Source organism: Zosterops lateralis, assembly GCF_965231275.1.
Source record: "Zosterops lateralis genome assembly, chromosome: 28".
NCBI lineage: Eukaryota > Metazoa > Chordata > Aves > Passeriformes > Zosteropidae > Zosterops > Zosterops lateralis.
Window position 1 is genome coordinate 4,110,165 of NC_139788.1, and position 60,948 is coordinate 4,171,112.

The window sequence follows — 60,948 nt, forward strand, 5'->3', positions numbered from 1 at the left end:
ACCTTGGAGTGACCTGGGATGGTGGAAGGTGTCCCTTTGGACAATCCTTGTGTTCCCTTCCAACCCAACCCAGTCCAGAATGGGTGTCTCCAAACCCCATCCATGCCCAGAGAAGCTGTGCTGCCCCATCCCTGGAAGTCCTCCAACCTCCAACCAAGGAGAGGTTGGGCAGGGCTTGGAGTGACCTGGGATGGTGGAAGGTGTCCCTTTGGACAGTCCTAACAATCCCTTCCAACCCAACCCCACTCAGAATTGGTGTCTCCGAACCCCATCCATGCCCAGAGAAGCTGTGGCCCCATCCTTGGAAGAGTCCAGAGAAGTTGGGCAGGGATTGGAGTGACCTGGGATAGTGGAAGGTGACCCTTTGGACAATCCTAAAAATCCCTTCCAACCCAATCCAACCCAGCCCAGAATTGGCGTCTCCGAATCTCATCCCTGCCCAGAGAAGCTATGGTGCCCTCCCTGGAAGAGTCCAGAGAGGTTGGGCAGGGATTGGAGTGACCTGGGATGGTGGAAGGTGTCCCTTTGGACAATCCTTACATTCCCTTCCAACCCAACCCAGTCCAGGCTCCTCCCTGCCCTGACCCCGCAGAGCTCCGCGGCGCGGGTGACGCCTTTTGGGGACACCTTTAAATGGGATCTCCAGGTGACTCCTGCTGTTCTCCCCCGTCCAGCCGGGCACTGCGGCGTGCCCAGCCCCATAGTGAACGGGCAGATCAACGGGGAGAACTACAACTACCGGGGCAGCGTGGTGTACCAGTGCCAGCCCGGCTTCCGCCTGATCGGCATGTCCGTGCGCATCTGCCAGCAGGACCACCGCTGGTCCGGGAAAACGCCTGTCTGTGTGCGTAAGTACTTGTCATTCCTTCAGCCCTGCCACGGGGAGGGCCAGCCTGGAGGGTGTGGAAGGGCTTGTGGGAAGGGTTGGATGTGTTTCTTCAAATCCCATCCCATCCCTGCCAGCCTGTTCTTCTCAAATTGTCCTTTGAGCGTCTGTCGCGGTAGGACGCGAAATAAAGATGTTTGACCCCAGTCAGAAGGCAGTAGAAATTAGAATGTTCAACATTCAGCCCTTTTATAACATTAGAAGGTAACAATTAGAAGGTTACAATTCATTCAGCCCTTTTATAACACGCTGCACTAAAAGTCACATTATTGCTCCATAGGACTGACACCTCTCCATTGGCTCAGGAACAGAAATAGCAAACAACTCCTGTTGTTGTGGGAAAGGAATATTGTTCACACAAGGTTGTTCTGGGGAAAAGAAAAGCTGTTGAAAAGCTTCCCTTGGGAAGAGCTCAGCAATTCTCAGGCTCAGAAAATACTGAGCCCACAGGGATCTGTCATGACTGTCCTGGTCAAGCCTGTACCTGATGGTGCCCATTGGGTGACTGTGAAGAACCAAGGAGATGGTGGCCTTTGGGTGACTGTGGATCACCAAGAGATGGTGGCCTTTGGGTGGCAGAGATTGAGAGTGGGGACATCCCAAGTTCTGGTCAGAAGCCAAATTTATTGAACATACAAGGCATTTATATAGGTTTATGTAGGTTTATATTGGGTTTTTCTTGTCTGGCACTTCCATAGGGTTCTATTTTTGGTGATAATTTCTCATTGGTTACACGTTCTTCATGACATCAGTTACTTGGTAATCACTACAAAGTTTCACAACATGTTTCTTGGTCACTCCTACCCCAGGGATCCTTTATCTGTGTCTGTCCCGTGGTTTCTGCTCCATCAGGCCTGAGGTACCAGGCTCCTTTATCACTTCCATTATACTCTCTGTTCCAATCCCTGGATTTGGGTGCAGGATGGGATGGTTTGGTGCAGATTTTGGGAGGAAATCCACAGAGCTCACACCCCCAGGGTGTGGGGTGACCGTCTGTGCACATTGTGGGTGTTGCGCAGGATCATCCCTGGGTGTCTCCAAAAAAAGATCCTTTGTGGTTCAACAATTCCACTGAATTTCTCCTCCCCAAGCCCAGCTGAAGGTGTGGGATCAGAGGAGGGGAGGTTTTTTTGGGGCCAGGGGGTGTTAAAGGCAGGCACAGCCCTACAAGAACACCCTGGTGGTCACAATCCTTGAGAGCCGCGCTCTGTGCCCGTGGAAAATCAGGATCTCTCCTCTGCTCCCCCCCAAAATCACCTTGTCCAACCTCCTCGTTTATCTTCCCAGGAAATAACCCAATTAACCAACTCCCTGCAGCTCTCAGGTGTTGATAAGTTGAAGCATCTTCTTATCAACGGGCAGCAAATCCGTGGATTTCATATCGTGGTGCTCCAGTTGTTTGTTCCCATCTCTCCTGTCTGGTTTGGAGCTTTCTGTGCTGGGGCACAACAAGAACAAGATGAGAAGGAGGGAATGACCTGGCAGAATCCAGCCTGGAAACAAAAAATCAGGATTAAGTTGGCAAAGTTAGCAGTGACTCCAAAATTCGGGAGGTGTCTTGAGATCCTGCTGGAGATTTTTGGGAAAAGAACAGTTGGAAAGGGTGGGATTTACCCTCATGCCCATGGCAGGGGCTGGAATGGGATGGGCTTTGAACTCCTTTATATCCCAAACCATTCTGGAATTATTCTGAGTTATTACCCACCTTGAGAGTAACAGAAATTTGGGATTGTTGATCCCAGCTCTGCAGTAAGGCACCTCAGGGTTTTATTGACCCCACTCAGGGCACAGCACCATTCCCTGTTCTCCTGGTATTTCCCCTCCCAACCTGCTGCAGTCCCCTCCTCTGTTTGATCCATGCAACTCTGGGAAGTTTGGGGTTTTTTTTCCAAGGGCCAGAATCCCTCCCATTTCCAAACATGATATCCCAAACCTGGCCCTGCTTCCTGCAGCATTTTTTCGTTTATCCCTGTCACCAGCTTGGGTCAGGAATAAATCCCCATCCCTGTGCTCCAGCCCAGCCTGGGCAGTCAGATTTGTTACGGATCTTTTGTTGGAATTTCATCTTCCCTTCAATCTCCTGGTGCTGGCAGCTGTCCATGAAAACCAGATTTGTCCTGATGGACAAACCAGGACGTTCTGTGTGACAATGATCAATAAAGCTTTGTCCTCAGCTGTCCCAGGATGTCGCATTCCTTAGGCAGCCAAGAATCTCCCGCTGGCTCATCCCGAGTTTCCTTTTGTGCCCTGGAACTGGCTGGAATCAAAAGACTCTGGGGCTGTGCCCTCCCTGTGTCACCTGCTGAGGTGACATCAGAGTGTTCCAGCCACTTCCCAGAAGGATTTGGGATGCTGGAATTGCTTTTGCATCCCTGGGAGTTGCCAGGGCAGCTCCTGTGCCCTTCACCTCATCCCAAGCCAACACCAACCTCAGGGGGAAAAAAAAAGCTCCAGAAAAATCCTCGTTTCAGGGGTTTGGAAGTAAAATTTTCCTACAAAGTTTCTCCCACTTGGGCAGATTTCATCTCTTCAGGCTCTGTGCTGGAATTCTGATTTTCATCCTATTTTCCTTCTTTTCCAGGTGTAACTTTTCCCTGTAGCCAGGACTGGCACAGGGAGAGAGGGAGGGAACAAGAGTTTGGGATGCTCGGGGTGGTGTGGGATTAAGAGCAGGAGATTTTTGAAGAGGGATATGTGGTGTAAATCAGTGGGATCCTGGCACTCAGCTGCCTGGAGAAGGATGCAGGGAATTCCTGGTGCCAGAAAAACCTGCAAAAATCCCGTTCTCTCAACAGAGCAGGCTGCAGATCTTTGGGGTTTTGGGATTGACGTGGGTTTTTTTACGCTCTCCTACCTCCAGAACTTTTCCTAATGAATCAATCAAGTGACATTTCCATTTTGTGCTTGCAGCCATCACCTGTGGCCACCCTGGCAACCCCCCCAACGGCCTCACCCAGGGCTCCCAGTTCAACCTCAACGACGTGGCCAAATTCCAGTGCAACCCCGGCTTCCGCCTGGAGGGAGCTTCCCAATCCCAGTGCCTGGCCAACGGCCAGTGGAGCAGCTCCCTGCCCTCCTGCCGAGGTCAGTCTGGGATTTCTCCTGTTCCCAAGCCAGAAATCCCTGGAAACCACCCAGGGGATGTTGGAGATCCCAGGGTAAATCCCGTGGGTCTGACCTTGGGGATTTTCTCGCCTCGCCGCGTCCTCCGAGGTGTTGGAGTGTGTTGGAAGTGGGGGGAACTCAAGGAAATTTGGGATCAGACCCCTCTGGAGCAGCTTTTCCTCCAGCAGAGCTTTGTGCAGAGCCCTCTTCCCTTTTTCCCATGGGATCAGCACTCAGGTTCACTTCCCAAATCCCCTCCCTGCACTCCTTCCCTCTGCATTCCCCTAATCCAGGATCTCTGGCCGTGCTGGATTATCGGTTATTCCCTGCTGGAGGACGTAGATCCCAGTTTGGGATCAGTTATTCCCAGCTGGATGATCTACATCCCAATTTGGGGCTGGAGATCCAGGCTCTGCTGCTGGCTGAGAACCCACAGGATTTCCTTTTCCTCCCCTTTTCCACAAGGAATTTTTCCACTCCCACCCTAAAAAAAAAAAAAAACCAACAAAACTTAAATCGCAACAAAAAATCTTCAATTTCACCTTTTTTCCTGCTTTTATTTTTTGGAGACCCCCACGTTTTCTGCCCCACCCTTCACTTCCCGTTATTTTTTTAGGTTATTTTGGGGGTGTTGTTCTGTTGTTTGTTTGCAGTTGTGAACTGTTCTGACCCCGGGCACCTGGAAAACAGCGTCCGGCAAGTGCAGCCGAGCGGCCCCCACAGGTTCAGCTTCGGCACCACCGTGTCCTATCAGTGCAGCCACGGATTTTATCTGTTGGGAACGCACGTCCTGACGTGCCAGGGCGATGGCACCTGGGACAGAGCCCTCCCCCAGTGCCTTTGTAAGTGGCCCCAAACCCTCCCTGTCCGTCCCGTGGGGTTTAGCAGGAGTCACCAGGGAAAATCCCAAAAAAAAAAAAAAAAATAGGATGTGGGAAGGATCCCCCAGTGGTTTCGGGAGCTTCCCAGGGAAGGGGGTTTGGGGATTGAGGAGAGGGATCCTGCTGGAGGGGGTTCTCTGTGTGAGACAGGTGGAATACAAATGGAGTTTGGGAGATTCTGGGTGAGATCCCAATGGATTTGGGGGTTCGAGGAGAGGATCCTGCTGGAGGGGGTTCTCTGTGTAAGACAGGTGGAATCCAAATGGATTTTGGGGGATTCTGGGTGAGATTCCAATGGATTTTTGGGGTTTGAGGAGAGGGATGCTGCTGGAAGGGGTTTTCTGTGTAAGACAGGAAGATCCTGATGGATTTGGGGGCTCTGGGTGGGATCCCAATGGATTTTGGGGTTTGAGGACAGGATCCTGCTGGAAGGGGTTTTCTGTGTAAGACAGGAAGATCCTGATGGATTTGGGGGCTCTGGGTGGGATCCCAGTGGATTTGGGGTTTGAGGAGGAATCCTTCTGGAGGGGTTTTCTGTGTAAGGAACAGATGGATTTGGGGATCCTGATGGATTTGGGAAATTCTGGGTGAGATCCCAATGGATTTTGGGGTCTGAGAAGAGGATCCTGCTGGAAGGGGTTTTCTGTGTAAGACAGGTGGATCCCAATGGATTTGGGGGATTCTGGGTGGGATCCCAATGGATTTTGCGGTTTGAGGAGAGGGATCCTGTTGGAGGCGGTTCTCTGTGAGAGGAACAGATGGATTTGGCCAATTCTGGGTGGAATCCCAATGGATTTTGGCATTTGAGGAGAGGATCCAGCTGGGATGGTGCAGGTGGGGAGAGCAGGAGCAGCTCTGGAGCACAGGGAGGGCTCACCTGAGGGAGAGGAAACTCGCCTGAGTGACTGAGGGCTGAGCTGAGTGAGCGAGTCCCAGTCCTACAGGGGGAATTCAGGATCCAGAGTGGATTTCAGCTGCCTTAGGGAGGTGCAGGCAGGAGCAGCCCCACCCCCAGCACGCCCAGTTTGTCCCTTTGGGCACTAAACCAGCTGCACTCCCATTCCCTGCCCTTGGAACTCTGGCAATTCCAATTGGCTCGAGCTGTTCCAAAGCTGGGATTGTTCCTTTTGTTTTTTCCCACGTTTATCCCTCCATACCAAATCCTCCCGAGCAGTTCTGGGCACATTTTCCTTTCCTTTCGTCCTGTCCTCACCCTTTGCATGGATCCTGGGGAATTGGTGAGTGATGACCCATGTTCCCACAGCCAGGAGGGAATTCCTGTTAAAACCCCAATCCCTCAGCCCCCTTGAGTACAAGGGATCTCCTTCCTTAAAATGTGGGGATTTGGAGGATTTGTGGGTATTCGGAAACCCAGGTTAGTTTTACCACTGATTCCATGGATTCCTGGGGTTAAAAAATTTTTAAAATAGGAGATTTTCCCATTATTTTGTTTCTCATGTGTTGAACTTTCCTGTGAGGGTGGGGAGGACCTGGCACAGGGTGCCCAGAGAATCTGGAAGTGTCCCCAATCCCTGGAAGTGTCCAAGGCCAGGCTGGACAGGGCTTGGAGCAACTTGGGATAAGAAAAAGTGTCCCTGACTGTCACTGTAGGACACGAAAGACTCCAAATAATTCAGAAGGCAAAAGTATAGAAAAAAAAGCTCTTTATTTTCTAATTCTTACTACCTTTTATAAGGTGTTCTGATACAGACTTGACATGATTGGTGAATAGAAACAACACCTCTCCTGTCCCATTGATTAACTAGAGAAACAGCAAAACACCACCTGGAGAAAGATTGTTTTGAGAAAGGACAGTTGTTTGCCAAGATTGTTTTGAGAAAAAGCTTTCCTGAGAAACTTTTCCTTAGGAAATGTTACCAGATGCTAAGCCGATGTTGTTTTATACTATAACAACACAGACTTTGAGCTTTAGAAGGTTGAAAATTATGATTTTTTTAATTTTTTGGGATGTGCTTTTTTTAATATATTATTTTGTACAGACTAATTTGATTGGTGACACAAAGGCAAACTTTTTTACTTACATCGGTTAGACTGGAGGGACATCAAGAAGAAATCCCTCCTAGGAAAAGGAATTAATGACATAACACACTTAAAAAACTTCTCTCCTGTTTACAGGAAGTTCTCTGAATTTTAGAAAACCAAAACATTTCAGGCACAAAACCAGAGCTACACTGTCACCAGAGGACACGAAAAGAACCACACTCAGCCCAGGATGTGAGATGAGAAAAAAAGGGAGTTTATTTGGAGATCTTGACTTATATAGTCTTTGGAATTTGATCAAGGATTGGGGGATGAGAGTTACACCTGTCTGACCCCAGTGGTCAATTTAGAAGTTCATAAATTTGTCCTTTTCCCTGGAAAAGAATAGATGTTTACAAAATATCAGTCTTTGTTTTTGCTACAATGCATGAGAACTCTCCAGTCTAAGAATGAAAACACCAGAAGGCTGAAAAATCGGGGCGACACTCCACTAAGCAGGCTAAAATTTCCTTCTGCCCATGGAAAGGGTTGGAATTAACTGGCGTTTAAGATCCCCCGGGGTGGAATTCTGGAATTCCCGGGGGCTGACGCCGGTGCCTCTCTTGCAGTGGTGTCGTGCGGCCACCCCGGGTCCCCTCCCCACGCCCAGATCTCGGGGGACAAGCACACGGTGGGCTCGGTGGTCAGGTACAGCTGCCTGGGCCGGCGCACGCTGGTCGGCAACGCCACACGGATGTGCCAGCTGGACGGGCGCTGGAGCGGCTCCCTGCCACACTGCTCGGGTGAGGGGCTGGGGAGGGGCGCTCTGCGGGGACACAGCCATGGGCACACAGCTGTGGTCACCCAGTCACAGTCACCCAGCCGTGGTCACCCATTTATGACCACCCAGTCATGGTCATCCAGTCATGGTCACCCAGGCGTGGTCACTCAGTCGTGGTCATCCATTTGTGGTCTCCCATTCATGGTCACCCACCATGGTCACCCAGCCATAGTCATCTATCCATGGGCACCCAGCCGTGGTCATCCATTCATGGTCACCCCTTCGTAGTCTCCCATTCATGGTCACCCAGTCATGGTCACCCCTTCATAGCCTCCCAGCCATGGTCACCCAACCATGGTCACCCAGCCATGGTCACCCAACCATGGTCACCTATCTGTGGTCATCCATTTGCGGTCACCCCTTCATAGTCTCTCATTCATGGTCATCCCTTCATGGCCACCCCTTCATGATCACCCAGTTGTGGTCACCCATTCATGGTCAACCAGTTGTGGTCATCCAGCCATGGTCACTCAGCCATGGTCAACCATTCATGGTCACCCCTTCATAGTCTCTCATTCATGGTCACCCAGCCGTGGTCATCTGTTCATGGTCACCCATTCATGGTCACCCATTCATGATCACCCAGTCGTGGTCACACAGCTGTGATCACACATTCATGGTCACCAGCCATAGTCACCTACCCATGGTCACCCATCCATGGTCACCCAACCATGGTCACCTATCCGTGGTCATCCATTCGTGGTCTCCCAGCCATGGTCACCCAGCCATGGTCACCCATCCATGGTCACCCAACCATGGTCACCTATCTGTGGTCACCTGGTCATGGTCACCCCTTCATAGTCTCCCATTCATGGTCACCCAGTCGTGGTCACCTATCCATGGTCACCCGTTCATGGTCATCATCTCCCACCCATCGTCACCCACTCCTTGTGCCTTAAGGGGGCTCCTGGTGCCTTCCCTTCCCTAAATTTGCCTAAACTTCACTTCCCTAAACTTCCCTTTCCCTAACTTCCCCAACCCTTCCCTTTTCCTTTTTCCTTTTTCCCTTTTCCTTTTTCCCTTTTCCCTTCCATTCCTCTCATGCTCCAATCCCTCCTTGTTCCCTGAGTACAACAGGAGTACATGGGAATTCCTTCATGGAGGGGAAACATCCCTGGGCTGATGCTGGAGCTCCACCCTGGCATTCAGGAGCTGTGGCCGTGTTTCCATCCAGCTCAAAGCCCGGGTGACTCCTGGAGGAGGGGAGTGTTTCATCTGGAGTCCCACTGCTCTGCTGGGGGTGGAATTCCTGAGGAGGGTGACAAGGGCTCCCGTGGTGGCTGTGGTGACCCTGTGCTCTCCGTGGGCAGGGGGCAGCCAGGGCGTGTGCGGCGATCCCGGGATCCCTTCCCACGGGATCGGGCTGGGGGACGCCTTCGACGTGGGCAGCGTGGTGAGGTTCAGCTGCGAGCCCGGCTACAGCCTGCGGGGCTCCTCCGAGAGGACCTGCCACTCCAACGGCTCCTGGAGCGGGACACAGCCCGAGTGCGAAGGTACGGCCTGTGCCACGGGGTGCCCAGGGCTGGCCCCGGGCTTCCCGGAGTGTCCTGGTGTCCCCAGAGTGTTCTGGTGTCCCCAGAGGTGCCTCAATGTCCCCAGAGCTGTTCTGGTGTCCCCAGAGCTGTTCTGTTGTCCCCAGAGGTGTTCTGGTGTCCCAGAGCTGTCCCTAGAGCTATCTCAGTGTCCCAAGAACTGCCCTGGTGTCCCCGGAACTGTCACTGTGTCCCCAAAGGTGTTCTGGTGTCATCAGAGCTGTCCCAGTGTCCCCAGAACTGCCCTGGTGTCCCCAGAACTGCCTCCATGTCCCCAGAATTTCCCCAGTGTCCTCAGAGGAGCTGCCCCAGTGTCCCCAGAACTGCCCCAGTGTCCCCAAAGGAGCTGCCCTGGTGTCCCCAGAGCTGTTCTGGTGTCCCCAGAATTCCTCCAGTGTCCCCAGAACTATCTTGGTGTCTCCAGAACTGCCCCCCGTGTCCCCAAAAGTGTTCTCATGTCCCCAAAACTTGCCTTTACTGATGACAGACAATGCAGGGGGAAACCCTTGCAGTTCCAGGAGGGGTTCATTTGTTTATTTGTTATTTTATTTGAACCCCACCCCATTTCCCTTCCCAGTGATCTCCTGTGGGAACCCCGGGACGCCCAGCAACGCCAGGGTGATCTTCAACGACGGCCTGGTGTTCTCCAGCTCCATCATCTACCAGTGCAGGGAGGGGTTTTATTCCACGGGGGTGCTGAGCAGGCACTGCACCGTCAACGGCACCTGGACTGGGACCAGCCCCGAGTGCACTGGTGAGCACCGGGATGAGATCCTGGAATGGGGAGAGGGGAGGGGTGAGCTGCCAGGCACAGCTGTGCCCACATCATGCCTTTTTGGGGTACCTAAACACAGAGGCCAGACAAAATTAAGGGGATAAAAAGCAGTTCTGGTTATTGTAGGGTTTCAGGTGTATTTAGGGTAGACCAAACCCATCAGGGGCTACACCCAAAAATGGACCACAGGTCATGGGTTTTCACACTTTGATAAGTTTGGGCCATTTGCAGATTGGGGGTTGATTTTTCAATTCCAGCTTCAGGTAATGAAGTCATGTACCCCAAGTTTGCTCCCCCCAACTCACTTTAGTTTCCATCTCTGGGGCCTGAGGCAGTGAGGGGTCCTTGATCCCCAGGCCTGGAGAGGAATTGTTGTGTCTGCCCAAAGTGGGGAAGCAGCAGCTCCCACTGTGTGTGGAGTTTGGAGTTACACACTATGGAATTGCAGGGTTACAAATAGATGAAAAATATAAAAGCTAAAAATCCTAAGGCACCAACACACGAGTGCCACCCTGAGAAACTCTGCTAAACCCTGGCACCAGCAGTGGCTCAGCCTGGGAATTCTGCTGGGACCTAATGGAGAAATCTTGCTTTAGGGTTGTCTTTTTCCAGCTGGATTGGGAGGAGCCCTGGAGTAATTTTGGGAGTGGATGTTGGCCGAGCTGGAGGGGCTTCCCAGGGCTGCTCCTGAGTGTGACATTGTGGGGACAGGGATGTGTGTGAGCTCAGGGCCGGGGGTGGTGACAAAAATGGATTTAACCAGAGGCAGGAACTGGGCTGAGTGGGGAGTGCTGTGAGCAAACTGCCTTTCCCTTCACCCGGGTGTGACCCGAGTTTGCTTTAATGTTTAATGAGTGTTAATCCAGCTCCTTGCAAGGCCTTAATGAGCCTTTAAACTCCAGCCCATCCACATCCGCCCTGCTACAAACCTGCTGCACACTCAGCTGCTTAAATCCCACCTGGAAAAACGCTCAGGGACACAAAACTGCTCCACATTTAACTGGTTAAATCCCACCTGGAAAAATGTGCAGGACCACAAACCTGCTCCATATTTAACTGGTTAAATCTCACCTCGAGAAGTGCTCAGAATCATAAACCTGCTCCACATTTAACTGGTTAAATCCCACCTGGAAAAACACTCAGGAGTACAAACCTGCTCCACATTTCAGTGGTTAAATCCCACCTAGAAAAACGTGCAGAACCACAAACCTCCTCCACATTTAACTGGTTGAGTCCTCCCTGAATAAAAACCAGCTCAGGACCACAAACCTGCTCCCTATTTTATTGCTTAAATCCCTCTAGAAAAACGCTCAGGACCCCAAACCCGTTCCTCATTTCACTGCTTAAATCCTGCCTGGAAAAACCCTCAAGACCATCATGGGCATGGTTCCAGCTGCCAGAAATTCTCTTATTTTTTTTTCCCTACCTTGGCAGTGATCAACTGTGGCGACCCCGGCGTGCCGGCCAACGGGCTGAGGCTGGGCAGCGACTTCACCTACAACAAATCCGTGGTGTTCCAGTGCACGCCCGGCTTCATGATGGAGTCAGACAGGGCAGCCGCCCTCACCTGCACCAAAGACCGCACCTGGAACGGCACCAAACCCGTCTGCAAGGGTAGGAGACAAGTTTTGTCCACCTAAAATCTCCCTGGGAGCCTGGCTGGGCGTTCCTCGCCTCCCTCGTTTCCATCCAAAGTTTGGTTTTTTTTCAGGGAGCAGCAATACCTTTGCTGTCTTCAGGGCTATCAATCTGTGCCTGGGAGAGAGGGAGGGAATTACTCTTCTCCTTGTGCTAGAGAGAGAGCAAAGCCCAGGGAGTAAAGTGATTTTGCACAAAAACTCAGATCAAACTGGGATGAAATATTGTGTTTTTCCAGCAGACGCTTTGCTGGCATCACCCAGAAACATCTAAAAGAATGTTCCCTGCGAGCCTTTTCATTATTCTGAGATGGCTCCTGTGGTTCAGAGATAGAAAAGGGAAATAAGAAAGCAGTGGCTGGGCAGGCTGGATCTCTCTTGCTCACACCCCAGTGCAGATAAGATGTGTGGCAGCATCTCTGCACTCCTTTAAAAATCTGGAAAATTCACCTGTCACGGCTCTGATATAAACACAGGCCACATAAAAACTCTCAAATGCGCTCCAGCTCCTTCAGAGGCTGTAAAGAGCAATTCTCCCTCTCCTTTTTCATTCTCTGCATGAGGAATGATCCAGAACGTGCCAGAGAGTCTCAGAGTTGGAGGCCCAGGTTTAGCTCCTCTCAGCTGCAAAAATGTCATCTCAAAACAGCCCAGAGTGGGTGAAAACCTGACAGGTTGTGGCTTCAACTGCTCGTCTGAGCCCTCGGCCAGGTTGTCCAAAATGTGAGAATCTTTGGGGAAATCTGGGCTGAGTTTTCACGCCACGTCAGGGCGGATTTTTACCTTCAGCTGAGAGAGAGCATTGACTCCAAAATCAGGTTTGTGGAGATGTTTAGGGAAAACATCCCCCAGAGGGTGCTGGGGCACTGAACAGGCTCCCCAGGGAATGGGCACAGCCCCAGCAGCTCAGGGAGTATTTGGACAGAGCTCTCAGGGATGCACAGGGTGGGATTTTGGGGAGTCTGTGCAGGGCCAGGGGTTGGACTGGATGATCCTTCCCACAGGGTATTTTGTAATTTAACTCCAAATTTCAAAGAGTTTGACCACACTTTGTGCCAATCTAGGGAGATGCTCTTGGAGAGCAGGAGGCGACTTTGCTCCTACGTGGAATTCGCTTGTTAATGGAAATAATTAAGAAGTGGTGAGACCTGACCCTGCTTTTCCTTTTCTCCTTTTTTCCTTTTCCCCTTCCCTTCCTCTTCTGTTTCCTTTTATCTTCCTCTTCCTCCTCTTCCTTCTCTTCCTTCCTTTCCTTTTATCTTCTTTTCCCTCTTCCTCCTTTTCCTTCTCCTTTTTTCCCTTCTCCTTCTTTTCCTTCTCCTCTTTCCCCTCCTCCGTTTCCTCCTCCTTTCTTCCTTTCCTCCTTTTCCCTTTTTTTTCCCTCCTTTTTTTTCCCTCCTTTTTTTTCCCTCCTTTTTTTCCCCTCCTTTTTTTTCCTCCTTTTTTTTTCTCCTTTTTTTTCCTCCTTTTTTTCCTCCTTTTTTTTCCTCCTTTTTTTCCCTCCTTTTTTTCCCTCCTCCTTTCTTCCTTTCTCCTTTTCCCTTTTTTCTCCTCCTTTTTTTTCTCCTTTTTTTTCTCCTTTTTTCCCCTCCTTTTTTTCCCCTCCTTTTTTTCCCCTTCTTTTTTTTCTTTTTTTTTTCTCCTCCTTTTTCTTTCCTCCTTTTTCTTTCCTCCTTTTTCTTTCCTCCTTTTTCTTTCCTCCTTTTTCTTTCCTCCTTCTTTTTCCCTCCTTTTTTTTCCCCCCCTTTTTCCCCCTTTTTTCCCCCTTTCCTCCTTTCCCTGCAGCCATCACCTGCCGAGCTCCTCAGGCCATTCCCAACGGGAAGGTGGTGGGCTCTGATTTCAGCTGGGGCTCCAGTGTCAGCTACGCCTGCCTGGAGGGTTACCAGCTGTCCCTGCCCGCCGTGCTCACCTGCGAGGGCAACGGCTCCTGGAGCGGGGAGATCCCCCAGTGCTTCCGTGAGTCACCAGCTTCCCGCTTTTCCAGCTTTTTGGGGGCTTTTCCCAAGGTTTTTTCCAGGCTCTGCATCACTGGTTTGGCAGCTGAGGGTTCAGGAGTGTGGTGCTTCCTGCCCCGTTCCTACATGATGTTTTCTGGCTGCTGGGGTGGGAATTTTTTGGTGCTCTGGGGATGCTTCAGGAGCCTGGAGATAAAGTCTGGCTGTTCTCCCACCTCCCACATGCTTTGATTTCTTTGGGAAGCGTTGGTTTGGCACCTGGATGGAGGAGGGAGGGACACTGTTGGTCACTCTGTGGACACTGATGGTCACACTCCAGGGACACTGATGGTCACACACCAGAGACACTGTTGGTCACTCTGTGGACATTGATGGTCACACACCAGGGACACTGATGGTCACTCGTGGACACTGATGGTCACACACCAGTGACACTGATGGTCACACTCCAGTGACACTGATGGTCACTCTGTGGACACAGGTGGTCACACTCCAGGGACACTGATGGTCACTCTGTGGACACTGATGGTCACACTCCAGGGACACTGATGGTCACACTCCAGGGACACTGATGGTCACTCGTGGACACTGATGGTCACACACCAGGGACACTGTTGGTCACTCTGTGGACACTGATGGTCACACTCCAGTGACACTGATGGTCACACTCCAGGGACACTGATGGTCACTCTGTGGACACAGGTGGTCACACTCTGTGGACACTGTTGGTCACACACCAGGGACCTTGATGGTCACTCTGTGGACACAGGTGGTCACTCTGTGGACACTGATGGTCACTCCAGTGACACTGTTGGTCACTCTGTGGACACTGTTGGTCACTCTGTGGACACAGGTGGTCACACTCCAAGGACACTGATGGTCACTCTGTGGACACTCTTGGTCACTCTGTGGACACTGTTGGTCACACACCAGGGACACTGATGGTCACACTCCAGGGACACTGATGGTCACTCTGTGGACACTGTTGGTCACTCTGTGGACACTGATGGTCACTCCAGTGACACTGTTGGTCACTCTGTGGACACTGTTGGTCACTCCACCCCTGTGACAGAGGGGTGAGGCCACATTTGGGATGAATCTGGGCATTTTCCATGTTCCTGCCTACAAAACGTCCTCAAAACTGGGTGTTTGCCCTTGGTGGCCAAATCTTCTGCCATCAGGATTCCTGGAAGTGCCAAAAATTCCTTTGGCAAAGGGCACCGTGTTGCAGCAAAAGTTGGGAATGTTTTGTGAAGGCTGGGTAGGTTTGATACAACACCAAACAGCAAGAAAAAAAGGGAATTAAATGTCTCTTGATGGTAAAGGCAGCTCTGAGTTGCTTTCCCAGCTGCACAATATCCATTTTCCTATTAAATCCCACAAAGCCCTCACCATTCCTCGCACCTTTCCCTGGAACTGGGATAATTAGTGGGCTTTCCGTGTGACACAGAGCCAAGGAACAAAGTGACACTGTGCAATTAGGGGAGAGAAAAGAAGGCGGGAGGGGGGGAAAAGGCAAATCCGGGGGAGAAGCTGGAAGTTAATTAACAGCCATTGACAAAAGGAGAGAATTACAAGGAGTGCAGCCAGCAACGCTCTGATTCCCGAATTAATCACGGAGCTGTGATAGACCTGGCTGGGATGTGACATTCCTGGAGGGGTCTGTGGCCATGTCCTTGTCCCTTTGCTGTTGCAGCCGTGTTCTGTGGGGACCCAGGGACCCCAGCCCAGGGCAGGAGGGAGGACAGAGGCTTCACCTACCGCTCGTCCGTGTCCTTCTCCTGCCTGGCCCCGCTGGTGCTGGTGGGCTCGGCGCGGAGGTTCTGCCAGTCCGACGGCACCTGGAGCGGGACCCAGCCCAGCTGCATCGGTGAGGGGGGTCCCTCGGGGGGCTGCTGCAGGGGTTGGGGGCTCACTTCACTTCCCATCCCAATCCCATGGTCCTTGGGGATCAGGATGGCCCTGGGAGCAGAGGGCAGGATGCTTGGCCCTTGGGAGCAGAGCTGATCTGAGGCGTGTGTTCCCAGTTCTTCTCCTGAGGGATTGTTGAGCTGATTTTCAGCTTTCTAATTGTTTTACGTTTCTACTGGAACTTTCTTACGCTTGTAACAAAAACAAAGACTGGTATTTTGTAAACATGCACTCCTTTCCAGGGGGAAGAACAAATGGATAAACTCCTAAGTTGACCACTGGGGTCAGAGCGGTGTTACTCTCGTCCCCCAATCCCTGAACAAATTCCAAACTCTATATAAACCCAAAATCATAATAAACTTCCTCTTTCTCTCCTCACTTCTCAACTTGACAAGTGAGTGTAGTTCTTTCATGTCCTCTAGTGACAAGGGATGAAGTGCCTCTGGTTACTCCCTGCTGCAGCAGGCAGGGATTTGAGGAACAGGAGAATCCATGTGGTTTTCCTTGTTGCTGTGTGTCCCTTCAGAGCCAAATCCCACTCATATTCCAGAGGTGCAGCAGGATCTGTGTGCCTGGAGGGCTCAGAGCCCTCAGTAATTCCCTTTTCTTGTTTTTAACAGATCCCAGCCTCACCACCTGTGCAGATCCTGGAGTGCCTCTTTTTGGGATGCAGAACAATTCCCAGGGATACCAGGTATGGCCATGGAAGAGGGGTGGACCACAAAGCCAGCCCTGCTCCATCCTTGGCCTGGATCCACGTGTCCTCTCATGGACTCACATGTTCTCCCATGGACTCACATGTTCTCCCATAGATTCACATGTTGTCCCATAGATTCACATGTTGTCCCATGGATTTCCGTGTCCTCCCATGGGATTCATGTGTCCTCCTATGGATTCTTGTGTCTTCCCATGGACCTAATGTCTCCTCCCATGGATCCACTTGTTATCCCATGGATTCACATGTTATCCCATGGATTTACATGTTCTCCCATAGGATTCATGTGTCCTCCCATAGGATTCATGTGTTTTCCCATGGATTCATGTGTCCTCCCATAGGATTCATGTGTCCTCCCATGGATTCATGTGTTTTCCCATGGATTCATGTGTTCTCCCTTGGATTCCTGTCTCCCCTCATGCATTAATTTCTCCTCTCCTGGATTCATGTGTCCTTCTTCCATGGATTCTTGTGTCTTTCCATGGATTGTTGTCTCCTCCCATGAGTTAATGTCTCCTCTCGTGGATTAATGTCTCATCCCATGGATTCATGTGTCCTTCCCTGGATTCCTGTCTGCTGCTGGGAGCAGGACACCCCAACATGCTCCGTTAGCCCTCCGAGTGTGTTTGCACGGCATTAATTAGCAGTGCGTTGTATCTGAAATTAATGACAGTGCTAATTAATAGTTGCTGCTATTCACATTAATTCCTAATTAATTTTCAGGCCAATTCCTGCAGGTGCTTTTGCTGATCCCAGCTCTCATCCAGCAGGAAACCATTGGAATGGCGACAAAAAAATCCCGCAGTGACTCCCTGGGAGGCTCCATTCCCACCCATTCCCTGCTGGGATAGTGGATGCCACAGTGGATCCTTCTGTTTTCCTGCTAACTAGTTATCTTAATCTTGGGGTTTAATTAATGAATTTTAGGTTTAACTAATTTGGAGGCACCATAAGTGGGATTTTTGCTCTGTTGGGAGTGGAGCTGCTCCTGTGAGGGGTGAGGTGGTGACACAAGGGAATGGCCCCTTTGGAAGCTCATGGAATGAAGATCTGGGAATCCCTGGGAAACTGAGTGATTGTCTCCCGTTGGCACAGGTGGGAAGCATCCTGTTCTTCAGGTGCCAGAAGGGATATCTCCTGCAGGGCTCCACCACCAGGACCTGCCTGCCCAACCTGACCTGGAGCGGCGTCCAGCCCGACTGCGTCCGTGAGTCCTGGGAGTGCCACGGAGGGCTGGGGCCCTCAGCCAGGCTCTGGGAAAGGAATTCTTGGAGGAAATGCATTGGATTTTAGGGAGAATTGGGGATTGCAAAGGCAGTTTTTAGTCTGCACCCACAGCTGGCACTCAGTTCTGGGCTCGGAGCTCAGAGGTGCTTCAGCATCCTTTGGTTTTGCCTTTTTCCTGCAAAAATGGGGGTGGCCAATCCTGATTTTCAGCTCATCGAGCTGGAACCGCCTTCAGCTTCATCCAGGAAGTGAAACCCAGCATGGGAAGCTCCTCATTAATTCCTCCAACTGGGAAAAACCCAGTTAGCCCTGTGAGCTGTGGTGTAGAAACTCTTCCAGGAGGATTCTATCCCCTGTTGATGTCACGGTGTCACTTTTCACCCTCTCCATGCCCACCTGGGTGGTTTCTCTCACCTGTTTTCCCTGTCCCCTCCAGCCCACCACTGCAAGCAGCCCGAGACCCCCTCCCACGCCAACGTGGGGGCCCTGGACCTGCCCTCCTTGGGCTACACCTTGATCTACTCCTGCCAGAGCGGCTTCTACCTCACCGGGGGCTCCGAGCACCGCACCTGCAAAGCCGACGGCAGCTGGACAGGGAAACCCCCCATCTGCCTGGGTGAGGGGCTGGGGGCACCAGCTGGGCTCTGAGACCCCTCCCCGGGGTCTCTGTGTAAAGATCCTGGGCCTTGAGGTCCTTCAAAGGTGTCTTTCAACCTGCAGATAAACCCAAGATTCGGTTGTGGGGTCAGAGCTCCAAGGAAGGAAGGAGGGAGGTGTTTTCAGCCATGACTTTTTTCCCTTGGAGACTGTGGGATGGCCCAGCCTGATTTTCACTTGTTTTGAGGGTCTCTTTGTTAGTGTGCACAGCAGAATCCCAGAATTAGGTTGGAAAAGGCCTTTGAGGTCATCAAGTCCAACCTGGGACACAACACTCAAGGGCCACCTTCAGTTTTTCCCTCAAGAGTCACCTGGAGAATCTTCTGGGGAGATTTTTGGGTCTCGAAGCACCTGCACGGGACAAAAATTGTTTGTCTCCCCCACATTTTACCTGCCCCAGAGTTGTTGGGTGAGGAACACGTTCTGGTCCATTGAAATGGAGCCCTGTGGCTCTCCTGGAGTCACCATGGACACTTGGGATTGGAGCAGAGGGAAAGGCAGGACAGGCTGGGGACAGTGTCTGGAGGGCAGAGAAGGAGCTGGGGGTGCTGAGGGACAGCAGCTGGACATGAGGCAGGTGTGACACCTGGCCTGGGTCAGGGATGGAGCAGGGAAGGGATTGTGGTGGGGGTGGGACAGCTCCAGTGCTGTGTCCAGTCCTGGGCTCCTCCATCAGGGACATGGAGGGGCTGGAGCATGTCCAGGGCAGGGAACGGAGCTGGGAAGGGGCTGGAGAATTCCTGATGGAGCTGAGGGGGCTCAGCCTGGAGAAGAGGAGGCTCAGGGGGAATTTCTGGCTCTGCACAAGTCCCTGCCAGGAGGGGACAGCCGGGGGGGTCGGGCTCTGCTCCCAGGGAACAGGGACAGGAGGAGAGGGAACAACCTCAAGCTGTGCCAGGGAAGTTTGGGGTTGGATTTTAGGGGAAAATTCCTGCATGGAAACGGTGGTCAGGCCTTGGCAGGGGCTGCCCAGAGAGGTTTGGACTTCCCAAGAAAGGCCTGGATGCAGCACTCAGCGCTCTGGGCTGGGTGACAACGTGGGGATCAGCCACAGCTTTGGACTCTGTGACCTTGGAGGGCTTTTCCAGCCTTGGGAATTTTGGGGTGGACAGTTCCAGAGCCCACCATACTGACCAGCTGTGCTTTGCCCTCTGTCCCAGCCGATGTCCGGCCCAGCGGGCGCCCAGTGGGCACAGCACGGGAACCACCGCTCGCCAAGGTCTCAGGTGAGGCTTTGTGGGGGCTCATCCCCATGGACACATTCTTGACATCCCTGCACCTCATCCAATCCACCCTCCTGAATCCTTGGCCATCTGGAAGCTGCCACATGCCCCATCCTAGTCCCTGGATGTCGTGGTTTGAAAGCAAAACGAGTGAGAGGCTCCAAGTCAGAAATACAATTTAATAAGAAGAAAGGGAAAAAGGTAAAATAAAATAAAATAAATGCAATAACACAAAGGAGCACTGACAGAGTCAGAACACACCCTGAGCAGGGTGGGGGGAGCAGTCCAGGGGAGGGGCTCTTCCTGAAGCAGTGATCCCACAGAAAGGTCTGGGAGCTCTGCTCCTCTGGGAATCCAGTGGCTCAGGGCTGCTTGTCCTGTCCCAAATCCCAGATTCTCTCCAGGTGGGAATGCTTGGCTCCTCCCCCTGGGCATTGGGAGCATCTCCCAATGGGATGAGGAGTCGTGCAGTGGCTCCTTGATGGCCCATTAAACAGAGAGAGCTCCTGGAGGGAGTTCCCTGTGAGTCCTGGGCAAGGCATTGATGGGCCATGAGCAGAAGAGCCCAAAGGAGGGGCCTGGGAAAACACTGCCCCACCTGGTTCCAACAGCTCATGGGGATGGGGATGGAATAAATACTCTGTGCACATCCTACACTAAACCCAGGACAGTGGAGAACAACCAGGATCATCCCAGCCCCCTCACACCACTGCCCTTCCCAGAGCGTTCTGCCCCTCCCAGGATTCCCTACATTTGACCTTTTTTTATTTTAAGTTGACTTTTCCTAGTAAATTGTTGGGGGGTTGATTCATTTTTAAATCTTTCCTTGTGTTTTTGGTCACCACAGCCACATTAAAGTCGCTGGTTTTGGCTTTGTCCCCCATGGTGATGGCACAGAGCAAGTGGGATTTAAGCCATTTGAAACACAAAGTATTTCCAAAATATTAAATACTTAAAACAATTTTTTATTGTCAGTGAATTCAAATAATTTTAAAAATTTAAAATGTATTTAAAATACAAAATATTTCCAAAATGTTAAATACTTAAAACAGTTTAATTATTGTCAGTGAATTCAAAAAATTTAGAATGTATTTAAAGTAAAAAATATTTCCAAAATGTTAAACACTTAAAACAATTTAATTACTGTCAGTGGTTTCAAAGAATTTAAAATGTATTTAAAACACAAAATATTTTCCAAAATATGAAATACTTCAAACAGTTTAATTATTATCAGTGAATTCAAAGAATTTTAAAAATTAAAAATATATTTAAAATACACAATATTTCTGAAATGTTAAATACTTAAAACAATTTCATTATTGTCGGTGAATTCAAAGAACTTAAAATGTATTTAAAATACAAAATATTAAACACTTAAAACAATTTAATTACTGTCAATGGTTGCAAAGATTTTAAAATTTAAAATGTATTTAAAACACATTTTTTTCTGAGATATTAAATACTTAAAATACAATTGAATTATTGTCAGTGAATTCAAAGAATTAAAAATATATTTAAAATAGAAAATATTAAACACTTAAAACAATTGAATTATTGTCAGCGGATTCAAAGAATTTAAAATATATTTAAAATACAAAATATTACATACTTAAAAAAATTGAATTATTGTCAGCAAATTCAAAGAATTATTTAAAATTTAAAGTGTATTTAAAATACAAAATACTAACTACTTATTTAATTTATATTTAATAATTATATAATTATAATTTAAATATATAATTATAATTTAATTATTAATAATTATTTAACTCAAAGACACAAATCCTTCTCTACCTTTTTTTTTTTTTTTTTTTTTCCCTGAAAACCAAAAATGCTCTTGATTTTATCTGGATTTTTTTTTCAATCTCCCCCTGCTGTAATCGCAGTGCCCGCGGACGTGTTCGCCAGGAACTCGCTGTGGAAAGGCTCCTACGAGTACCTGGGGAAGAAGCAGCCGGCCATGCTCTCGGTCACCAGCTTTGACCCTGCCACCAGCAAGGTCAACGCCACCTTGATCGACCACAGCGGGGTGGAGCTGCAGGTGTCCGGTGAGGGGACACCCCTTTGGGGACACCGGGGACTGTCCCCTCTGCTGGGACATCGGGGGGATCTTCTGGGGAGGGGTTTTTGAAGGTCTAGAAGCACCAGCACAGGACAAAAGTTGTTCACTTGTTTGGAGGGTCTCTTTGTTAGTGTGCACAGCAGAATCCCAGAATTAGGTTGAAAGAGGCCGTTGAGGTCATCAAGTCCAACACTCAAGGGCCACCTCTGGTTTTTTCCCTCAAGAGTCACCTGGGGAATCTTCTGGGGAGATTTTTGGGTCTCGAAGCACCTGCACGGGACAAAAATTGTTTGTCTCCCCCACATTTTACCTGCCCCAGAGTCTTGAGTGAGGAACACGTTCTGGTCCATTGAAATGGAGCCCTGTGGCTCTCCTGGAGTCACCATGGACACTTGGGATTGGAGCAGAGGGAAAGGCAGGACAGGCTGGGGACAGTGTCTGGAGGGCAGAGAGGGAGCTGGGGGTGCTGAGGGACAGCAGCTGGACATGAGGCAGGTGTGACACCTGGCCGGGGTCAGGGATGGAGCAGGGAAGGGATTGTGGTGGGGGTGGGACAGCTCCAGTGCTGTGTCCAGTCCTGGGCTCCTCCATCAGGGACATGGAGGGGCTGGAGAGTGTCCAGGGCAGGGAATGGAGCTGGGAAGGGGCTGGAGAATCCCTGATGGAGCTGAGGGGGCTCAGGCTGGAGAAAAGGAGGCTCAGGGGGAATTTCTGGTTCTGCACAAGTCCCTGACAGGAAGGGACAGCCAGGGTGAGGCAGGCTGTGCTCCTAGGAGGAGAGGAAACAGCCTCAGTCTGTGCCAGGTTGGATATCGGGGAAAATTCCTGCATGGAAATGGTGCTCAGGACTGCCCAGGGAGGTTTGCAGTGCCCATCCCTGGAGGTGTCCAAGGTAGGATGTGGAGCTTTCGGCAAAAAACATGAAATTATGTGAGTTGGACTTGGATGATCTCTTCCAGCTCATGATCCTGTGAGTGCTCCATGTCTCTGCCCTCCTGGCTCTCCCTGATCCAGCAGCACAACCTGAATATTAATTAAATATTAAGCTGAGTCCTTTCCCATGTGGAAAAGTCTTCAATATCCTGGGCTGTGTTTCCCATTGACAGGGCTGGTGTCCACTCAAATCCTGACATGGTTTCTCTGCCTTCCCACTCAAATTATTTCAAGCCAGAGAGATCCAGGGCTGACAAAATCCCTTCTTTTCCAGGGATTTACAAGAAGGAAGACGTGCACCTGCTGCTCCAGGTGTACCAGATCATGGGGCCACTGGAGATCTTTGCCAACAAGTTCAGGAATGACAAATGGGCTCTGGATGGACACGTGAGTGCACAAAATCCACCCTCCCATGGCTGTCCCAGCTTGGATTTCCCTTCCCTGGAGCTGAGGGATAATTCCCGGAGCTGGGAGCAGGATGAGGCTGCTGCACTGCTGGGAGGGGACATGTGGCACTTTTCCCAGCAGGTGACAGCTCCTCCTGCAGCTGGGGGTTGGTTTTATTGCCTTGGGGTTTGGAATCCATCATCTCCCAGGTAATGCTGGAGGAGAAACCCACAGGATCCGTTCCATGTGGATATTTTATATCCGCTCAACATCTCAGCTGGAAAAGCTGATTTTCCCTAATGGAGCCAACTCCTCACCCTCTGCCTGTGCCCGGGAGGTTCCCAGGCCCTTTAGGGAGCCACTGGAGCTTGGAAAAAATGTGGATCTGACACTGATCCATGACCACTTTTTCCCTCTCCCTCTGGAATCAGCAACGTCCTCTCTGGTTTGTTTTTTTTTTGGCTTCCCTTGGAGACGGGAAAATTTTCAGCTGTTGGGCAGTGAAACTCCTTAAAAAACACCAGGATTTTCTGGGGAATTGCATCAAATTAATGCACTTGGAAGGGGCTGGGATGAGCTGGGTGTTAAATCCAGGGGAATGTTGGATAAATCCATTGATTCCCAATCTCTGCAGGTCTCGTCGGAGTCCTCGAGCGGCACCTTCGTCTACCAGGGCTTTGTGCGTGGCAAAGGCTTCGGGCAGTTTGGCCTCCAGAGACTTGGTAAAATCACTTGGATTTCCACTTTTCCCCTCAATTCTGAAAGTTCCATCTTGGCCTGGTGGGGGTTTCCAGGCAGGGAATGTTTCTCCAATCCCTGGGTTGAATTTTCCATGCTCGCTGAGTTCTGCTGACCTTGGTGGGTTTGTGGGAGACAAACAGCACGGGACAAACAGCACAGCGATAAAATTTACAATTTAAATTATAAATTTATAAAGTGAAGGATAACCAGGCTGCTGTCCAAAGGCAGGGAGAGTTTGGAAGCACAAACAACACCTGGACGTGGGTTTTTTCCAAATTCCCAGATCCTTGCCAAGCCCAAATCCCATTCCCACCACAGAAAGTGTCTCCATCAGAAATCACAGAGGCTCTTGGAAACTTAAACCACCCGAAGTTTAAGCTCCTAAATACCTCTTAAAGCGTGGTTTGAGCTCTTTAATCCCTCAGGATTGCTGGAATCTCATCACCTTTGTGGATACTCATTAATGCAGCGTTTCAGTCTCCTTAAAGCCCAGCTTTATGCATCCAAGTCGGACCTTTGTGGCAAAATAAATCAATTTCTACCTCTCTTTTAATTGCAGCTCTAAATAAATGATGAGGCCTAAGCCAGGCTGGATCTCCATCCTTGCACATCCATTTTTAAATTCCCTTTTCCAGCTCACTTCACTCATTTTGCTGCTGGTGCCACCCCCTTTTCCCCTCAGCAGGGGTTTGGAAATGTGGGAAACGTGTTTCCTTTCTGCTTTCAGACATCAGCATGATGGAAAATGATCCTGAATCCATAGGCCACCACTTTGCATCCAACAGCAGCTCCGTGGCAGCCGCCATCCTTGTGCCTTTCATCGCCCTGATTATTGCAGGGTTTGTGCTTTATCTCTACAAACACAGGTGGGTTTGGGGCAAGAATTCCAAAAGGTGAAAGAAATTCAGGGATTTGAGATGAGTATCAGTGGCCTGGACTCAGAATCCCACCTTTAGAGCTGGTTTAATTCAGGAGGTGGGACAAAAACAAAGAGGGTTTGGGAGGTTATTGCAGGGTTTTTGCTTTATTCTACAAACACAGGTGAGTTTGGGGCAAGATTTCCTAAAAGTGAAAAAAAATTCAGGGATTTGAGAGGAATGTCAGTGAGCTGGGCTTAAAATCCCACCTTTAGAGCTGGTTTAATTCAGGAGGTGGGAAAACAAAGCATGGCAGGACGAGGGTTTGGGACGGGAGAGCAAAGAGGATTTTAATGAGATTAATTAATTAATTAGTGAGGCTTTTGAGATTTGTGGCCACATTAATGAGATTTGTGGCCACATTTGGGAGGATAAAAAAACCAAATTCCCTCCCCCTTCTCCCATGGCTTTGAATGTGGAGTAAATTTGGGTTCTCTGCAAATCCCCAGCTGGAGATTTTCCTGCCCCATCCCCAGGGGTTTCCCCTCCCTCAAGGCTGTCACTGCTGCCTTGGAAGGCTGAGCTGGAACAGAGACTGGACAGAGCTAGAGAATAAAATAGATATTTATTGAAAGGTGGGTCTGATAATGGAGAACCCAAAAGAAGGATGGATCCAGCTCCAGCTCCGTGGTCATTCCCTCCCTGGGGGCTGCACTGAGACCCCTCCCTGTGGCTGTTTGAGGTCCTGGGGGCCAAAATCTTTCTCCAAGGCTTTTTATTCTCCCTGGAAGTCCCAGGGAAGCTGATGGGTTGTGACCAGGTGACAGCAGATCCCGTTGCCAGGTGGAAGTGGAGGCCTCAGCACTGGTGGGAGCCCCAAACCATGGGATCGAAGAATTTTAAGGGGTTGGGATGGATTTTAAAGCTCATATTGTCCCCCAACCTCTGCCATGGGCAGGGACACCTCCTGCTATCCCAGATTGCTTCAGGCACTGTCCAACCAGGCCTTAGACACTTCCAGGGTTGGAGCATCCACAGCCTCTCTGGAAAATCATAATAGAAAAACTTCCTCCTAATATAAAATATCCTAATATTTAACCCAAATTTTCCCTCTTTTGGATCACAAAAAGTGGCTAACCAGTCACAAGATCTTACATTTTTATAAGTTTTCATCCATTTGCATATTGAGGTTTAATTGTCCAATTACAGCTTCGGGTTGTGAAGTCCCATCCTTCTTGTTCCTCCTTTTAGCCCACCCTTGTTTGTGCTTTTGGGCAGAAAGTTGTCCTTGGTTCTCAGCAGGAAAAGGATTTATTTTGTCTCCCTATGTCACAATAGGACACGAAATAAAGATGTTTGACTCCAGTCAGGAGGCAGTAGAAATCAGAAGGTTTATTTACAATTCATTCAGCCCTTTTATAACACACTGTGCTAAAAGTCACACTATTGGTCCATAGGGCTGACACCTCTCCCATTGGCTCAGTAACAGAAATAGCAAACAACACCTGTTGTTGTGGGAAAGGAATATTGTTTACACCAAGTTGTTTTGGGAAAAAGAAAAACTGTTGAAAAGTTTCCCTTGGGAAGAGCTCAGGCTCAGAAAACACCAACTCCACATCCCTGCTCTGTGCAGGGAGCTGAGTGACCCTGAACGTGAGGCTCAGAACTGGGCAGCACAGAACCTGAAAATACAAAAGCTCAGACTCAAGGCATCATCACCTGTAACAGTGTGTCTTTTCAGAGTGTGGCTGAGGCCTTTCTAGACCCCAGTCAGCCTCTCCGTAGTGAAACTGCTTGAGAAGAGTTCAGGCAGCAATTCCAGCTCACACATACACACACGTTACAAGGCTGGCTCAGCAGAGGGGCAGAGGGCTCCCAGCCCCAGAGCAATTCCAGCAAGTGTTTATTCCCTGTGCCAGAGGTGATTTCAAGAGGCCAAACGTGATTTTTCTCAGTTATACAAGGTCTCAGGTTTGTGGGTGGTGCAGGGGGCAGGTGACCACAGGGAAGAGAGGAACAGGACACCAGGCCCCATAACCAGTGGGGGAACAGGGAAAGGGGATACCATGGGGTGGGTGATGCACTTGCCAAACCCAGAGAGAAGATTGCACAATGTCTGTGAGGATCCATGGGGGAGAAGCCTTTGTTACACCTGGGGTATCTTTAATCTTCGCTTTTCCAAGGCAGGGCAGCGGGAAACTCCTTTAAGGCACAAGAGACTCCACAATCACCCTCGTGAGGGTTTTGTCTCCCCACAGGAGGAGACCCAAAGTCCCTTTCAATGGCTACGCCGGCCACGAGAACACCAACGTGAGGGGCACCTTCGAGAACCCCATGTACGACCGCAACCTGCAGCCCTCGGACATCATGGCGGGCGAGGCCGAGTTCACCGTCAGCACCGTCTGCACGGCCGTATAGCGCCGGCCCCGCCGGGCAGGGCCACCACACACGGTCAGTGCCACCTGCGGCATGGGCAGTGCCACCTGCGGCATGGGCAGTGCCACCCACACATGGGCAGTGCCACCCACACATGGGCAGTGCCACCCACACACGGTCAGTGACACCCACACGGTCAGTGCCACCCACACGGTCAGTGACACCCACACGGTCAGTGACACCCACTGCACAGGCACTGCCACCCACACACGGTCACTGCCACCCACACACGGTCAGTGCCGCCCACGGTGCGGGCAGTGCCACCCACCACACGGTCACTGCCACTGCGTGGTCAGTGCCACCCACACACGGGCAGTGCCACCACATGGTCAGTGCCACCACGTGGTCAGTGCCATCCACCATGCGGGCAGTGCCACCCACACACGGTCAGTGACACCCACACACGGTCAGTGACACCCACGGCATGGGCAGTGCCACCCACACACGGTCAGTGCCACCCATGGCACAGGCAGTGCCACCCACCACGCAGGCAGTGCCACCCACCGCGTGGTCAGTGCCACCCACAGCATGGTCAGTGCCACCCACAGCACGGGCAGTGCCACCCACCACATGGTCAGTGCCAGCACATGGTCAGTGCCACCCACACATGGGCAGTGCCACCCACCACACGGGCAGTGTCACCTCGTGGTCAGTGCCACCACGCAGTCAGTGCCACCACACGGTCAGTGCCACCCACCACACGGTCAGTGCCACCCATCACACACGCAGTGCCATGGGGACACGGCCACCAAGGGCACCAGGGCCACCACAGGGCTGGGGGAGTGTGGGGCGTGTGGAGTCGGAGGGATTGTGGGGTTGGAAGGGTTCTCATGGGGTGATGGGGTTGGAGGGGTTGTTGTGGTATCACAGGGTTGGAAAGGTTCTGGTGGGATCATGGAGTTGGAAAGATTCTCATAGGCTTACAGGGTTGGAAGGGTTCTCGATGGATCAGGGAGTGTTAGGGGTTGGAGAGGTTCTGGTGGGATCATGTGGCTGGAAGGGTTCTGGTGGGATCATGGGGTGAGTGGGGTTGGAAGGGTTCTTGTGGGATCATGGATTTGGGTTGGAAGGGTTCTGGTGTGATCATGGAGTTGGAAGGGTTCTCATGGGATCATGGAGTGCCTGGGGTTGGAAGGGTTCTTGTGGGATCATGGGGTTGGAGAGGTTCTGGCAGGATCATGGGGTGAGTGGGGTTGGAAGGACTCTTGTGGGATCATGGAGTTGGAAGGGTTCTTGTGGGATGATGGATCGGGGTTGGAAGGGTTCTGGTGGGATCATGGGGGCAGGAGGGTTCTCGTGGGATCATGGGGCTGGAAGGGTTCTCATGGGATCATGGAGTGTTTGGGGTTGGAAGGGTTCTTGTGGAATCAGGTGGTTGGAAGGGTTCATGTGGGATCATGGGGTTGGAGAGGTTCTGGTGGGATCATGGAGTAGGGATGGAAGGGTTCTGGTGGGCTGATGTCTGGGTGACTCCAGACAGGGAATTTTGCACAGGGATCTGGGATTTAACAGCTTCAGTAACCAAAAGTTCCCTGTGGACTGTAGAGCACTTCCATCTGGAATACTCCAGTTTTGGGATAACGAAGCCCCTTCCCCAGAATTTCCAAGTGCCATAACCAACCCTTTGCTTTCCCAGATTTCCCGGGGTCGGTGTCCAGTGGATGATTGTCCCACCTCTCCATCCATCCATCCATCCATCCATCCATCCATCCATCCATCCATCCATCCATCCATCCATCCCCTCCCCACCTCCCTGTTCCCGCCCCTGCCGAGAGGCTGTGGACAAGCTGGAATTCCACTGGAATTCCTGAGGGGCTGCTGGATCCACCTCCTCCATCCTTCCTGCTGGATCCACCTGCTCCCTCCTGCTGGATCACCAAGCCAAAGGTTCTGCTCCAGCTCCGCTCCGAGACCTCGGGAAGGCCTGGTGCTGGGAAGGCTTTCCTGAGCTTCTTCCAGGAAGGAGCTTCCCAAACTTTGGGAAGAGCTTGGGCAACAAAGAGGGTCGTGCACAAGGTGCTGGATTCCTGCAAAACACCTGCATAGGACAGGATGAGGATTTGTGTGTCTGGGTTTTGGTTTTGTTTTTTTTTTTTTTGGTTGGATTTTCTAACCCCAGGGTTTGAGCAGAGGAAGGGATTTCAAATGGGAGCTTTTCCAAACCTTGGGAAGTTTTCCCCCTCTTCCCTGTGTTTGATTTTCCTTTGGGCATTCCTGGCTGAATTTACAGAAAACACCTGGATGGGACAGGATGAGGATTTGGGTTTTCTGTATTTGTTCCCATGTAGATTTGGGGTCAGGTGTGCTCCCACCTGGAGAGGATTCCAGAGTGCCATTCCATGGGTTGGGATGGTGTCTGTCCTTCCCAGCAGGGCTCCAAGGGAATATTCCCCTTTTCCCTGCTCCCCTCTCCATCACTCCATCCTCCCACTGCTGGAACAAGGCTGGGATAATCCTTGGAATCCTTGGATCCCACCCTGGGCTCTCCTGGCCCACACCTCAATTATCCTTAAAAAACCAACCCCACCCAAACCCCTGCCTGGATCCCAATTCCAGGCCCCAAAACTCCAACAATCCTTGGAAGCAGAGCTTGGATCCTTCCAGGTTCCTGTCCACATTCCAGGGAATTCTCTCCTGACTGCTCCAGGTGATGCACGTTGGTTTCCCACACCTGGTTCCCACTCAGTCCATGGGAAAACCGGGAGAAATCCTCATTCCATGGAAAAAAAACAGGAGAAACTCATGTCCGGGAGTGCAAAATAAATCCAAAATATTTAAAACCACCCAGGCAGGGAGAAGGGGGAGCTCGACTTTAAATGGAATTCGCTGCTTTGGATCCATGAATTCCCTTTTCCTGCTGTTGCCCAGAGAGATAAGGAAGTGGAAAATGGGGTTTATCCCATTTTTTTTGCTGGCTGGGATCTGCTCCATGTCATTCTCCATCCTTGTGCCCAGAGGACTTGCATATGGTTAAAAAAAAAAAAAAAATGGGAAAAAAAGGAAAAAAATTAAAAGGGAAAAAATAAAAAAAAAAAAGGGAAAAAAATCAAGAAAAAAGGAAAAAATGAGAAAAACTATATAAAAACCACAAAAAAAAGCTCAAATCCCTCTTTTGTACAGAGATATATTTTTATTAATTAAAAGTTTGTACAGCTAAAAAAAATAAATAAAAAAAAACCAAAATGTAATTTTTTTTTTTTCATTATCGTAGGGAAAAACAAAACAAAAAAAGTAGTGGAAAAAAAAAATCAGCTTTTTTTTGTAAATGTAATAAAGTGTATAAATGGTTTCCATAAAAATGTACATATGGAATCTCTCCATGCCCCTGGCTTGTCTGCAGAATTCCCAGTTAATTTATCTGTCTCTGTATATGAGGCTTTTCCGTGTGTTCCCGGCGTTCCCCTGCGGAATTTCAAAGCTTATTTTCGATTTTGGAATTTCCGAACAATAAAAAAATCTCGATTTTTGCATTGCTTTTCCTTACAGCCCCCTTGGTGCTTCTTTTGATTTTAATTTTTTAATTTTTTCTTTTTTTTTTTATTTTCTCTGTGTGTGTGTGTGTGTGAATTCCCAAAGAATTTCTCCCAGGACTTTCTGGATGTGCACACACAGCTCGTGCAGGGGATGGAGATTCCCGACTTTTCTGGCTGCTGGGAAATTCCCAATTTCAGGAAAAAAGGGGAAAAATTCCGACGGATTGGGATGGATTTGGATTAATGGATTTGACTTTTCCAGCAGGATTTCCTCAGGGATCCTTCCCACGTCCCAACCCCCGTATTCCTGCTCTGAGAGCCCCAAATTTGCCTTAATGAGGTTTTAATTAGAGCCCGACGCCTCCTCTCTCCCTGTGGCCGATGATTGGCGGGAATTAACTTGGGATCAAGGAAATTTGGGATGAAAAAGGCCCTGGTGGGGTTTTTGATGTCCCATGGCTGATCCCATGTGGATTTGATGTTCTCTGTTGCCTTTTATTTGGCTTTTCCCACCCCCAGACCCTTTATCCTTGGATTTATCCTTGGATTTATCCCCTCCTGGGCTGGGTTTATCCCAAAGAAGGGCGAGAAAAGGTGGTGGGAGGGAGCTGAGGGGTTTGGGGATGTTTGGTGTCACCAATTCCTGGCAGGATGAGCCTGGGGTGGGAACGTTCCAATGGGATTTTGGGGCAGGAGAAACGGACCCCGCTGGATTTTCCCGATGGATTCTGTGGGAAGGAAGAGGATCGAAGAGTCCACGGAGCTTCCCGGAGGAATTGGGGCTGCCCCATCCCTGGGAATGTCTGAGCTTGGAGCAGGCTGGGATAGCGGGAATGTCCCTGCCCGTGGAATTGGGGATTGGAATGATCCTTAAAGTTCTTTACAACCCAAACCATTCCAGGATCTTTCCTGCTTCCAATTCCCAAGGATTCCCTTTGTGTTTGGGATTTAATCCCCGAGCCAGGCTCAGCTTTTGGGATGTTCTTGAGGAGAAAATCCTTCATTTCCCAAAGCATTTCTTACCACCAAGCCCCAACCTTGGAATCTCCTCCAGAACAGGGATTTGGTGCTTTTCCAAAGCTCTCCCGACCCCTCTGCCCACATTCCCTGGAAAGAAAATCCCAAAAATCCTCCCCTGGCTCCTCTCGGCTCTGAATTAAAGGAGAGAGAGCTGGAGCTCCTGCTGGGAATCTTTTTGGGGGGAAAAAACAGGGAGAGACCAACACTGGGAATCTTCTGAGGGGAAAAAAAAAATCAGGGAGAGAGCAACAGGAAAACTGGGAGAGCTGGAGCTTCCACTGGGAATATTTTGGGGGAAAAAATAGGGTGAGACCAGTACTGGGAATCTTCTGAGGGGGAAAAATCAGGGAGAGCAACATGGAAACTGAGAGAGCTGGAGCTTCCACTGGGAATATCTTGGAGAAAAAAAAAAAAAAAAAAAAAAAAAAAAGAAAAAAAAAAACCAAACCACAGGGAGAGACCAGGGGAGCAGGAGCTGGAGCATCAACCAGGAAAAAAAAATCCAGGGAGTGAGCAACGGGTCAGGAGCTGGAGCATCCACCGGGAATTTTGGGGAATAAAACCGGGAAAGAGCAGCTGGGAGAGCTGGAAGGAGCTGGAGCATCCACTGGAATCTTACCTGGGGAAAAAAACCAAGGAGGGACCACCAGGGAAACTGGGAGAGCTGGAGATTCCACCGTGAGTTTTTTGGAGGAGAAAAACAAGGAAAGACCAACAATGGGAATCTTCTGAGGGAAAAAAAAAAATCAGGGAGAGAGCAACAGAAAAACTGGGAGAGCTGGAGCTTCCACTGGGAATATTTTGGGGAAAATTAATAATAATAAAAAAAATAAAGAAAAAATAAAGAATAAATTTTAAAAATAAAATAAAACAAAACAAAATAAAATAAAATAAAATAAAATAAAATAAAATAAAATAATAAACAAACACAGGGAGAGACCAGGGAAGCAGGAGCTGGAGCATCCACCAGGAAAAAAAAAAATCCAGAGAGAGAGCAGTGGGACAGGAGCTGGAGCATCCAGCAGGAATTTGGGGGGGAATAAAACTGGGAGAGCTGGAAAGAGCTGGAGCATCCACTGGGAATATTTTTGGAGGGGAAAAAAAAACCAAGGAGGGACCATCAGGGAAACTGGGAGAGCTGGAGTTTCCGCTGGGAATATTTTGGGGAAAAAATAAAAACCAGGGAGAGACCAGGGGAGCTGGAGCATCCACCAGGAAAAAAAAATCCAGGGAGTGAGCAACGGGTCAGGAGCTGGAGCATCCACCGGGAATTTTGGGGAATAAAACCGGGAAAGAGCAGCTGGGAGAGCTGGAAGGAGCTGGAGCATCCACTGGGAATTTTCGAGAGAAAAAAGGACAACAGGTAGAGACCAGCGGAGCAGGAGCCAGAGCATCCACCGGGCATTTTGGGGGGAAATAAAACCAGGAGAGCTGGAAGGAGACGGAGCATCCACTGGGAATATTTTTGGAGGGAAAAAAACCAAGGAGGGACCATCAGGGAAACTGGGAGAGCTGGAGATTCCACTGTGTGTTTTTTGGGGGGGAAAAAACAGGGAGAGACCAACAACGGGAATCTTCTGAGGGGGAAAAAAAAATCAGGGAGAGAGGAACGGGAAAACTAGGAGAGCTGGAGCTTCCACTGGGAATAGTTTGGGGGGAAAAATAAATAAATAAATAAATAAATAAATAAATAAATAAATAAAAAATAAGAAAAACCAACAACACTAAACAGGGAGAGACCAGGGAAGCAGGAGCTGGAGCATCCACCAGGAAAAAAAAATCCAGAGAGAGAGCAATGGGACAGGAGCTGGAGCATCCACCGGAATTTTGGGGGGGAATAAAACCGGGAGAGCTGGAAGGAGTTGGAGCATCCACTGGGAATATTTTTGGAGGGAAACAAAAAAACAACGAGGGACCATCAGGGAAACTGGGAGAGCTGGAGATTCCACCGTGAGTTTTTTGGAGGAGAAAAACAAGGAAAGACCAACAACGGGAATCTTCTGAGGGAAAAAAAATCAGGGAGAGAGAAACAGGGAAACTGGGAGAGCTGGAGCTTCCACTGGGAATAGTTTGGGGAAAAATAATAATAATAAAAATAAAAATAGGGAGAGACCAGGGAAGCAAGAGCTGGAGCATCCACCAGGAAAAAAAATCCAGAGAGAGAGCAATGGGACAGGACCTGGAGCATCCACTGGGAATCTTTTTGGGGGAAAAAAACCAAGGAGGGACCATCAGGGAAACTGGGAGAGCTGGAGTTTCCACTGGGAATATTTTGGGAGAACAAAAAAAAAAAAAAAAAAAAAAACCAAACACAAGGAGAGACCAGGGGAGCTGGAGCATCCACCAGGAAAAAAAAAATCCAGGGAGTGAGCAATGGGACAGGAGCTGGAGCATCCACCAAGAATTTTTTTGGGGGAAATAAAACAGGGAAAGAGCAGCTGGGAGAGCTGGCAGAGAGCTCTGGATAAATTTGCATCGCTAATTAGTCTCAGCTCGGTCCAGGCGGCCGCAGTTCGGCTCCTTAATGAGGCTCCTCACTCATTAACATCTCATTAATTTGGCTTTTAGGGCCATTTAAAGGCGGCGGGTCCTGGAATTTCCAGAGCCTTGGGATGGGGAGAGGAGGATGAGGAGCTCATTTCATCCAATTTTGGGTTTTTTTCCGGCTGGAAGTGGCAAAAAATCCCACCAAAAAAAAAAACAAAAAAAAAAAAAAAAAAAAAAAAAAAACCCTTTTAGACATTCCCGAATTTCCAGAGGCAGGGGAAACACACCTGAGGAATTCTCCGGGAACATCCCAAGGGATTCCTCAAGAGCTGGCTCATCCCCCTCCAAAAAAAAAAATAATCCGGGAGATATTTTTAATTAGGATTTTCTTCTAAAATTAATTCCCCCGAGCTCAAATTTCTCCCCAGAATAACCCATCTGCCAGCCTGGAATATTCCAAGCTCCAGTAAAAACAGGTGGAAAAACTCCCCTTGAGGAGAGCGGAGGTGAGGGAAGGATGGGAAAGGACGGAATTGGCGCCTTCCCCCTGCTGGGATTTATAAATTCAATTATAAATTAAATATCTCTTTAATTAAATGTCACTTTGAAGATCTCTTTGATTCTAAGGCTGGAGGGATGAGGGATGCAGGGATTGTGGCTCCATTTGCCCATTGCAGCTGATGGTGGAACAAGGGCTGGGGAGGCCTGGGGAATCCTCCCCCTCCCCTGCACCCCTTGGCCTCGCTCCCATTGAATTCAACTTCCCAGTTGGAGGGGCGTGGGTGGATCTTCCCAAGGAAAGGGAATTCCCAGGGGAATTTCAGGGAACGGGAGGTTCAGTGGGAGGCGGCAGCGAGGGGAGCTCTGTGCTCCCTCCCTTTCCTCTTTTCTCCTTTTCCTTTTTCTTTTATTTCCTTTTTCTCCCCTTCTTTTTTCCCTTTTTTTTTCTTTCCTTCCTTTCCCTTTTCTTTCCCTTTTCCCTCCTTTCCTTATTTTCTTTCCTTTTTTTCTTTCCTTTTTTTCTTTCCTTTTTTCTTTCCTTTTTTCTTTTCTTTTTTCTTTCCTTTTTTTCTTTCCTTTTTTTCTTTCCTTTTTTCTTTCCTCCTTTCCTTTCCTTTCCTTTCCTTTCCTTTCCTTTCCTTTCCTTTCCTTTCCTTTCCTTTCCTTTCCTTTCCTTTCCTTTCCTTTCCTTTCCTTTCCTTTCCTTTCCTTTCCTTTCCTTTTCCTTTTCCTTTTCCTTTTCCTTTCCCTTTCCCTTTCCCTTTCCCTTTCCCTTTTCCTTTCTCCCTCCCTTTCCTTTCCATTTTTATTCCCTTTCCCTTTTTCCCCTCCACGAAGCAATTCCCGGGTTTTTCAGCAGGGAGAACACGGCTCATTGGCAGAACCGACTCTCTGGGATTGTAACTATTGATTTTTTAAAATTTTTTTTTCCCTCTTCCGCCACTTCTCAGCGCCTGGAAAACATCACTGGAGCAAGTGCTGGGCACTTTGGGACAGCTCTGGGATTGATCCCAGAGCATTCCTTGGGAAATCTGCCAGGAAATCTGGCCAAAAAAATGGGAATAAATTGTTTTAAATCCTTTTTCAGACCCAAGAAAAAAAGAGCTCAGGGCGAGGCTGATGGAGCTGCTTGAACCTGGAATTCCTGGATGTGGGATCAGCTGGGAGGGGCTGCCACAGTCAGCACAATTCCCAATTCTCCTTGGGAATACACACCCTGTGCACCCCGGGGGAGCCAAAGCACTTGGGATCGGACACAAATCCATGGATTAACTGGACAATCCATGGATAATGGATCACCACTCCCAGGAGCTGGAGCAGCTGGATGTGGCACCTTGATCCCAGCTCTGAACTTCCCAAATCCTGCTGGAAGCAGCTCCTGCTGCCACCCCGGAAGGTTCTGGCTCCAAAACTCCACTCCCTGCTGGATTTGGGATTTTTTTTTTTCCCTACATTTCCTCACTGGTGCCCACCTGGAACACTGGGAATGAAGAAGTTTCGAGCAGGAGGGAAGCAGGGAACAGCTGCATCCCAATCCAGCAGGTCATTCCTCATGGGAATCCCGTGTGGGATGCAGGATTCCCAGTTTGGGACACTGGAGTCGGGTGTGCTCCCCCCTGGAGAGGAGTCCAGGGTGAAATCCCATGGGTTGGGGTGGTGTCTGTGCTTCCCAGTGGGGCTCCAAGGGAATATTGACTGCTGTGTCCAGTTCTGGTGTCAGCGTCCGCAAACATCTGCGGGGAACCCGATGGTTCGTTTTGGAGATCTCAAAGCGCAAAAGTCACAACAGGGGACAAACCAGTTTTCTTAAACAAAAAATGCACTTTTATTTAGTGCCCACAATGCGATAGTGGGGAGAGAAAATAGAGAATAGTGAGAAAGATAGAGAAAGAGGGGAAGGGGGATTATAGCTACCAACGTGGAGAGTCGGAGGTCCTCAAGGCGTAAAGATGCCCATAGACGCGATCTTCTCCAGTGGGGTGATCACAAAGGTGTTTGGGGTCTCCAGAGTCTTTATAGGTTGGTTGGGATGAGGACCAAGGTGAGTGGGACGGAGCTAAAGAGAACCAAGCGAGTGGCACAGAGCCGAGGCAGAAAACACCTGTGTTAAGGTTGGGTGCTCAGGAACGAGCTGCAAACTGAACTCTCCTAGTACGGCCAGCTCAGTCCACTGTAACCAGCTCTATTGTTCCTGCATCCCGTTCTCGTGGAGATGCACATCAGTCCTCAGCAAGTGCCCCACCTCAGCCAGGCCAGGAGCGCTCTCCAGTCTCTTCAGGGGTCTTGGTCTTCAACCATCGGAGACAGTTGTGGGGCATATCACATCCTTGGACAGACTCTGACATCTGGGCCCTCAGTTCAGGAAGGACATTGAGACACTTGAGCGGGTCCAGAGGAGGGAACGAGGCTGGTGAGGGGCTGGGAACACAAACCCTGTGAGGAACAGCTGAGGGAGCTGGGGGTGTTTATCCTGGAGAAAAGGAGACTCAGGGGTGACCTCATCACTCTCCACAACCCCCTCAAAGGTGCCTGTGCTCAGCTGGGGTTGGTCTCTTTCTCCAGCAGCACTGACAGAACCAGAGGACACAGCCTTGAGCTGCACCAAGGGAAATACAGGCTGGATATCAGGAAAAAAATTTTCACAGAAAGAGTGACAAAATACTGGAATGTTCTGCCCGGGGAGGTGGTGGAGTCACCATCCCTGGATGTGTTTATAGCAGACTGGATGTGGCACTGGGTGCCAGGGTTTAGTTGAGGTGTTGGGGCTGGTTGGACTTGATGATCTTGAAGGTCTTTTCCAACTTACATATCCTGTGATTCTGTGATTCCCCTTTCCCCTGCTCCCCTCTCCATCACTCCATCCTCCCACTGCTGGAACAAGGCCGGGATAACCTCTTGGAATCCTTGGATCCCACCCTGGGCCCTCTTGGCCCATCCCTGTTTTTTTCCAAGTTCAATTATCGTAAAAATTATCCCCAACCCCTGCTCTGCTCCTGCCCCACCACGGGCAGAGGGGTTGGGATGGTGTCTGTCCTTCCCAGCTGTGGGACACAAATCCCAGGCAATATTCCCAATTTGTGGCTGCCAAAAATCCCTGGAAATGTCCAAGGCCAGGATGGAAAAACCTGGGATAATAGAAGGTGTTCCACAGCAGGATGATGATCCTTAAGGTCCCTTCCATCCCAAACCCCTCTGGAATTCCCGGATTCCAATGATGCTGCTCCAAAGGAATGGGTTTGAAGGCAGGGATGGTGCTGCCAAGCCGGGCTGGGCTGAGCTCCTTTGGAAAAACCTTTGGAAAACAGATGGGAACAAAACGGTGTTGGCAGCAGAGAGAGGTTTAAGGATATCACATCCCAAATTTTGGCAGCCCGGAGAGGTGACCGGAGCAGGGACAGCTGCCAGGATTTCAGAGCAAGGCGAGGAAAATGACAGCAGGAATCTCTGGAATTCCTCGGAACTGCTGGGACTGAGCCCCCCCAGCCTCTGCCAAGGCCTGGGGGTTAATTAACGCCACAACAAACACTCATTAAAAGGCCTAATTAATAATATTTCATTTGCAGACAGGAGGCAGCTGTTCCCTGCTTCCCGTACAGGGAGGGTTGTGCCAGGAATTGTCCTGCAGGGATACCTGGGACGGGGATCCAGAGGGGGCTGATCCAACATTCCAAAGCTGCCTTTCCAAAGGTTTTCCCAACCCTCATTCCATCAGCAGCATCCCCTTTCCATGGAGAGACAGATGTGGAAGGTTGGATTTGACGATCTCGGGAGGTCTTTTCCAACCTTAAACAATCTGATCATTAAAGAGGATTTTATTGCGATATCAAAATCAATTTGGGAAAGCCTCAATCAAAAAGCAGTGCTGAGCCCGGGGTTGACACTGGGTGAACGCAGATTCAGAATCCACCCCTCCTAATCCCCCACTGTTTGCAAATTCTGCCTTTGCAGGTCTGGTTTTATACCGTTTTATGCCGTGATAGATGTAATGTATAAATTGGAGTATAAAATATTGTATTAAAAGCTTGGACTATTAAAAGCTACTCAGGGGCGTCTCTGGGATTCCAAGACCCATTTGTGCAGCTGTGAAACCACAAAATTTGCAACAGAAACAGCAGGGCTGGACTGGAGATGGCCCATCCATCAAGGATGGACTTCGACTTCACAGCTACTCAAGATCTGATATCAGTCTTTATGGAGGATCTGAGGATGATCAAATCAACACCCCAAAGGAGGAGTCCGAAATCTTTTCAAAACCTAACTCGGGAATAAAGAAATACATGAATATTCGGATTTTCAATAGACGTAACCTCAGGACAGAAAAACTGTATAAAAGCTGTACAGACCCAGCATTGGTGGGCAAGGTTGGATGGCACCGTTTTTGCTGTCGGCCTGTCCACCCAGCATTCGATCGATGTTGTCCGATTTTATTGTGGCCTTTTCATTTAATCTTGGAAAATTGCTAAATAAATTCTTTTATTTTGGATTGGCTTCTAATCATTTATAACAGATTTGATGATCCTGGAGATCTTTTCCAACCTTCAGCATTCCAGGAGTTATAAATGGCATAACCAATCTGATCATTAAAGGGGATTTTATTGCGATATCAAAATCAATTTTGGAAAGCCACAATCAAACAAACAGTGCTGAGTCCGGGGTCAACACTGGGTAAACGTAGATCCAGACTCTACCCCTCCAAATCCCCCTCTGTTCACAAATTCTGCCTTTGCAGGGTCTGGTTTTATACCATTTTATACCTGTTTATACCATTTTTCTTGTTCTCCTAACATATTCATGTAGTTTCTTTTCTTATGAAAAAATTTTCCTGGAAGGGATGACAAACACTCGATTCTTTTTACCAGAATCCAGTATCGGGATGCACCCCCTTGAGCCCTTGACTATTGGGTGCTCATCATTGCATTGTTGGGCCTGTTATAAATGAGACAGCCAGATTTGAAAAATAAAATTAAAAACAAAATTTATTTTCACGTAACAGTAAATTTGGAAAGCCACAATAAAAAGACAGCCCCGACCCCGGGATGGACATTGGGTGAACATATGAATAAGGCTCTTATCCTTCCCCGTTCACAGATCCCACCACCACGAGTCCAGTTTTTATACACTTTATTTTCCCCCAGGCCGGGTTCTTTGTCCACCTTTACTCAGATTGTATATTCGTGAGTCCTCTTTTGAAACAGTTTTTTCTTCTGAAGAGTTTTTTGGGCAGATCCTGATGAATTAATGAATAATCACCGTTAGTGGCCCATCTCCAAGGCTGGGACCTTCTTTTCAGGTATTGATTCCTTTTCTCCTTTTGCCATCTCTGAATGCAAATCTAGTTTTCCTGGAACTGGTATCTGCTTATTGCTTTTTATTTATACTTTATTTCAGCGTAAATTATTTAGTACAGTGTGTTCCTCATAACAGGCCCATCCCTGGAAGAGGCTCAGACTCACCTTCCATCGACGCCGCCCTTTCCTATTGCAAATCACTTTCTTCCCCGTAGCTGCCTGTTGTTATAAATGCAACGGCAAAAATCGGAATAACAAAGAAACAATTTATTAATAAAACAATCCCAATCACTGATAAAGAGAGAAAACCACAAATAGGATTCACAGCGCAGCGCCGGGTGGATGGGGGGACCGCACTCTAAGGCACGGATTTCCCAAATCCACACGGAGCAGGTCGCAGCTCGGGGTTTTATAGGGGTTTTCGTGTCCCGAGGCGAAACAGGTGCCCGGGATAGTCCAGCAAATAGTCCAAATAATTTTCGGATGGGCTTCCTGGATTTGTGGACTTTGCAGATTGTATTCCGGGAAGATCCTTTCACATGCGGATGGAGCCCACCGGCCCGTGGTTATTCCAATGTGTATTCCTGGTCCATGGTTATTCCAATGTGTATTCCTGGTCCATGGTTATTCCAATGTGTATTCCTCAGCGGAGAATTCTCTTTTGTTGGGGAGGAATTTCTCTGTCTGGGTGCGATGCCGATTCTTATCTGGGTTGGCCAGTGTCTTTGTTCCTCCTGATGGCTCCTGTCCTGTTCTTTGTCCCAGGACTGGGGGACAGTGGAAACCTGGCTGGGGAAAAGTTTCTATGGACCATACCCTTTTCCCATTTTATATCAACACCAATCTAACATATATTGCTATATTCTTTTATCACGAATTTTTACCCAATGCCACATTTATCACACTGTGGTTTCACAATTCCTGAAATCCTTCATTCTTAAGCACGAATTATTTAACACCAAATATCACACCGTGATTCCCGTGTTTCCACCCCTGTTTTCTGCCCGGGGGCCACCCCGTGTGTGACACCGCTGTCCCCTCTGTCCCTCCTGTCACTGCCAGGCCCATCCTGCTCTTCTTCCATCCTTAATTCATTCTCTCACCATTTCCCGGCCTCATTTCCACGGCCAATTCCATGGAAATGGATGGAAATTAATTCCCTGAGGCTCCCCATTCCCGCTTTGCAGGGATCTTGGAGCTGTTTCGGGCAGAGCATCCAAAATTTGCCTTTTTTTTTTTTCCTCTGGAAAAGCAGGATCAGCTTCCCAAACTTTGGGGCTGGGAGCGCCATTCCCGGTGTTTTGATGGAGTTTGGGATTCATTTTTCCAACCTTCCAGCAGAACAAACCACTTTAAAAGAACAAATCCCTCTTTTCAGGAGACAAAAAAAGCCCCTCCCCATCAAACAATAATCCAAGAATTAAAAATTCAGGAATTTTATGGCACCTCCAATAACGAACTCCCGTCCTCAGCTGCTCATTTACGCATTTCAGCCCTTGTTTAATATTCTAATTAGCGGTTAATCAGCTATCGAGAGAGAACAAACGGTGATTAGCTCATCTTCATCCCCCTCCAGATGATTTGGGCTCATCAAAATCAAAAATTTTCCTGGTATTCCTGAATTATTCATGGCCACGGGAATGTCCCCGGGTGGGGTTTAGGAGAACCGAGGGGGACACGGTGCCTTTTGGGGGAAAAAGGTGCTTTGGATGGGATTTTGGGGAAAAAATTCCTTCCTGGGAGGGTGGGGAAGGAGCTGGGATGGATTTCCCAGGAAAACCGTGGCTGCCACATCCCTGGGAGGAACAACCTGGGACAATGGAAGGTCACCCTGCTCATTACATTTAATTATTCCAGCCTATCGTTCATCCAGATTCCTCCTCTCCTCTTTCCCTACAGCTTCCCAAGGATCTGGGGAGCGGGTGAAAGCTCCTCCTGGAGGTCTCAGGTGTGGAGGAGGAATTGGTGCCATCCCAAAAGGATTCCTTGATTCCCTTTTTCCCTTCCCCATCCTACCGAAGGCAGCCAGGACAACCTTCATCATTCCCGGCAGGAGCCGATTCTTAAAGCTCTTGGAATAATTTGGGAAATTTCCAGCAGGTTTTGCTGGCCCTGGCTTGGATCCTGCCTGGGAACAGGGATCAGCTGAGGTGACAAGGACTGGGCTGGCTCCCAGGAGAATCCATGAGGCACGAGCAGGTGGGAGAGAGAGACAGGCAGGAGCTCCAGACAGCTGCTTCCCGGAATTTTAATTAATTCCCCATAATTTTTTTTATTCTTCCCAGACGCCGGCTTTGCCAGGCTCTGGATTCCCGGCGCCTCCCGGGATGGATCAGGAAGGTCAAAGCTGCCTCTGGCCAAGACAGAGCTCTCCCTCAGCGCTTTTTAGGAAGTTGTGCTGGCTCTGGGAGCAGCTGGAGCAGCTGGAGCAGCGTCCCCGGGTGTCCTGGAGCTCATCCATCCCATCCCATCCCGGGGCTGAGGAGCTCCTGAGGAATTCCTGAATCCCCCTGGATTCTCAGGGTGCTCCACAGGCACAGCAGAGCCTTTCCAGGGTCTGTCCTGGGAAAGTGGCTTTTCCCTGCTCACCCCCTGATCCCTCCTGGAAATGTCTTTTCCTGCTCCAGAACCAAAATTCAGCTCCTGATCCCTCCTGGGAGTGGCTTTTCCTGCTCCAGAACCTGAACTCAGCTCCTGATCCCTCCTGGAACTGTTTTTTCCCTGCTCCAGGACTAAAATTTGGCCCCTGATCCCTCCTGGAAATGTCTTTTCCTGCTCCAGCACCAAAATTCAGCTCCTGATCCCTCCTGGGAGTGGCTTTTCCTGCTCCAGAACCTGAATTCAGCCTCTGATCCCTCCTGGAACTGTTTTTCTCCTGTTCCAGGACCAAAATTCAGCTCCTGATCCCTCCTGGAACTGTTTTTCTCCTGTTCCAGGACCAAAATTCAGCTCCTGATCCCACCTGGAAGTGTTTTTTTTCCTGCTCCAGGACCAAAACTCAGCTCCCAGCCCCTTCCAGCTCTTTCATGTCCATCCCAAAAGTGGGAAGGGGTCAAAGGAATGGAATTTCCCCCTTTTTCCCCCAGGAGCTGAGCCCAGTCCTGGGGAATGATGCTCCAGCCCCTTCCAGAAGTAAAACCACGTTTATCGGGAATATTCCCGGCTGGAAGAGCGAATTCCACGGGCGGGCAGCTCCCTCTCGTGGGGAAAACCAGAGCTGGCCTGTGCTCCAGATGTGCGGCACAGCTGGAGCGGGATCCCAGGCTTTGGACAGCGGGAATTCCTCGGGAATTCAACGGGAATTCCAGGGTTGGATGTTTTCCAGCTGTTCCATCTCCACATTTGGGTTCCAATCTCTTGGGATTGTCATCCAGACTGTTTCCTTATGGGATGAAGCAACTTCATCCCCCCCAAAAATCTGCATTCTTGATCCAAAGAAATCCACACACATCATTCCATTTATTAAGAATCCAGCTTGGTTTTATTATTTATCCAAAAGTTGGTGTTCTCCTCGTCACAGGTATAAAATATTCCTATTTTTTTATCCCTATTTTACAAAGATTTACAGCTCTGGGAGTGACCAAGTCGGAGCTGGGAATTCTCTTAATTAATCAAACCATTATTTTGTTGGGAGGCTTGAAAATTTCTGATTTAAAAAAAAAAAAAAAAAAAGCTAAAAAAAGGGGAAGGATAAAAAGCGAATTTCCACGAGCTCCTTTGAACATCACAGGGAGAGAGGTTTATAAAATTTATTCCAGTTGGGTTTTTTTTTTGTTCTTGGGATTTTTTGGGGTTTGTTTTGTTTTGGGGTTTTTGGGGGGATTTTTTTTGGTTGGTTTGGGTTTTTTTTTTAGAAAGGGCACAGGGAGCAGGTTTGGAACCCCACGGATGGAAAGAGGATTTGAGGCCACCCTTTGGGGGCGGCCTTTGGGGACACCCAAACCGTGCGTCCCCACCCCAAAAATCACCTCCCACGGCTGCGTTTTCCCTATGGCCTCCCTCATTCCAGCATTCCCAACCACTGGGAAATCACGGGAACGCTCCTTACGGAATCACAGTGCCGTGGTCACTTGGGGGACGGATTTTATGGGGTTTGTTGGGGGGAATTTCTCAGTAGAGGGGCCCCTTGATGCTGCCGGGCTCAGTGAGACGAGCGGCCGCATAGGCCGAGGCTCCCAGGCAGGCGGCGGGTTCGCAGAATCCCGGGAATCCCGCGGGGCCCGGCAATCCCGGCTTTCCAGCCTCTCCCGGGGAGCCCGGCACGCCTCGTTCTCCGGCTTTGCCATCCACAGCATGGCCAGGGATGCCAGGGAGACCTGGAATGGGGAATGGGAGAGTTGTTTAGAGAGAGGGAAATAGGGGTTGGGGTTTGGGGATGATGCTGGGGAGGGCGGGGAGAGAAATTCCAGTGGTAGAGATGGGGAAGATGGAAGGGAAGGATGGTCCAGGTGGGAGGTTTGTGGGATGAGCCCTTGGCAGGTTTTGTGGGATGGATGTGGGAATATTTACAGGATTAATCTGGGTGGGGTTTGTGGGTTGAACCTCAAGTTTTACGGGATGAAGCTGGGCAAATGTTGTGGGATGGATCTGGGAACATTTACAGGATGAACCTGGGCACGTTTTGTGGGATGAACCTGAGGTTTTATGGGATGAACCTCAGTGGGTTTGTGGGATGAACCCGGGTGGGTTTGTGACTGTTGAGATTTTGTGGGATGAACCTGGGCAGATTTACAGGATGAGCCTGGGTGGGTTTGTGGGATGAACCTGGCCAGGTTTTGTGGGATGAGCTTGTGCAGGTTTTATGGGATGAACTTGGGCAGCTTCTGTGTGAAGATCTTGGGCAGGTTTTGTGGGATGACCCTGGGCAAGTTTCCGGGATGACCCTGGGCAGGTTTCTGAGATGAACCTGGTTTGGTTTTGTGGGATGAACATGAGAAGGTTTTGTGGGATAAACGTGAGCAGATTTACAGGATAATAAACCCGGGTTGGTTTTGTGGGATGGAACTGTTCAGGTTTTGTGGGATGAACCTGGCTGGGTTTTGCAGGATGAACCCAAGCAGGTTTTGTGGGATGGATCAGAAGGTCCCCAGCTCATCACCCCGAGGTGACAAAGGCCACGTGGCCGTGCCTGGGGACAGCTGCTCTCACCTGGGATCCCTGGAGGACCCGGCATTCCCGGGTGGCCACGGCCGACTTCTCCCCGCTCGCCCTTCTCTCCTCTCTTCCCTGTGGGGATAAAAAAGCAGGAAGGAATCCATGGAAACCCCGGATGGGACAGGAGGGCTCTGCCCCGCTCAGGGACGGGCAGTGCCACCGCCAGGAGGGTTTTACCTGTCCCACTGCCACCATCACCCACCTTTGGGTCCGACATTCCCGACCTGCCCGACGGCTCCCAGGATTCCGGGGACACCTCGGGGTCCCATGGGGCCGTGGGGTCCCTGCTCACCGGGGGGTCCTGGGGGCCCGGGGGGGCCGGGGGGTCCCATGGCCCCGACCCCGCCCAGGGCGGCTCTCCTGGTGCTCACGGCCACCTCTGCCAGCTGCTCTGTGGGGCACAGAGGGGCCAGGATGGGATCCATGGCATGGGATCAATGGGATCCATGGAATGGGATAGATGGGATGGGATCCATGAGATCCATGGGATCCAGGGGATGGTGTCAATGGGATCCACAGGATGCAATCAGTGGGATCCATGGGGTCCACAGGATGGGGTCCACAGGATCCATGGGAACCATGGGATGGGATCCACGGGAACCATGGGATACGATCAATGGCATGGGATCCATGGGATGGGATCCATGGCATGCATTGAATGGGATCAATGGGATCCATGGAATGGGATAGATGGTATGAGATCCACGGGATTCATGGGATGGGGTCAGTGGGATCCATGGAATGGGATCCACAAGGTCCATGGGATGGGATCCATGGAATCCATAGAATGGGATTGATGGGATCCATGGGAATGGGATCAATGAGATCCATGGGATGGGATCAATGGGATTGATGGGATCCATGGGATGGGATCCATGGGATCCATTTAATTGAATCCATGAGATCCATGGGATGGGATACACAGGGTGGGATCCACTGGATCCATGGGATGGAATCCATGCAATGGGATCCATGGGATGGGACTAACAGGATCCATGGGATGGACTCCACGGGATCCATGGGATGTGGTGGCCCTGCTCAGCCCTCACCTTGCAGCATCTTCAGCACCACGTCCACGATGTGCTGGTCCCCAGCGTCCCGACCCTGCCAGGAAAGGGAATTCCGCTCCTTCCGTCCCCTCCCAGAGCCATTCCCAACCCAGATCCCAATCCCAGGTCACCTTCCCACCCTGCTCCTCCCCGTTCTGTCCCAGTGCTCCATGCTCAGCTCGTGACATTTGAGCCCAAAGTGAAGGTTTTAGGGAAAAATCCCAACCCCTGGTTTATACAGGGATGGATTATGGATGCCATACACGGTGGGAAAGGGAATTCCTGCCCAGGAAAGCAGGATCCCAGCCCTGAATGGAACAGCAGCTCCTTCCCAGAGGGATTGGGAGGGAAGGAGGGGCAATTCCTGCAGAGCTGAGGGCGCTGGGCGGGTGAGGAGGGCTGTGGGATGGGGATGAGGGATGGGATACTCACGGCTGTGCCCCTCGGGCCCGGCATCCCCGGCACTCCTCGTTCCCCCACCAGCCCCCGAGGGCCGGGCGGGCCGGGATAGCCCCGAACTCCCGGTGCTCCTGCGTCCCCCGAGGGGCCCGGAAAGCCCAGGTCTCCCTGGATGCCTTGCTGGAGGAGGGATGGAGAGAGAGGGGCGTGAGGGGCTCAGGGGCTGAGCACGGGGCTGCACAAAGAGCCCCAAACCTGCCAAAAACCACAGGCAGGGCTGGATCCCAAATGGGGCTGGGGCTGAATCCAGGGTTGGGTTCCAAATGGGGGCTGAGCCTGAATCCATGTCTGGATCCCAAAAATTTGGGCTGGGGCTGAATCTGGGGCTGATCCCAAAAATTGGGGCTGAGCCTGAATCCAGGGCTGGATCCCAAAAATTGGGGCTGAGCCTGAACCTGCGGCTGGATCCCAAACTGGGGCTGAGCCTGAATCCAGGGTTTAACCCCAAAGAGGAGCTGAGCCTGAATCCAGGGCTGATTGTGGTCCCATCTGGCCCCATCTCCAGGGAAAACATTCCCTCAGCACTCAGCAGCTCCAGGGATCACCAGCAGGATCCCACAAATCCTCCCAAGTTTTGGGGCCCCTTTGGTCCCAAACCCCATCACTCACCTGTCCCTTGGGTCCTGGCTCTCCTGATTCCCCCTGGGGACAGAGGACATGGGAATTTAGGGATGGAATTATGCGATGGAGGTGGGATTTAAGGCCAGGATCCCCCACTCACCTTCTCTCCCTTGAGCCCTGCCAGGCCGTGAACACCGGGATCTCCCTAAAGCAAAGGAGAGATGGGAACATTCCCAAAGTCACCTTTGGGATGAGGGGGGAATTCATGGAGAAGGTGCCTGGAGCTCTGTTCAACCCCTGTACTCACAACGCTGCCTTTGGGGCCGGTTTTCCCTGGAGAGCCCTGGAAAAAAGGGAGAAGTGGGATGAGCCCAGCTCAGAGCAGAGTCCCCGAGAAGCCACCTCGCTGTCCCCAGAGCTGTCACCTTGTCTCCTTTGACTCCAGGCAAGCCTTGGGGTCCTGGGATGCCTGGTGGGCCCTGCTCGCCCTTTGGCCCCTGGAAATCCAAGGAAAATGGGAAAAGGAGTGAGGAGAGGAAATGGAAAGAGCTTTTCCCATCAGGGAGTTCTCCCCAAGGCATTGAGGTGCAGGGGCAGCTCCCCATCCTCCAGATGATCCCAAATCTCAGCTCTGAGCAGGGACAGGACACAAAACTGTAGAGAATCCACTCCAAGAGCTTTAATCTCCCAGGGATGGATTCCTGTCCCCAGGAAAAACACCAAAACTCCTTTTTTTGGCTGTTTTTTCCAGCACAGGAAAGCTCTGGAGAGGGGCTGGGCCTCCCCTGCTCTCCTGGGATGGGAGGAAATTCCTGTCCCAGTTGGGGTCCCATTAATCCCTGAGCTATTCCCTAATCCCTCAGCAGCAGGACAGGCACGGGATTGATCCCAGGATCAAAGGGGAGGTCTGGCTGTGTCCTGCTGATCCAGGTCTGGGTTTGGCATGCCCCATCCTGGGGCTGAGCATCCCCCGTGGCCCAGCCTGGATTTGGGGACAACTCAGAGCATGTCCCATGTCCCTGTGCAGCTTTGGGGACAAGTCAGAGCATTCCCTGTGTCCCATCCCAGCTCTGGGGACAACTCAGAGCATTCCCCATGTCCCAGCCTGACTTTGGGGACAGTTCAGAGCATCTCCCATGTCCTGGCCTGGTTTTGGGGACAACTCACCAGATTTAGGGACAGCTCAGAGCATTCCCCATGTCCGAGACTGGCTCTGGGGACAACTCAGAGCATCTCCCATGTCCCAGCTTGGCTTTGGGGACAATTCATCTGCTTTGGGAACAACTTATTGGATTTAGGGACAGCTCAGAGGATCTCTTATCTCCCAGCCCAGCTTTGGGGACAGTTCAGAGTATCTCCCACATCCCAGTTTGGTTTTGGGGACAACTCAACACATTTAGGGACAGCTCAGAGCATTCCCTGTCTCCCAGCCCAGCTTTGGGGACAACTCAGAGCATTCCCCATGTCCCAGCCTGACTTTGGGGACAGTTCAGAGCATCCCCAGTATTCCAGCCCAGCTTTGGGGACAACTTACCGGATTTAGGGACAGCTCAGAGCATCTCCCATGTACCAGAGTGGCTTTGGGGACAGCTCAGAGCATGTCCCATGTCCCAGCGCAGCTTTGGGGACAGCTCAGAGTGTGTCTTGTGTCCCAGCCTGGCTTTGGGGACAACTCAGAGCATTCCCCGTGTTCTGGCTCTGGGGACAACTCACCGGCTCTGGGGACAACTCACCACTCTGCCCTGCTCCCCGGGGGCACCCACGAGGCCACGCTCTCCCCTGTCACCCTGCAGAGAGCAGCAGGGTCAGGGCCAGCCCCCCTGGCACGGCCACCACCCCCCCAGTGTCCCCAACTCACCTTCAGCCCGGGGACACCCTGCGGGCCCTGCTCACCCCGAGGTCCGGGCTCGCCCTAAAAACGGGAAAGAAAAAACCCACAAAGTTTGGGATTCGGCGGATTTGGGACTCCTTGTCCTTCCCCGAGGGAAGGGTGGCCCTGTCCTTGTCACCACAGCAGGATGGGGACAGGAGTGCCCGATTTGCAGGAAAAGGGGGGGAAAAAAAGGAAAAAAGAGAGAAAGATCAGCCCCAAGGTTGTCCCCGGGAGAGACACAGGGACATCTTGGTACTTACGAGCTGCCCTGGGGCACCGGTGACACCGGGGTGGCCCCGAGGACCCACTTCACCCTGGGATGGGACAGAGAGAGAGGTGGGTAAGTGGGGACAGGGAGGGGACACGGGGACAGGGAGGGGACAAGAGCCACAGAGTGGACGCTCAGAGGTGTCACCCACCTTGTCACCTGGGCCACCTTTGCTTCCTGGCTGGCCTGGCAATCCCTAAGGGAACAAAGCCAGGATCAATCCTTGGGGACAGCTCAGTGTCCCCTCGGGGTGCTGGCACATGGTGTCACCCCTGGCACAGGGTGTCACCCCTGGGCACAGCTCGGTGTCCCTGCAGGGTGCTGGCCCTGGCTCAGGGTGTCACCCCTGGGCACAGCTCGGTGTCCCTGCAGGGTGCTGGCCCTGGCACCCCTGGCTCAGGGTGTCACCCCTCAGGGGACAGGTGGGGTCCTGCACTCACGGCTTGTCCCCGGTGTCCCGGTGTCCCCGGGCGTCCAGCCTGTCCAGTGCCACCCTGTGAGAGACAGAGGGGGTGTCACCAGCAGTGGGGGTCCCACAGGTGGGCGAGGAACTCCTGCCCAAGGAGGGGACAGTGCCCTTGACCCCGGGGCAGGAGCTGCCACGCCAAGGGACATTGTTCCCTGTGCCCTTCCCTGGGGCAGCACCTGCAGCTCCCTCACCTTCACTCCGGGGATCCCTGGGGTGCCATCCTTGCCATCGATGCCAGGGAGACCCTGGAAAGGGGGAGGAGTCACTCGTGTGACACCTCAAAGGGACTCAAACCTCATGGTGGGGACAAAAAAATGCGGGAAGGGAAAGGGACATTCCAGGTCTGGGCTGGTGCCCAGGCAGGGAACAGGTGCCACCAGCTGTACTCACATTCTCCCCCTTGGGGCCGATGTCACCCTGGGGTCCCCTGATGCCACGGCCACCCTAGAGCAGGAGGGGACAAGTGTCAGTGTCCTGCTGGTGCAGGGGGACAGAGATGTCCCTCCAGGGCACCCTGGGCAGAGCCCTTTCCAATGGGAATGGTGCCAAGCTGGGGAAAAGGGGACACCGGCATTGGAGGTGTCACCTACCTGCTCTCCCTTGTCACCAGCATCCCCAGGTGGTCCCTTGGGGCCTTCCCTGCCCTGGAGGAGAGAGGAAAACAAGGACTGAGCAGGGCCAGGTGGGATCCCAGAGCACCCAGGGGTGAGGGGGGCACCCACCGGCCGCCCGGCTGCTCCGATGCTCCCGACCATGCCCTTGTAGCCAGCAGGACCCTGCAAGGAGAGCATGGAAAGGGTCAATTCCCACCCCAATCCACCCTGGAGCTGCCCAGCATGGCAGGGATGCTGCTGGGAGTGTTCTCCATGGGATCTGCAGCCCCCAGGCACCCGCACTCACCGTCTCACCCTTGGGTCCTGCCATGCCAGGATAACCCCTGAGGCCCTGAGGTCCCTGCAGGGAAGGAAACCACAGCCAATTAACTGGGGGAAAATCCCCTCAGGAGCAGCAATTACACCAAACAGGAGGAATTCCAGTCCCTCCTAATTCCAGAGCCTCCCACCAGGTGCTTTTCCAGCTGTCAGTTCCATCACTCCCAACTGGAGCCACTTCCCTGTGCCAGAGCTCTTGGCTTCAAAGCGGGTTTGCCCTTTCCTGGCGTGGAGGGCTCAGCCCAGTTAATTTGCTTTTCATCTTCAAAGTGCTCTGAGAATTCCAGTGGCTTTCATTTCCCCTCCTGGGGCAAGGGGGGACTCAGGGGACAGCAGGGATTTATTCCAAATTATCCCTGGGAACAAGCCAGAGGGAGAGGTGGAGGGGACGGGATGATCCACGGAGAGGGATGGGATGAAGGTTTGCTGGGAGTGGGGACAGGCTGGTGTCACCTCCCTTGTGTGGGGACAAGGACAAAGAGGCCACCCCCAGTTCCTGGAGCACTTGGGGGACAGGGGAAAAGAGGAATGAAGGATTTACCGGAGGGCCTGGGATTCCTTGTTCTCCAGAGGCACCAATGTCCCCCTTGGGGCCCTGGGGATGGAGAGAAAAGGGAATGTTGGAGGGAGAGGAGGGGACAAAGCACCTTGGGGACACCACAGCCCTCAGCCAGCACCCCGCAGGGGACGGGGACAGGTGGCACAGCCACCATGGCAAGGCCACCCTGGTCTCCCATTCCCACCTTCCCTGTTTTCCTCTTTCCTCCCTTCTTCCTTTCCCTTCCCAAAACTCCTGCCCTTGCTTCAGCCCCATAGGGACAGCCACACCTGGATCCTGCTGGGACTGTGATGGGATTGACTGGGATCCTGCTGAGATACTATTGGGATCTGGCTGGGATCCTGCTCAGATCCTCCAGGGATCCTGCTGGGATCTGGCTGAGATCATACTTGGATCTGGCTGGGATCCTGATGAGGATCCTACTAAGGCCCTGCTTTGATCCTGCTCAGATCCTGCAGGGATCCTGCTGGAATCTTGCCAGGATCCTGTTAAGATCCTGCAGGGATCCTACTGCTGGGATCCCCTGCTGGGATCCTGCTGGGGCACTCACCGTCTCTCCCGGCTTGCCGGGCTCTCCAAGGGCACCGGGGCGGCCTCTGTGTCCCTGAGGCGGGAGAGGAAACCCATGAGGACAGTCCCTGGTGGAGCTGCAGGGTGGTGGCACCATCCTGGTGGCCACGTCCAACAGAGCCACCACATCCCACCCTGGGGAGCCCACTGGGGATGTGGTGGGACCCAAAATCCCACTGGTGACATTAGGGGGGTTCAGAATCCCAGTGGAGACCATGGGGGTGTTGAGAATCTCATTGGGGACATTGGGGGGGGGCTCAGAATCCCACAGGTGACAATGAGGGGCTCAGAATCCCATAAAGGGACATTGAGAGTCTCAAAATCCCACAGGTGACAATGGAGGGCTCAGAATCCCACAGGTGACAATGAGGGGCTCAGAATCCCAGAGGTGACAATGAGGGGCTCAGAATCCCATAAAGGGACATTGAGAGTCTCAAAATCCCACAGGTGACAATGAGGGGCTCAGAATCCCAGAGGTGACATTGGGGGGGGCTCAGAATCCCACAGGTGACAATGAGGGGCTCAGAATCCCACAGGTGACATCCTGAGCTGGGGTTGGGGTGCCACCCCCCAGGAAGGAGCTGGGGACCCACAGGGACCTTTCCAAGAGCACCTTTTACTCCAGGCCTCCCTGTCCTGGTGCTCCAGAGATCCCAGAGAAGGATCCTTCACTCCACCACATCCTGGAGGTGACAATTCCCAAATTTTTCCCCCCCACCACGGACGCTCCAGGACTTCCTTACCTTCAATCCCTGCAGTCCCTGAGGGCCCTTGGGACCCGGGGGGCAGCTGGTGGGGCACTGGGAGGAGAGGAAGGACAAGGATGAGTTGGGAATGACCTGGAGGAGTTTGGGAAGAGAGGGATGGAGGGGTCCTGCTCCAGGTGGGACACAGGGACAAGGTCCTGGCAGCTCTCACCAGGAAATCAGCGCTGCCTTCCAGGCCTTGGAGGTGTCCTGGGAGACCCTGCAGGGAGGGAAACCATCCATGATCTCCTGGAAATCGTTTCCATGGAAAAGTAATCCATGGTTTTACATCAGGAGCAAGGAATGGGGTGGGAGGTGAGAGCCAGAGCTCAAATTCCAGCCCCAATCCTTGGGATGAGCCTGGGGGAAGCTTCTCCCTCCTGGAGGTGCCGGGGAGATACTCACAGGTTTCCCTGGAGGGCCTGGGGGACCCCTGGGGCCATCAGGTCCAGGGTCACCCTAAGGAAAAAGGGCCAGGAAAGGAGAATTTGGGATGGGGAGGCAGAGAGCCAGGATGTCCCAGCAGGAATGGGGACACCCCCAGGGTGATGGCACCAGGGGAACCTCCATTCCCACGTTTTGGGATCATCCCAGGAGCCCTGGAGGGCAGGGAAGCAGCTCCTGGTGGAAGGAAGGGAGGTTTTTCCTCCTCACCTTGGGTCCCAGCACCCCGATCTCCCCGGGAAGTCCAACCTGGCCTGGAAGGCCCTTAGGGAGAAGGGAGAGAAATTCATGGGATGAGAGAGGCCCCATCCCGATTCCTCCCCTCTGGGGCTGCTGAGCTTTGAGCTCCTCCAGCACAATTCCCAGCAGGATCCCAGCACACCCATCCCAGCACTTACGGGGGGTCCTGGCAGTGAAGGACCCTGCAACAATTAAAAAAAAAAAAAAAAAAAAAAAAAAAAAAAAAAAAAAAAAAAAAGGTAGAATTGGTTCAAATCCCCCAAATTCCTGCCCCAAGGAGGGAGATTCCCACCCCAGCACCAAGGATGGAGCAGGGGGGGTTGTGGGGTGCCCACCCCACCCATGGGAGCAGCAGATACTCACAGGGAGCCCTGGTGGCCCTGGGAGTCCAGGCTGGCCCTGCCAGGACACAAGAGGAGAGTCAGGAGCTGGAAAAGGAGGATCTGCTCTGGCAGCTGCTCCAATTCCCCCTCCCTGGATGCAGCCTCGGGGCCAAAAACTTCATCAGGAAGTTCCTCCATCCACAGATCCCTCCCAGAGGGACGGGGATGGTCCCAGGCTGGGGCTGGGAGGGGAACGGGGGGAGCCTGGAAAGGAGGGAGCCTGGGTATGTGGGAATTTGGGAAGGTGGGAATTTGGGAAGGTAGGATCCTGGGAAGGTGGGAAACTGGGGAGGTGGGAGCATGGGAATGAGGGAATTTGGGAAGGTGGGAGCCTGGAAAGGTGGGAAATTGGGAAGGAGGGAAATTGGGAATGTGGGACCCTGGCAATGAGGGAGCCCAGGGCTGCCCCTCACTCACTTTAACCCCCGGCCTGCCGATGGGTCCTGGCTCCCCTTTGGCTCCCGTCAGCCCCTGCCAGGGAAGAGGCACAGGGAGTTATTCCCATTCCTGCTGCTCTCCAGGCAGGAATTCTTGCTGGGTTGAGCCCATCAGGAGGGGCCAAGGGAGGAATTTCCTGGCACAGGGACCCTCCCACCCTGGGCACACCCAGCCCTGGCAGGGACACATGGGGAGCTCCACTCATCCCTGATCCTGATTTTATCCCTGGGATGGGGCAGGAACCCACCCAAACCCCCCTGAGACCCCACCCAGGGGACCTGGGGACAGACAGGGTGAGGTGGCAGCTCTGTCCCCTCCCTGCCAGGTGTGCCAAGGAGGGGACAGTGACAAAGTTACCGGTGCCACCTCATGGGTGCTGAGGGAGTGGGGACAGCAGGGGACATGGAATTGCTTCAGATTCATCCTGGGGGGAACCAAGAGGAGCTCTGCTGGGATCCTAAAGGTGGGAAGGGCTGGAAGAAGCAATTCCCAGGTTCTTTTGGGATCCCAAAGGTGGAAAGGGATGGCAGAAGTTATTCCCGAGCTCATTTGGGATCTCAAAGGTGGGAAGGGGTGCCAAAAGCTCTTTTGGGATTCCCAAGGTGGAAAAGGGTTGCAGAAGCTCTTCCCGAGCTCATTTGGGATTCCCAAGGCACTTTCAGGGATTTGTGCAGGGTCCCATTTTCACGTGGGACAGACCCTGGGGACAAGAGCAGTTTGCTGTGACCCCAAGGACAAGGACAGCACCAGGGGACAGGGGTCAGTTCTCACATCAATGCCCGGCTTCCCTGGAGGTCCATCCAGTCCAGGGGCTCCAGGCTCGCCCTTGACACCCTGGAAAAGGGAAAAAAAGGTTGGGATCAGCTTGGGATGAGCCCCTGTGGAAGGATTGGGATCACCGAGGGAGGGGTGGGGGTACTCACCGGGGAGCCGGGGACTCCAGCAGGACCTTTGTCACCCTGGGGAAAGGGGACAGGGTGGGAAAGGGATCGGTCACCCCACAGGTGAGCCTGGGGGATCCTGTCCCAACCCTAAAACAGGAGGGATCCCACAGGCAGAGCAGGATGGGGCCGGGTTGGGAAGAGTGGGCTGGCTTTTATTGGGGTTTTGTGAGGGAGAATTGGTGGAGGTTGTACTAGGGTTTTGTTAGGGTTGTGCTGGGGTTTTTTGGGCTTTGGTTTTGGTTTTTTGGGGGGTTTTTTTTGAGGGTTTTGTGAGGGTTGCTCTGGGGTTTTGTGAGGATTATGCTGGTTCTTTGAAGGTTGTTCTGGGGTTTTCTGAGGGTTGGATGGGGTTTCTGAAGGGAGCTTTTTTTGAGGTTTTTACTGGGATTTCATGAGGGTTGTTCTGGGGGTTCTGAAGGTTTGATGGGGTTTCCAAAGCGCTGTGGCTGCTCTGGGTATAAATAGCACTAAAATAACACCACAGCCTGGAGAAAGGGCACTTTTAACAGGGCTCCCCTCTGTTCAGGCCCCCATCCCACAACCCCTGGAGCATCCAGAGCCACAATCCCCCCCCAGATCCCTCTGCAGGAATCCCACTGGGGTGTCACTGTCCCCTCCTTCACTGGGCACCTCTGGGGTGGTCCCTGCCCCAACCTCTCTGAGCCTCCTCCACTGCACCCCAACCTCCCTGTCCCACATCCCCCAAAAAACAATTTTTGGGAATTCAGGAGGTCCCAATTCCTGAGCTGTGCACAGAGCTGGATTTGGGGTTCAGCCTCCTGTGTAGAGCTGGGACCTCCCTCTCCCACATTCCCCAAAAACCAATCCAGCCCCCAATTCCTGAGCTGGATTTGGGGTGCAGCATCCTGTGCAGCTCAGACCTCTCTGTCCTACATCCCCCAAAAACCAATCCCAGCCTCCAATTCCTGAGCTGTGCATGGAACTGGATTTGGGGTTCAGCCTCCTGTGCAGAGCTGGGGCTGCTCTGCCCACCCTAAATGAGGAGTGGGAGCAGCAGGGAGCCCCTGTGCCACTCACAATGTCCCTTTTGTGCCGCCTGTCCCCTCCCTCCCTCCCTCCCTCCCCGCAGTCACTCACGTCGATGCCGTCGGCTCCCGGCACTCCGGGGGGACCGGGGGGCCCTCGTGGGCCAGGCTCTCCTGGAGGCCCTCGCTGGGGGGAAAAAGGGATGAGATCTATGTCAGGAAAGACCCCGAGATGTGTGGGAATGTGCTGGGAATTCATCTCCAGGGAGATGGGATGGAGAATACCCCGAGGGGTCAAGGCACGGACGGGGAAATTTGGGATATTTGGAGTGGCACTTCCAGCTCCTCATTCCGTGCCTCTTTCTACCCCATTTCTCCCATCTCCTGCCCTGGTGTCCAGGGTCTCCATGGGGTGATGGCAGCGTTTTTACCCCTCTTTCCTCTTTCCCTGGTGTCCAAGGATCTCCTGACTTGATTGAGTGGGATCTCCATGGGATGAAACTTTGACCCCATTTCTGCTCCCTCTTTCCCTGGTGTCCACGGCCTCCTGCCCCAACAGAGCAGGATCTCCAGGGGATGATGTTTTGACCCTCTTTCCCTGGTGCCCACGGCCTCCTGCCCCAACAGAGCAGGATCTCCAGGGGATGATGTTTTGACCCTCTTTCCCTGGTGCCCACGGCCTCCTGCCCCAACAGAGCAGGATCTCCAGGGGATGATGTTTTGACCCTCTTTCCCTGGTGTCCACGGCCTCCTGCCCCAACAGAGCAGGATCTCCAGGGGATGATGTTTTGACCCTCTTTCCCTGGTGCCCATGGCCTCCTGCCCCCATAGATAGAGGATTTCCATGGAATGACATTTTACCCCATCTCTGCTCCCTCTTTCCCTGGTGTCCAAGGGTCTCCTGCCCCAACAGAGCAGGATCTCCATGGGATGAGTTTTGACCCTCTTTCCCTGGTGCCCATGGCCTCCTGCCCAAATGGAACAGGGATCTCCATGGAATGACATTTTACCCCATTTCTGCTCCCTCTTTCCCTGGTGCCCAAGGGTGTGATCTCCATGGGATGGCAGCATTTCTGTCCCATCTCTGCTCCCTCTTTCCCTGGTGTCCAAGGGTCTCCTGCTCCCATAGATCAAGGATCTCCATGGGATGAGTTTTGACCCTCTTTCTGGTTTCTCTGGACTCTGGGTGTGATCTCCATGGGATGGCAGCATTTCTGTCCCATCTCTGCTCCCTCTTTCCCTGCCTGAATGGAGCAGGATCCCTGAGCATTTCTCCCCCCTCTCCATCCCCCTGTCCTGCCTCTCCCGGAGCTGCGGGGTGTCTGTGGGGTGGCAGCAGCATTTCCCTTTAGCTCAGAGCGGCATTTTTGGGAGCAGTGGCAGGATTGAGGTGCCCAAAGCCCCAGGACGAGGTGGGGACCCCCAGCCCTGTGTGTGACTCTCCCTGGGCAGGGCTGGCTCCGCTCCCAGCTCTGGACAAAAGCTCCATTCAGGGCAGCTCCATCCTGGCTTTGAGGTTTGCACAGGACTCGGCAAAGAAACCTCTGTTATCCTGACAGGGAGTTCAGGGGGAAGAGATTCCAGTCCTGGAGACTGAGCCCTGCTGTTCCTGGAAATGGGAAGCAGGAGGTGGCTGGGCTGTGCTCCTGTGGCTCCTCCAGACCCCCAGGCTGGATTCATTTCAAAAAGAAATATTTCTAAAATATTAATTTAAAAATAAATATTTTAAATTAAATAATGTTGAATTTAAAAAGAATTTAAAAGAAATATTAGATTAATTCAAAAATAATAATTTAAAAATTATTTTAAAAATAATTATATATATATAATGATAATGATATAATAATAATAATTTAAAAGAAATATTAGATTAATTAGAAAATACTAATTTAAAAAAATTATTTAAAAAATAATAATATATATATTATAATAATATATATAAAATAATAATATATATATAAAATAATAATAATTTTTAAAAATTAACCATTGTTAAATTTAAAAAGAAATAATTTTTCAATTTAAAAAGAAATAATTATTTAAAAATAAATAATTATTTTAAATCAAATAATTTTAAATTTTAAAAGAAAATAAATATTAAATAATTTTAAAATAAATAATTATTTAAAAATAAATAAAATAATGAAAAATTAAAATATTAATTTTTAAAATCAATTAAAAAATTAAATACAGTAGTAAATGTAGATGGATGGGGATGAAAGGTGCTGCTGGATCAATCCCTGAGCCGGGGAGGGGGCGAGTCCCAGCCCGGGATGGGCCCTGAAAGGCACCTTTGTCCTGCCCAAGGAACGAATTGCAAAGGGTTCCTTGTTCCCAAAATTCCCGCATCCCCCTGCTCCTCTCCCCTGCTCCTCTCCCCTGCTCCTCTCCCCTGCTCCTCTCCCTGCTCCTCTCCCCTGCCCGCACAGGCCCCGGGGGAGCCCGGGGGATTCAGGAAAGAATTGTCCCCCAGCTCAGGAGCCACGTGGAAAAACTCCCCAAAAGCTCGAAAATCCCATTTATTGATTATTATTTTGCGGCTATAAGGCAAGGAGAGTTTTCCCGGGTGGGATCACAGTGCCTGCCCCTCTGCAGGGCTCCCCTTCCCTTCCTGCAGATCCATTTTCCTCCTGCCCTGGGGGAGCCTGGAGGGTCCCCGGGAGCCCTGGGACACCCCCCTGCAGCCCTGGGACACCCCCCTGCAACCCCGGGACATCCCCCCTGCAACCCCGGGACACCCCCCTGCAACCCCGGGACACCCCCCTGCAGCCCCGGGACACCCCCCTGCAGCCCTGGGACACCCCCCTGCAGCCCCGGGACACCCCCCTGCAACCCCGGGACACCCCCCTGCAACCCCGGGACATCCCCCCTGCAACCCCGGGACACCCCCCTGCAACCCCGGGACACCCCCCTGCAGCCCCGGGACACCCCCCCTGCAGCCCTGGGACACCCCCCTGCAGCCCCGGGACACCCCCCCTGCAGCCCTGGGACACCCCCCTGCAGCCCCGGGACACCCCCCCTGCAGCCCTGGGGCATCCCCCCTGCAGCCCTGGGACACCCCCCTGCAGCCCCGGGACACCCCCCCTGCAGCCCTGGGACACCCCCCTGCAGCCCCGGGACACCCCCCCTGCAGCCCTGGGACACCCCCCGGGAGCCCTGGGACACCCCCCTGCAGCCCCGGGACACCCCCCCTGCAGCCCTGGGACACCCCCCCTGCAGCCCCGGGACACCCCCCCTGCAGCCCCGGGACACCCCCCCTGCAGCCCCGGGACACCCCCCTGCAGCCCCGGGACACCCCCCTGCAGCCCCGGGACACCCCCCTGCAGCCCTGGGACACCCCCCCTGCAGCCCTGGGACACCCCCCTGCAGCAGCAAAATCCCCCAAAAAACTCCAGTGGGAAACACAAAGCCTTTCCAGGGGGGGGATCAAACTAAACTTGATTAACTCCCCAATTTCCGAGTCTGAGAAGGGTTGGGGGGAAATTGCTGGGAAAAGCGAAGGGGAATAAAGAATGTCCCTTCTCCACCCCTCCCCAGCCGGGCCGGGCCGGGCGGCACTCACCAGCTGGGCCAGGCACAGGCAGCAGGTCTGGAGCAGCAGCCAGAGCCGGGACACCGCGGTGACACGGGCCATGGCCACACGGGCTGGCACCGAGAGCCCCGCACCGAACCCCGGACAGCGGAGGAGGAGGAGGAGGAGGAGGAGGAGGAGGAGGAAAGGGCTCATTAATATGGAGCAGAGGGAGGAGGGCAGGGCCCCGCCCCTCCGCAGGTGAGCCCGCGGCTCTTGGGGGCTGGATTTGGCACCGTGGGGACGGGATTTGGGACTATGGGGACAGAATTTGGCATGATGGGGACTGAATTTGGAACGACAGGGATGGAATTTGGCACTGTGGGGACAGGACTTGGAATGACAGGGAGATGATTTGGCACTGTGGGGACAGGATTTGGCACGACCGGGATGGAATTTGGCTCGACGGGGACAGAATTTGGCACTATGGGGGCAGGATTTGGCATGACAAGGAGAGGGTTTGGCACAATGTGGACAGAATTTAGCATGACAGGAAGAATTTGGAACAATAGGAATGGGGTTTGGCACGATGGGGACAGGATTTAGCACAACCAGGATGGAATTTGGCACTGTGGGGACAGGATTTGGAACGATGGGGGCAGAATTTGGCACAGACGTGGGGCTGGGGCAGGCCAGGGATGAACTCAGGAGCTGCTGCCCGGGACAGCCTGGCCAGGATGTCCCAGGGGTCCCCGTGGTGTCCCCATCCCGGTGCCACCCCAGTGCCACTGCCTGTTGTGGCTGCAGCTTCCCCACGCCCTGAGCTGGGGGTGGCACCGGGAACCACCGGGAACCACCGGGAACCAGTTCCTGCCACCCCAGGGAAGCTCCTGGGGGATTCCCACCGCAATTCCTGCCCCAGGACCCCCGCACAGCCCCTCAGGGATGTCCCCATGTCCCCAGAGTGGCGCTGGGAGGGAAGGGGGGGGTCACAAGGGCAGTTCCTATGGGGGGATGGATGTCCCACTCACACCCCCATTCCCATCCCAGGCCCATTCCCATTCCTATTCCCAGCCCCAGTCCCATTCCCATCCCAGTCCCATTCCTATTCCTACTCCCATTCCCATCCCATTCCCATTCCTATTCCTACTCCCATTCCTATTCCCAGTCCCAGTCCCATCCCAGTCCCATTCCCATCCCATTCCCATTCCTATTCCTACTCCCATTCCCATTCCTATTCCTACTCCCATTCCCATTCCTATTCCCATTCCCATTCCTATTCCCAGGCCCATTCCCACTCCTATTCCTACTCCCATTCCCATTCCCATCCCCATCCCATCCCATTCCCAGTTCCCGCCTTCTCCAGCAGCCGCCCCCCATTCCCAGGGAACACAGGATGATTCCTCCTCCTCCTCCTCGAGCATCTCCTTTAGGATCTCTCCCTCCCGGAGCTGCTCGTGCCCGTGTGTCCCAGGCCTGTCCCTTTCTGGGACACGAGCGTCACTTTAGGGAGGATTGTGTAATTCTGGCTGTTTCTCAGAGTGACAGTGACAAGGTTTTGTCTCCTGTCGGTGCCACTGCTCGTTTTATCGAGGTTTTTCAGGTACTGCTGGTTCTGGAATTCTCTCCTCAGCACGGCCACCGGCCCCCTGCATGGCCAGGTCCCCCTCCAGCCCAAGGGACAGCACCCCAGGGACCCCCAAAATCTCCCACCCAGCACCCCTGAGCCCTCCAAACCCCCCACACACAGCACCTCTGGACCCCTGAGTCCCCCCCGACCCCATATCCAGCACCTCGGAGCCTCTAAACCTCCCATCCCACATCCCTGGATCCCCAAACAGCATCTTAG

The 60,948-nt window shown here is 51.9% G+C and overlaps 2 protein-coding genes across 2 annotated transcripts in view; one reads left to right on the forward strand and one right to left on the reverse strand.

Annotated features, from left to right (window-relative positions):
• The window catches only part of CSMD2 (CUB and Sushi multiple domains 2), a gene marked incomplete at both ends in the record, with an annotated part of 295,395 nt that extends 268,669 nt beyond the window's left edge, over window positions 1-26,726 (forward strand). The window contains 18 exon segments of the mRNA XM_083879352.1: window positions 675-848; window positions 3,797-3,970; window positions 4,645-4,833; window positions 7,482-7,655; window positions 9,004-9,186; window positions 9,803-9,979; window positions 11,435-11,614; window positions 13,423-13,596; window positions 15,292-15,465; window positions 16,127-16,200; window positions 17,317-17,428; window positions 17,885-18,064; window positions 19,266-19,331; window positions 21,215-21,376; window positions 22,598-22,710; window positions 23,345-23,432; window positions 24,179-24,317; window positions 26,567-26,726. Of these exon segments, the coding sequence (XP_083735478.1) occupies window positions 675-848; window positions 3,797-3,970; window positions 4,645-4,833; window positions 7,482-7,655; window positions 9,004-9,186; window positions 9,803-9,979; window positions 11,435-11,614; window positions 13,423-13,596; window positions 15,292-15,465; window positions 16,127-16,200; window positions 17,317-17,428; window positions 17,885-18,064; window positions 19,266-19,331; window positions 21,215-21,376; window positions 22,598-22,710; window positions 23,345-23,432; window positions 24,179-24,317; window positions 26,567-26,726 (2,693 nt within the window).
• Window positions 26,727-43,011: 16,285 nt separating this feature from the next.
• COL9A2 (collagen type IX alpha 2 chain) lies at window positions 43,012-59,225 on the reverse strand. The gene is made up of 32 exons (XM_083879395.1): window positions 59,151-59,225; window positions 55,701-55,775; window positions 54,582-54,617; window positions 54,430-54,492; window positions 53,638-53,691; window positions 53,201-53,236; window positions 52,996-53,019; window positions 52,808-52,861; window positions 52,559-52,612; window positions 52,326-52,373; window positions 52,151-52,207; window positions 51,388-51,441; window positions 50,820-50,873; window positions 50,247-50,300; window positions 50,069-50,122; window positions 49,937-49,990; window positions 49,737-49,790; window positions 49,538-49,591; window positions 49,318-49,371; window positions 49,029-49,073; window positions 48,870-48,923; window positions 48,595-48,648; window positions 48,470-48,523; window positions 47,162-47,233; window positions 47,044-47,079; window positions 46,897-46,941; window positions 46,785-46,817; window positions 46,149-46,295; window positions 45,717-45,771; window positions 44,870-45,058; window positions 44,662-44,739; window positions 43,012-43,829 (listed from the first exon to the last, which is right to left on the reverse strand). Exons 1-32 carry the CDS (start codon window positions 59,220-59,222, stop codon window positions 43,624-43,626), a joined length of 2,073 nt encoding a protein of 690 aa, XP_083735521.1. The 5' UTR covers window positions 59,223-59,225; the 3' UTR covers window positions 43,012-43,623.
• Between the last annotated feature and the right edge of the window lie 1,723 nt (window positions 59,226-60,948).

Excerpts from the sequence above, each read along its gene's own strand:
- COL9A2 (XM_083879395.1), bottom strand. The coding sequence starts at position 59,222 with ATGGCCCGTGTCACCGCGGTGTCCCGGCTCTGGCTGCTGCTCCAGACC. Across the intron at positions 54,493-54,581 it reads CTGGAGTCCCCGGCTCCCCG|GGTGTCAAGGGCGAGCCTGG; the intron begins GTGAGTACCCCC and ends TCCCTTTTCCAG. Across the intron at positions 50,874-51,387 it reads CCGGCAAGCCGGGAGAGACG|GGCCCCAAGGGGGACATTGG; the intron begins GTGAGTGCCCCA and ends CTCCATCCCCAG.